Source organism: Triticum aestivum, chromosome 3A (genome assembly GCF_018294505.1).
Source record: "Triticum aestivum cultivar Chinese Spring chromosome 3A, IWGSC CS RefSeq v2.1, whole genome shotgun sequence".
Lineage (NCBI taxonomy): Eukaryota > Viridiplantae > Streptophyta > Magnoliopsida > Poales > Poaceae > Triticum > Triticum aestivum.
Genome location: NC_057800.1, coordinates 684,563,551 through 684,635,639, shown reverse-complemented (window position 1 = coordinate 684,635,639; position 72,089 = coordinate 684,563,551).

Here is a 72,089-nt window from a genome sequence, read left to right as displayed (position 1 = left end):
AATAAGAGACTCTCTATCATGAAGATCATGGTGCTACTTTGAAGCACAAGTGTGGAAAAAGGATAGTAATATTGTCCCTTCTCTTTTTGGGGCCTTCTTCTCTTTTTTTATGGCCTCTTTTTTTCGTCCGGAGTCTCATCCCGACTTGTGGGGGAATCATAGTCTCCATCATCCCTTCCTCACATGGGACAATGCTCTAACGATGATCATCACACTTTTATTTACTTACAACTCAAGAATTACAACTCGATACTTAGACCAAAATATGACTCTATGTGAATGCCTCCAGCGGTGTACCGGGATTGCGATGAATCAAGAGTGACATGTATGAAAAATTGAGCATGGTGGCTTTGCCACAAATACGATGTCAACTACATGATCATGCAAAGCAATATGACAATGATGATGCGTGTCATAATAAATGGAACGATGGAAAGTTGCATGGCAATATATCTCGGAATGGCTATGGAAATGCCATAATAGGTAGGTATGGTGGCTGTTTTGAGGAAGATATAAGGAGGCTTATGTGTGATAGAGCGTATCATATCACGGGGTTTGGATGCATCGACGAAGTTTGCACCAACTCTCAAGGTGAGAAAGGGCAATGCACGATACCGAAGAGGCTAGCAATGATGGAAGGGTGAGAGTGCGTATAATCCATGGACTCAACATTAGTCATAAAGAACTCACATACTTATTGCAAAAATCTACAAGTCATCAAAACCAAGCACTACATGCATGCTCCTAGGGGATAGATTGGCAGGAAAAGACCATCGCTCGTCCTCGACCGCCACTCATAAGGAAAGCAATCAAAGAACACCCCATATATGCTTCAAATTTTTCACACAATGTTTACCATACGTGCATGCTATAGTACTTGCCAACTTCAACAAAAGTATTCATCAATTTCACAATTACTCAACTAGCACACCTCTAATATTACCACCTTTATATCTCAAAACAGTCTATCAAACATCCAACTTCTCTTAGCATTTAAAATTTATAACCAAAGTGAATTACCATGCTGTTCTAAAGGACTCTCAAAATGATATAAGTGAAGCATGAGAGATCAATTATTTCTATAAAATAGAACCACCGCCATGCTCTAAAAGATATAAGCGAAGCACTAGAGCAAAAATTATCCAACTCAAAAGATATAAGTGAAGCACATAGAGTATTTTAATAAATTCCAATTCATGTGTATCTCTCCCAAAAGGTGTGTACAGCAAGGATTATTGTGGTAAACTAAAAAGCAAGACTCAAATCATACAAGATGCTCCAAGCTAAACACATATCATGTGGCGAATAAGAATATAGCTCCAAGTAAAGTTACCGATGGACGAAGACGAAAGAGGGGATGCCTCCCAGGGCATCCCCAAGCTTACGATTTTGGTTGTCCTTGGATTTTACCTTGGGGTTCCTTGGTAATCCCCAAGATTAGGCTCTTTCCACTCCTTGTTCCATAATCCATCAAATCTTTACCCAAAACTTGAAAACTTCACAACACAAAACTTAAAAGAAAATCTCGTGAGCTCCGTTAGTAAAATAAAACAAACCACCACTTCAAGGTACTGTAATGAACTCATTATTTATTTATATTGGTGTTAAACCTACTGCATTACAACTTTTTTATGGTTTATAAACTCTATTACTAGCCATAGATAAATCAAAATAAGCAAACAACACACGAACAACAGAATCTGTCAAAAACAGAAGAGTCTGTAGTAATCTGTAGGTTTCGAATACTTCTGGAATCCCAAAAATTCTAAAATAAATTTCTGGACGGGGGGAATTTATCTATTAATCATCTACAAAAAGAATTAATTAAATATCACTCTCCAATAAAAAAAGGCAGTAAATCTCGTGAGCGCTAAAGTTTCTGTTTTTTACAGCAAGATCGCAAAGACTTTCCCCAAGTCTTCCCAAAGGTTCTACTTGGCACAAACACTAATTAAAAACATAAAACAACATCTAAACATAGGCTATATGGATTATTTATTAGTAAACATAATCAAAAAGCAAGAAACAAAAATAAAATTGGGTTGCCTCCCAACAAGCGATATAGTTTAACGCATCTAGCTAGGCATAAAAGCAAGGATAGATCTAGGTATTATCATCTTTGGTATGCAATCCATAAGTGGCTCTAATAATAGATTCATAAGGTAATTTAATTTTCTTTCTAGGAAAGTGTTCCATGCCCTTCCTTAACGGAAATTTGAAGCTAATATTCCCTTCCTTCATATCAATAATTGCACCAATCATTCTAAGGAAAGGTCTACCAAGAATAATAGGACATGTAGGATTGCAATCTATATCAAGGACAATGAAATCTATGGGCACATAATTCCTATTTGCAACAATAAGAACATCATTAATTCTTCCCATATGTTTCTTAATTGTGGAATCCGCAAGATGCAAGTTTAAAGAACAATCATCAAATTCACGGAAACCTAGCAAATCAAACAAAGTTTTAGGAATCGTGGAAACACTAGCACCCAAATCACACAAAGCAAATCATTCATGATCTTTAATCTTAATTTTAATAGTAGGTTCCCACTCATCATGAAGTTCTCTAGGAATAGAAACTTCCAATTCAATCTTTTCTTTATAAGATTGCATTAAAGCATCAACGATATGTTTAGTAAGAGCTTTATTTTTGACTATAAGCATGCGGAGAATTTAGCACAGATTGCAACAAGGAAATACAATCTATTAAAGAACAATTATCATAATTAAATTCCTTGAAATCCAAGATAGTGGGTTCATTGCTATTTAAAGTTTTGACCTCTCCAATCCCACTTTTATCAATTTTTGCATCAAGATCTAAAAACTCCGAATCATTGGGACGCCTTCTAACTAAAGTTAACTCATCTCCAGTCCCATCATTATCAAGATTCATATTGAAAAACAAAGATTTAATAGGGGACACATCAATAACTTTTAGATCTTCATCCTTATTATCATGGAAACTAGAAGAAGACGCTTTTATGAAGCAATCTTTTTTAGCACGCATCCTAGCGGTTCTTTCTTTGCACTCATCAATGGAAATTCTCATAGCTTTGAGAGACTCATTGATATCATGCTTAGGTGGAATAGATCTAAGTTTCAAACAATCAACATCAAGAGAAATTCTATCCACGTTCCTAGCCAACTCATCAATCTTAGACAATTTTTCTTCAATCAAAGCATTGAAACTCTTTTGCGAACTAATAAATTCTTCAATATTAGATTCAAAATCAGAGGGCATCTTATTAAAATTTCCATAAGAATTGTTGTTGGAATTACCATAATTATTAGAGGAATTACTAGGAAATGGCCTAGGATTAAAATTACCTCTATACACGTTATTACCAAAATTGTTCCTACCAACAAAATTCACATCCATAGATGCATTATTATTCTCAATCAAAGTAGACAAAGGCATATCATTAGGATCAGAAGAAACACTTTTATTAGAAAAAATATCATAAGTTCATCCATCTTTCCACTCAAAACATTGATTTCTTCTATAGCATGCACCTTTTTATTAGTAGATCTTTCAGTATGCCATTGAGAATAATTAACCATAATATTATCTAGGAGTTTAGTAGCTTCTCCTAAAGTGATTTCCATAAAATTGCCTCCCGCGGCAAAATCTAAAAGATTTCTAGAAGCAAAGTTCAATCCGGCATAAATTTTTTGTATAATCATCCAAAGATTCAAACCATGTGTAGGGCAATTACGTATCATTAATTTCATCCTCTCCCAAGCTTGTGCAACATGTTCATGATCAAGTTGCTTAAAATTCATAATATCGTTTCTAAGAGTGATGATCTTAGCAGGAGGAAAATACTTAGAGATAAAAGCATATTTGTATTTATTCCATGAACCAATACTACTTTTAGGCAAAGACGAAAACCAAGTTTTAGCATGATCTCTAAGGGAAAACGGGAATAGCTTCAGTTTAACAATATCATTATCCACATATTTCTTTTTTTGCATACCACACAAATCAACAAAGTTGTTTAGATGGGCAGCGGCATCTTAGGAAGGCCGAGAAATGGGTCTTTCATCACAACATTCAGCAAGGCAGCATTAACTTCAAAAGATTCAGCATCGGTAAGAGGAGCAATCAGAGTGCTAATAGAATCATTATTGTTGGTATTGGAAAAGTCACACAATTTAGTATTATCTTGAGCCATCGTGACGAGCAAGCAATCCAACACACAAGCAAACAAGAGACAAGCAAAAAGAGGCAAACCAGAAAAGAGAAGGGGAACGGAAAAAGAGGGCGAATAAAACGGCAAGGGTGAAGTGGGGAAGAGGAAAACGAGAGGAAAATGGCAAATAATGTAATGCGAGGGATAAGAGTTTGTGATAGGTACTTGGTATGTCTTGACTTGTGCATAGACTCCCCGACAATGACGCCAGATATCCTTCTTGCTACCTCTTGAGCACTGCGTTGGTTTTCCCTTGAAGAGGAAAGGGTGATGCAGCAAAGTAGCATAAGTATTTCCTTCAGTTTTTGAGAACCAAGGTATCAATCCAGTAGGAGGCCACACGCAAGTCCCTTGTACCTACACAAACAAATAAGAACCTCGCAAACAACGCGATAAAGGGGTTGTCAATCCCTTCACGGTCACTTACTAGGGTGAGATCTGATAGAGATAATAATGATAAGATAAATATTTTTGGTACTTCTATGATGGAAAATAGACCCGGGGACCATAGGTTTCACTAGTGGCTTCTCTCAATATAGCATAAGTATTACGGTGGGTGAACAAATTACTGTCGAGCAATTGATAGAAAAGCAAATAATTATGAGAATATCTAGGCATGATCATGTATATAGGCATCATGTCCATGACAAGTAGACCGACTCCTGCCTGCATCTACTACTATTACTCCACACATCGACCGCTATCCAGCATGCATCTAGAGTATTAAGTTCATAAGAACCAAGTAACGCCTTAGGTAAGATGTCATGATGTAGAGGGATAAACTCAAGCAATATGATATAAACCCCATATTTTTATCCTCGATGGCAATAATACAATACGTGTTGTTTCCCTTTCTGTCACTGGGATCGAGCACCGCAAGATTGAACCCAAAGCCAAGCACTTCTCTCATTGCAAGAAAGATCAATCTAGTAGGCCAAACCAAACTGATAATTCTAAGAGACTTGCAAAGATAACCAATCATGCATAAAACATTTCAGAGAATAATCAAATATTGTTCATAGATAGACTTGACCATAAACCCACAATTCATCGGATCTCTACAAACACACTGCAAAAAGTTACATCGAATAGATCTCCAAGAAGATCGAGGAGAACTTTGTATTGAGATCCAAAGAGAGAGAAGAAGCCATCTAGCTAATAACTATGGACCCAGAGATCTGAAGTAAACTAGTCACACATCATTGGAGGGGCCATGGAGTTGATGTAGAGGCCCTCCGTGATCAATGCCCCCTCCAGCGGAGCTACGGAAAAGGCCCCAAGATGGGATCTCTTGGGTATAGAAGGTTGCGGCGGTGGAAATAGGGTTTCGTGGTGCTCCTGGATGTTTTCGGGGTATGTGAACATATATAGGAGGAAGAAGTAGGTCGGTTGAGCCATGAGGGGGGTAGGCGCACCCCCTGCCTCGTGGACACCATGTTCGTTTCTTGACGTCCACTCCAAGACCTCTGGATCACGTTTGTTCCAAAAATCACGCTCCCGAAGTTTTCATTCCGTTTGGACTCCGTTTGATATTCCTTTTCTGCGAAACACTGAAATAGGCAAAAAAACAACAATTTGCACTGGGCCTTGGGTTAATAGGTTAGTCCCAAAAGTAATATAAAAGTGTAAAATAAAGCCCATTACATCCAAAACAGATAATATAATAGCATGGAACAATCAAAAATTATAGATACATTGGAGACGTATCACTTGGCGGCGGCTCTGTATCGTAAAACATGATGAATCTTTCTCTTTGTTTTTTTTCTCCCCGAACACGAATATATAGAGTTGGAGTTGAGGTCGGAGGAGTATCAGGGGGCCCACGAGACAGGGGGGCGCGCCAAGTGGGGTAGGCGCGCCCCCACCCTCGTGGACAGGGTATGGGCCCCCTGGCCTTGATTCTTTTGCCGATATTTTCTATATGTTCCAAAAATAATCTCCGTTGATTTTCAGGTCATTCCAAGAACTTTTATTTTTGCACAAAAATAACACCATGGCAATTCTGCTAAAAACATCGTCAGTCCGGGTTAGTTCCATTCAAATCATGCAAGTTAGAGTCCAAAACAAGGGCAAAAGTGTTTGGAAAAGTAGATACATTGGAGACGTATCAACTCCTCCAAGCTCAAACCTTTGCTTGTCCTCAGGCAATTCAGTTGATAAACTGAAAGTGATAAAGAAAAACTTTTACAAATTCTGTTTGCTCTTGTTATTGTAAATATGTAAAGCCAGCCTTCAATTTTCAGCAAATATTATGAACTAACCATACTCACAATAACATTTAGGTATCATGTTTACTCATATCAATGGCATAATCAACTAGCAAGTACTAATAATAAATCTCGGATGACAACACTTTCTCAAAAACAATCATAATATGATATAACAAGATGGTATCTCGCTAGCCCTTTTTGAGACCGCAAAACATAAATGCAGAGCACCTTTAAAGATCAAGGACTGACTACACATTGTAATTAATGGTAAAAGAGATCCAGTCAAGTCATACTCAATGTAAACTAACGATAATACATGCAAATGAAAGCGGTGCTCTCCAACTTGTGTTTTTTAATAAGAGGATGATGACTCAACATAGAAATAAATAGATAGGCCCTTCGCAGAGGGAAGCGGGGATTTGTAGAGGTGCCAGAGCTCGATTTTGAAATAGAGATGAATAATATTTTGAGCGGTATACTTTCATTGTCAACATAACAACCGAGAGATCTCGATATCTTCCATGCTACACACATTATAGGCAGTTCACAAGCGGAATGGTAAAGTTTATACTCCCCCACCACCAACAAGCGTCAATTCATGGCTTGCCCGAAACAACGGGTGCCTCCAACTAACAACAATCCAGGGGGAGTTTTGTTTGCAATTATTTTTGATTTGATTTGAGCATGGGACTGGGCATCCCGGTGACCAGCCATTTTCTCGTGAGTGAGGAACGGAGTCCACTCCTCTTGAGAATAACCCGCCTAGCATGGAAGATACAGACAGCCCTAGTAGATACCTGGGCTATTCGAGCATACAAAATAGAATGTTTATTTGAAGGCTTAGAGTTTGGCACATACAAATTTACTTGGAACGGCAGGTAGATACCGCATATAGGAAGGTATGGTGGACTCATATGGAATAACTTTTGGGGTTTATGGAGTTGGATGCACAAGCAGTATTCCCGCTTAGTACAAGTGAAGGCTATAAAAAGACTGGGAAGCGACCATCTAGAGAGCGACAACAGTCATGAACATGCATTAAAATTAATCAACACTGAATGAAAGCATGAGTAGGATATAATTCACCATGAACATAAATATCATAGAGGCTATGTTGATTTTGTTTCAACTACATGCGTGAACAAGTGCCAAGTCAAGCCACTCGAATCGTTCAAAGGAGGATACCACCCTATCATACCACATCACAACCATTTTAATAGCATGTTGGCACGCAAGGTAAACCATTTTAAACTCCTAGCAAATTAAGCATGGCATGAGCAACTATAATCTCTAGTTGTCATTGCAAACATGTTTCATTCGTAATAGGCTGAATCAGGAACGATGAACTAATCATATTTACAAAAACAAGAGAGGTCGAGTTCATACTAGCTTTTATCCTCTCAATCAGTTCATCATATATTATCATTATTGCCTTTCACTTGCACGATTGAATAATGTGGATAATAGTAATAGTGCACGTGCATTGGACTAAGCTGGAATCTGCAAGCATTCAATACATGGGAGAAGACAAGGTAATATGGGATCTTTGTTAGATCAACAATAATGCATATGAGAGCCACTCAACATTTTCATCATGGTCTTCTCCTCTCGACCCCCAAAGAAAAGAACTAGAACTATTTACACGGGAAAGCTCCCAACAAGCAAAAGAAGAACGAGAAATCTTTTTGGGTTTTCCTTTTAATTACTACTACTACATGCATGGAAAGTAAACTAGCTAAAAGCTACAACTAATTTTTTTTGGTTTTTCTTAAGGTTTTTCAAACGCACAAGAAAAAATCTTAAAAATAAAATAAACTAGCATGGATGATACAATGAAAAAGTATGAGCACCGACAACTGGCATGAGTGTGTGAACATGAATGTAATGTCGGTGAGAGATACGTACTCCCCCAAGCTTAGGCTTTTGGCCTAAGTTGGTCTATGGCTAAGGATCAAAGCTGCTCTGTCCTGTGTACTGAGGAGGATCCTCAGGCTGCCACTGGTTGGCGATCTCCTCCAGATCCCACTGATAAATAGACTGACGTCAGGCTCCGGTAGGCATGAATGTCCTCCGGTAGAACAAGGTACATGCCTGAAAATATGTTGAACAAAGAGGGCGCGGGAAAGGTAATAATCTCACAATAATCTTTGTTAAATATCAATTTATATTTGAGTATCTTCTTCTTATCCTTAACAATAAACTCATGTGCTACCATACTCTTATAATCTAGAACAATAGGAGGTAGCAACTTTTCCTCTTTCTCATAATGTCTGATAGGTATATTAAAGTGTGCAGCAAGGCGCGAGGCAAAGATGCCTCTGAGAACGGGGCCCTTAGTACGGTTCAGATTTAACCATTTAGCAACAATGAGCCTAAACTGGAAGTAGTATCATGAAACAAGGCATGGCACAAAATAACAATATCAGTAGCACTAAGGTTTCCACAGTTCCCGCGACCAATTAAGCATCTACTAGCAAATATTGCAAAGTAACGTAGAACAGGAAAATGTATGCTAGTGATTCTCGCATCGGAAACTTTCCTCGTTTCCCCTACAACAATCATATCAATAAATCTCTCCACATCATTACGATGTGGTTCCTCTATGCTGCCCTCAAAGGGTATCTTACAAACCCGACAGAAATCAAATAGTGACATCTCCTTAAACTCATCATATAAATAAAAATCCACCGAAGGTGGCGATCTTGTAGCATGGAAATGAAAGTTTTGCACAAAAATATTGGTGAGTAAGAGATACTGTTCACGCTGATCATGGAGGAAGGCGGTGAGGCCTGCATTCTCAGCCAAATAATAAAAATCTTCATAAATCCCGGCTTCTCTCAAGAACTCATCACAAGGCCATTCGCACGGCCGAACCTCCACAGTACGAGGGAGATTATACTTGGGATTCTTGTTCTCTTCACTTTGTTTATCCTTCGAGCTTCGGCTCGATGAGCCCCTCAATAATCTCTTCATCATTTTCTGAAAATTTCTGAAATTTTTAGTAACTCAAAAATAAAAGTGAACCAAACTCAAGAAGTTTGATAGCAACTACTCCTACGAGTGGCTAGAGGCCATATCATGCAGTAAAACTACTTTTGACCACATAAATTTGACATGCAAGCTCAAGAACATGGCCACCTAAGCAGCAAAAATTTGCAATAAATAAAGCACTAGAACAAAAACTAATTGGACCATTGGAGGAGTCACATACCAAAGAACAATCCCCCAAAGCAGTCTCGTGAATGGAGCTTTGAGCAAGGAGATCGAAAATGGCAGCACGATGAGCTAGAACTCGGGTTTGAGCTGGTGGATGATTTTTTTCTGGAGGAATACGAAGTGTGTGGGTGCAAGAATAAGTGGAGGGGACCCACGTGGCGTCCACGAGGCAGGGGGCGCGCCCAGGGGGTGGGCGCGCCCTCCACCCTCGTGGGCACATGGTGGGTCCCCTTGGTGTGTTCTTAGTGCCAATAATTCTTAAATATTCTGGAAAAAATCATATTTCATTTTCAGGCCATTTGGAGAACTTTTATTTTTGGGGTATTTTTTATTGCAAGGATAATTCAGAAAAACATACAGAAAATAATATTTTTACTTTATTTAATATAAATAACAAAAAGTAAAAAGAGGGTACAGAGAGTTGTGCTTTCTAAATTCATCCATCTCATGCTCATCAAAAGGAATCCACTAACAAGGTTGATCAAGTCTTGTTAACAAAGTCTTTCCGAACAACATGAAACCGGAGAATTTTCGAATAACACTAGGTTACCTCAATGGGGATATGCACATCCCCAACAATAAGAATATCATATTTCTTCTTGACAATAGGAAGACGAAATTCAAAACCTCCAATAGTAATAGTTGGAATTTTTCCAATAGAATTGATACTATGGACTTGAGGTTGTTTCCTCGGAAAGTGTACCGTATGCTCATTACCATTAACATGAAAAGTGACATTGCCTTTGTTGCAATCAATAACAGCCCCTGCAGTATTCAAAAAGGGTCTACCAAGGATAATCGACATACTATCGTCCTCGGGAATATCAAGAATAACAAAGTCCGTTAAAATAGTAACGTTTGCAAGCACAACAGGCACATCCTCACAAATACCGACATGTATAACAGTTGATTTATCAGCCATTTGCAAAGATATTTCAGTGGGTTTCACCTTATTCAAATCAAGTCTACGATATAAAGAGAGAGGCATAACACTAACACCGGCTCCAAGATCACATAAAGCAGTTTTAACATAGTTTCTTTTAATGGAGCATAGTAAAGTTGGTACTCCTGGATCTCCAAGTTTCTTTGGTATTCCAGCCTTAAAAGTGTAATTAGCAAGCATGGTGGAAATTTCAGCTTCCGGTATCTTTCTTTTATTAGTAACAATATCTTTCATATACTTAGCATAAGGGTTCATTTTAAGCATATCAGTCAAACGCATACGCAAAAAGATAGGTCTAATCATTTCAGCAAAGCGCTCAAAATCCTCATCATCCTTTTTCTTGGATGGTTTAGGAGGAAAAGGCATGGGTTTCTGAATCCATGGTTCTCTTTCTTTACTGTGCTTCATAGCAACAAAGTCTCTCTTATCATAACGTTGATTCTTTGATTGTGGGTCATCAAGATCAACAATAGGTTCAATCTCTACATCATTGTTATTGCTAGGTTGAGCATCAACATGAACATCATTATTAACATTATCACTAGGTTCATGATCATTACCAGATTGTGTTTTAGCATCAAAAATAGAAATATCATTGGGATTCTTAGGTGTGTCAACAACAGGTTCACTAGAAGCATGCAAAATCCTATCATTTTTCTTTTTCTTCCTTTTAGAAGGACTAGGTGCATCAACGTTAGTTCTCTAAGAATCTTGCTTAATTCTCTTAGGGTGGCCCTCAGGATACAAAGGTTCCTCAGTCATTTTAACCCCTCTAGTCATAACTCTAACAACATTATCATTTTTCTTATTATTTAATTCATTGAGCAAATCATTCTGAGCCTTAAGTACTTGTTCTACTTGAGTGGTAACCATAGAAGCATGTTTACTAATAAGTTTAAGTTCACCTTTAACTCTAGACATATAATCACTCAAGTGTTCAAGCATATCAGCATTGCATTTCAATTGTCTTCCAACGTAAGCATTGAAGTTTTCTTGTTTAACAATAAAATTATCAAACTCATCTAAGCATTGGCTAGCAGACTTATAACGAGGAATATCACTGTCGGTGTCAAAACCAGCGGATCTCGGGTAGGAGGTCCCAAACTGTGCGTCTAGGCCGGATGGTAACAGGAGGCAGGGAACACGATGTTTTACCCAGGTTCGGGCCCTCTTGATGGAGGTAAAACCCTACGTCTTGCTTGATTAATAATGATGATATGGGTAGTACAAGAGTAGATCTACCACGAGATCAAGGAGGCTAAACCCTAGAAGCTAGCCTATGGTATGATTGTTGTATATGGAGTTGATCTCCTACGGACTACAACCCTCCGGTTTATATAGACACCGGATAGGGTTAGGGTTACATAGAGTCAGTTACAATGGTAGGAGATCTTGAATATCCGCACCGCCAAGCTTGCCTTCCACGCCAAGGAAAGTCCCATCCAGACACGGGACGAAATCTTCAATCTTGTATCTTCATAGTCCTGGAGTCCGGCTGAAGGTATAGTCCGGCTACCCGAACACCCCCTAATCCAGGACTCCCTCAGTAGCCCCTGAACCAGGCTTCAATGACGACGAGTCCGGCGCGCAAATTGTCTTCGGCATTGCAAGGCGGGTTCCTCCTCCAAGTCCTTCATAGAAGATTGTAAACACCAAGAGTAGTGTCCGGCTCTGCAAAATAAGCTTCCACATATTGCCATAGAGAGAATAATATTAACACAAATCAAATCTGTTGACGTATTCCGCAGTGCGTCATCACACTACGGCCAAGTCCTTTACTCGAATCGTTTTCACTTTTCCACCTCAGCGTGTTTTGCGAGGCGGTTTCCTTGGCACGTCTTGTCAAAGCAGAGATCGTGTACCCCCTTTTACGGGATTCTCATCAATACGGACGTGGGCAACCCAATCGTGCCCGTTAGCATGTCTTCTCGATCAAAGGCGAGTCCCAAACGGTTATGGGGAGGGCTCCTGGTATTCAACCTCTTATAAAGAGACCAGGGCCTTACTCCTTTTCTCCAATCCCAAAACAAGTTTGCCCGTCGCCTCGAGTTCCAACACCCTAGGCTCCAGATTCCGGGCGCCTCGGACCTTCGACAATGTCCGGTTCCGACCTTCAAGGACGATGGATGCCCTCCTCCGTCACGGAGGAGGACGTGCTAAAGTTGAGAGAAGCTAAGTTCTTGACCGCCAAAATTTCGCATAGGTTGCTTGCTCAAAGGCAGGCTATCCCCGGTCCCTAGCCCGGTGAGAGCGTAGTGTTCATGTCTCACTTCCTTCGGGGGTTAGGCTTCCCGATGGATCCCTTTGTGAGGGGACTGCTATTTTATTACGGGCTGGAATTCCACGACTTAGCTCCGGAGTCCATCCTCCATATCTCCTCGTTTATCATTGTGTGCGAAGCGTTCCTCCGTGTTACCCCTCACTTCGGACTATGGCTCAAGACCTTCAAAGTGGAGCCGAAGATGATCAAGGGACGGCACGCAGAGTGCGGAGGCGCTATTATAAGCAAAAATGCTGATGCTCCATGGCCCGAGGGCTCTTTTCAAGAGGAGCTAGGCTTGTGGCAACGAGAGTGGTTTTATATCACCGCTCCCCGGAGCACCAAATGGGTGGCGCCTCCTGCCTTTCGCTCGGGTCCCCCACCACGGCTAGCGTCATGGGTCAACAGAGGGTTAGATTGGGGTTTGCCCAAAGACATGCCCTTGTTACAGGGCCGTATTAAGGATCTCTTGGAAGGAGACCTCAGCCTGGTCAAGGTGACACAGGTCATGTTGATTCGCCGAATATTGCCCGGCAAACATTGCCCCCTTCCCCTGTGGGAGTTTAATCCAGAGGGACCGCGAGCTCTCCAGAACTTCATGGGCACAACGCCCGCGGAGATGTATAAACTGTTCTTCGGATCACAAGAGATGTGTCCGGATTTAACCAAGGACGCAGGCCTAAACTGTAATCGCCCGGATACTCAAGTAATCAACCTTGTGCCCGGACCTTCTATCCGTATAATTGTCATAAACTTGCCCCTAAAAGAGCCGTCCTTTTAAACATGAGTGGATAGCGAAGGCAAAGCTGATCAGGTGTCCGGCTCCCCTTCCCGAAACCAGGCCGGATCCCGTGCTGGTCAGGATGCTGGAGATAATGCCTTTGGAGGGAAGCAAGGGGGAGGACAAGGAAACTATGGCCTCCTTGAAGGAGGCTGCCCCGAAGGGAGGAACCGACAATTCCTCTCCTAAGTGGAAGAAGAGAGCCTCCTCTAACGACCCGGAAACCATGGCCTCGAAGCGGGGGAGAAAATCCTCGTCAGAGGGTCCGACGCCGGGGAGTTCCTCGGCTGGACTACGCCCTCAAGGGGATCAGCCCTCCAGCGAACCGTAAGTAGAGAAAGATTTTCCTTTTGAGGGATGAGGGAAATCCTTGATTTATATCTGAGAAGATTAACCAAACTTTTACCTTGTAGCTCGGACCTCAGCCCTTCTCAGCAGAGCTCGTCTTTGGGGGATCTCCTTCCGGAGATGATGGAGAGCGGGACGCCTCCCCCTGCCGTGCCGCCTAGCGAGGCGGGCGACCCTGAGGTGTCGTCGTGGAGAGTTTCTCCGAATCCGGCAGGGGCGGAAGATAGCTATGTGGCCCCCCGAGGTTCTCCGCGTCCGGCCTTTGAAAGAGGTCATGGGATAAGCCCGGCACCGTCTGGTGCTCGGCCAGAGGAGCTAAAGTTCTGCTGGGGCGAGCTTCTATCTGAGAGGAGCACCGTGCATTGATGGGCACGGTGATTGAAAGGATTTCATCCGCAGAGAGCGGATTGCATGAGGTCGTCAAAAGTTTACTGACGGGTTTCGAGGTACATTAGATAATGTACACTTTTGGCAGTTGCGCATGAATAAGATGCGCCCTGTGTAGATAGTAGCCCCTAAAACTCTGCGCGTCGTCAAGAAATGACGGCACGCGGAGGATCATAATCCCAGGTCTAAGATGTCGCCTTTGAATGTAGGCGGCAGGGTGTCCGGAATCGAGCCGAACTGACGATTTTGCCGAACTAAAGCGGCAACTGGACGTGGCAGATGCCGACATCACGCTTGTCAACAAGCGGCCTGATGAGGATCAAGGTATGTAATTCCTCGGGCGGCATCAGGTAAGAACAGTTTTATGCCTGTGTCTTACGATGTGTGTGCTTGACGCAGATGGTGTGGCCGCCATGGAGAGTCTTAGGGCAGAACTTGCCCGAGCAAAAGAACAAGCCAGAGAAAGTGATGCGGCCGCCAAGAAAGCCCTTGAAGAGCTGGGAGCCGAACAGGCTGCTCATTGCCGAAGCAAGGAAGAGATGGCCGAGATGGCCAAAAAGTTAAAAAGCGCTACAGACCGTTGCAGACTTCTTGAAAAAGAAGACCAGGCGAAACAGACGGACTTAGAGAAGGCCGTTGCCAATGCCAAGGACGCGCGCTCTGCGATGAGAGCTGTGAAGGAGGAGCTGCGTCAGGCCGAACAGATTGCGGCTGGAAAGCCCTTTATGCTGTGAAGGAAATTTTGCGATCCCAAGTTTGCTCCGTTGGACCGGATGTGGAGTGTGGAGGATACCTATCTGGATTTGGCAGCGAGTGCTGCTGATGCAACCGAACACTTTCGAGATCAGAGAGATCGCGAAGTGGAAAAGCTTTTCTGGTCGCAGTTTCACAATCCAGAGCGTCCACTGGCAGCGGACGATCGTTTGGCTCAATGGGCCAAACTGAATAGGTTGTCCGGACTCGCCATAGTGTACGTCATGGGTCACCTGTGGCTGGGGAGATCGGAGCCGAAGAGTTATTTCAGCTTGGTGCAGCAATTCCTTGACGCGGTGCCACGTATAAGTGCAATGAAGAGGTCAGCATGCATAAAGGGCGCAAGGATGGCTCTTGCCCGTGTTAAGACATACTGGGCAGAGATGCAGACCACCGTTGTTGCGTCCCGAGACTCGGACAAAAGCCGAGTACCCTCCGAGCACTATTTTCAGGAAGTTCTTGAAGGCGCTCGTGTAATAGAGATGCAGTGCTCGAAAGATGCTATGTTATGATAGCATATGTAATTATAAAGTAATATTTTGATAAACTGTAGTGGCCTTTTTATACTTGTGCCTTCAAGTATTGGGAACACCTCCTGTGCGGCCGTTTTAAGATATATATATATACAAAATCTGAAAGATGGCAGTCGTTGGCTTCAGCCCCCATGCACATAGTGCGGGGGTGCTCACAGAAGACGCATTTTCACACTTAACCCAACGTCTTGGTCCTACAAAGGAGGTGATAGCGTAGCGGGCCAGGCAACCGGACTATAATGCTTTAACACTTTCACTTAGCCATAGGAGCTTGACAGTGAGACTATTTAGGTAGCCCCTTGGTGGCGACTGCGCTCGTCCGAGTTTGGGGCGCGTATGTGCTTGACCGGGAAGCGGCCCTTCGTTAAAGCGGTGGAATCCGATAGATTATGATAGGTCATCGAGTGGCTGATCAGTCTCACACTACATCATGACAGTCAGTTTTCGGCTTTCTCTACTGAGGTGCTCGCCCGGCCGAACCGGGGCACAATCGCAGTAGTTCTCCTGGTGCTACCTTAGCCGATAGAGCAGAACGTAAGGTAGCCGAACTCAGGAGCCGGGCAACCCAACATTTGACCAAAGACATGATTCGGAGCTGATGCATATAATGCCAAAACTCGTGACGCCGAACACTCCCTAAGGTGTGCGGTCTTTATGAGTGCGGGTGAAACAACACTCTTTATTTAAAAAAGCCCCTAGTGTACAGGTACGCGCAGAAATTCTGACGTGGCCACATGCCAAGACGCCAGCCTCCTCCTTGGTTATATTAGAAGAAACCAGGGGATGTGTAGCAACGAGAGACAGTAAAAAAGGTTTACGTAGGGTCTTAATCTAAAAAGAATCCTTTAGGACGGGTCCCTACTGCACGTCTGCGCCTGTGTCTCCGTTGTGCCGTATCCTGGACGGGCGCCGCACGACGTTCATCTGTAAAAGAGAGGAACTGAGTTGAAAACGGGTCGTGCGGAACAAAAGTTTAAAATAAACAAAGTAAAAATATATAAGATTGAGCTTTATTGTCTCTTATTGTATATGCGTGGAGCCCCTAGTGCGGGGGTATATGGCCACTAAGCCTGCATCAATGATGATTTTGTACCAAACTCGTCTATCCGCGTTCGTGGTCTTGAATGACCTCTTTCGAAGTTTTTTGGCCGGTGAGGAAATTTTGCTGTGGGGCTGTCAAAGCGGACGCATAGTCCTCCGCTTGGGGAGGTGCACTTTAGTGCTTCCCCTTCAAAGAGATGATGCCTCGTGGACCGGGCATCTTAAGCGTAAGAGATGCATAATGCGGTATTGTGTTAAAGCGAGCGAAAGCTTTGCGTCCCAGTAGTGCTTGATAGCGACTTGAGAACGGGACGATATGGAAGGTCAGCTTTTCGTGGCGGAAGTTATCGGCAGAGCTGAATATGACTTCGAGCCGGAGAAAACCCATACAATGGGTGTCCGGACCAGGTATTACCCCTTGAAAGGAGGTTTTGCTGCGGCGGATTCTTGCTGGGTTTATCCCCATGTGATGGATTGTATCCTGATATATCAGGTTTAGTCCACTGCCGCCGTCCATAAGGACATTTGAAAACTAGAGTCCGCCAATTATTGGATCGAGTATCAAGGCAGTCCAGCCTGCATTCTTGATATTTCTAGCATAATCTAGCTGATCGAAGATGATCGGTTTTGACAACCAGTGGCAGGACCCTTTGGGGATGGGTCGTGTGGTGCGTACCTTTACGGGCGCCGCACGTTTTGTTATGTGAATTAAGTTCACTGTTTTTACTTCTTGTGGGAAGTTCTTTTGTTTCCTGGTGCTCTGCTTTTGGGGTTCGTCCTCGTCTTCGCTTGGTGTGTCGAGCCCCTTGTGTTCGACATTGAGTCTGCCGGATTGTTTGAAAACCCAACAATCTCTATGGGTATGGTTAGCAGGCTTCTTGAGAGTACTGTGTATCTGACATATCCTGTCCAGGATTTTATTTAGGTTGGATGGATCGTCCCTGTTATCCTGAAGGGGCGATTTTGCCTGATTTTGTCATGAGCCTTTGAATCCGGCATTGACTGCCGTGCTCTTCGGACTTTTTTCCTTAGTCCAGCGACGGTCCTTGTTGCGTCGCGGTTTTCCGTTTCCATCCCTAGTTTCGGATGTACTTGGGTCGCTGGGGCTGCACCTTGCCAACCAGTTGTCCTCCCCTTCACAAAAGCGGGTCATGAGGCTTGTTAGTGCGGCCATTGTTCTTGGCTTTTCTTGGCCGAGGTGTCTGGCAAGCCATTCGTCTTGGACGTTATGCCTGAAAGCTGCTAAGGCTTCGGCGTCCGGACAGTCGACTATCTGATTCTTTTTAGTGAGGAATCTATTCCAGAACTGCCAAGCTGATTCTCCTGGCTGTTGAGTTATGTGACTAAGATCGTCTGCATCCGGAGGGCGGACATAGGTCCCTTGAAAGTTTGCTCGGAAAGCATCCTCGAGCTCTTCCCAGCTTCCAATTGTGTTTTCAAGAAGGCTTTTAAGCCAATGCCGGGCTGGCCCTTTAAGCTTAAGGGGTAAATATTTTATGGCGTGGAGATCATCTCCTCTAGCCATGTGTATGTGGAGGATATAATCCTCGATCCAAACTCCAGGGTCTGTTGTTCCATCATATGCCTCTATGTTTACGGGTTTGAATCCCTCTGGAAATTCATAGTCCAGGACCTCATCGGTGAAACATAGGGGGGGTGCGGCGCCCCTGTATTTGGGTGTGCCGGATTCTGATGATGGCTTCATAGCATTGCTTACGAGAGCTTGCTTTCTTGGCCCATAAATGGACCTGACTGGGCCATGATGCGAATCCTTAAGTGGGTCGCATGCCAATTTAAGTGCGGCGCTGCTTGCCGCTTTATGGGGTCGTCTATCCGACCGTGTGGCTTTCTCATTTTTTGAATGTGAGGGCTCTAGGGCCTCTTCATCGAATTCAGGCAGTAGCTTTCTTTTCAGATAGCTTTTAGTGCGGCGACCGTCGCCGTATTTATCTGCGGTATTGATTACTTTGCTCCATCTAATCTGGAGTGCATCTTCCGCAGTTTTTCGCTTCCGCTTCTGCTTTTTAGGCTGCGTGTAGTTGCAACCAGCCTCTTGTGGAGATTCTTCTGCTCCATGGGTTTATCCGGCGTGAGGTCGTCCAGAATGCCGTTTTTGCCGGAGAAGGGATGTTCGGTTTCTCTATCCGTGTTGCCCTGTTCGGACGGTTGCTCTAAGGCCTGCTCGTCGTCTACCGGCTCGTCTTGCTCTATGGCTGGGTTTTTATCGAGGCGGGGCTTGGGTCGGCGTTTACGCCGACGCTTTGATTGCTTTTTGGGGGGGTCGATCTCCCATTCCATCCCCTTTTTCCTCGTTGTTGCTTCCTTTAGGGGTATCCACCATGTACACATCGTGAGATGAGGTGGCTGTCCAATGCCCTATGGGCGTTGGTTCGTCGGTATCTCCTGCATCGTCATCCATGCTATCGATGTCTCCGGAGTCGAAGTTGAGCACGTCGTTTAGATTGTCGACAGTGGCTACCAAGTGGGTGGTGGGTGGGCTTTGAATTTCTTCATCTTCCGTATCCCATCCTCGCTGGCCATAGTTCGGCCAGGGCTCTCCTGATAAGGAGAGAGACTTGAGAGAATTCAGGATATCGCCAAAAGGCGAGTGCTGAAAGATGTCCGCGGCGGTGAACTCCATTATTGGCGCCCAATCGGATTCGATCGTGGGGGCGCGAGCGGTTCGGAGTTCAGAAAGGAGTCCGGATCCTCGGAGTCACGGATCATGTAGAGTGCGGGGCTAGCGTTCGGCTCGATTGCTTTTGAGATCGCAGCCCCCGAGGTGACGTACAACCACTCATCCTCGATTGGCGCAATAGGCTCTGAGTTAGGGGTCGGAACCGATGCGTGTGCGGCCTCCAGGACACTGTCCGAAGGCAGAGCTAGATCATGCCCCTCGAGATAGTGCGGCGCGGTTGGCCGTGGCTCGAACCCGTCGAAGATCAATCTCCGCGGATGTTAGCCGTGTAGTTTAAGCTTCCAAACCTGACTTGATGGCCAGGGGCATAGCTTTCGATCTGCTCCAGGTGGCCAAGCGAATTGGCCCGCAGAGCGAAGCCGCCGAAGACGAAGATCTGTCCGGGGAGAAAAGTCTCACCCTGGACCGCATCGTTGTTGATGATCAAAGGAGCCATCGGGCCTAAAGGCGACGACACAGAGGAACTTTCAATGAAAGCACCAATGTCGGTGTCAAAACCGGCGGATCTCGGGTAGGGGGTCCCGAACTGTGCGTCTAGGCCGGATGGTAACAGGAGGCAGGGAACACGATGTTTTACCCAGGTTCGGGCCCTCTTGATGGAGGTAAAACCCTACGTCCTGCTTGATTAATATTGATGATATGGGTAGTACAAGAGTAGATCTACCACGAGATCAAGGAGGCTAAACCCTAGAAGCTAGCCTATGGTATGATTGTTGTATATGGAGTTGATCTCCTACGGACTACAACCCTTCGATTTATATAGACACCGGATAGGGTTAGGGTTACATAGAGTCGGTTACAATGGTAGGAGATATTGAATATCCGCACCGCCAAGCTTGCCTTCCACGCCAAGGAAAGTCCCATCCGGACACGGGACGAAGTCTTCAATCTTGTGTCTTCATAGTCCTGGAGTCCGGCTGAAGGTATAGTCCGGCTACCTGAACACCCCCTAATCCAGGACTCCCTCAATCACCTTCATCAAATCTATAGAGAGAATTTATCTTTACTACCTGTGTTGGGTTATCAAGACCATGTATTTCTTCAATAGGTGGTAAATTCTTAACATCTTCTGCTTTAATACCCTTTTCTTTCATAGATTTGTTTGCCTCTTGCATATCTTCAGGACTGAGAAATAGAATACCCCTTTTCTTCGAAGTTGGCTTAGGAGTTGGTTCAGGAAGTGTCCAGTCATTTTCATTACTCAACATATTATGCAATAGCAATTCAGCTTGATCAACAGTTCTTTCCCAGAAAACACAACCAGCACAACTATCCAGGTGGTCTCTGGAAGCATCGGTTAGTCCATTATAAAAGATATCAAGTATTTCATTTTACTTGAGAGGATGATCAGGCAAAGCATTAAGTAATTGGAGAAGCCTCCCCCAAGCTTGTGGGAGACTCTCTTCTTCAATTTGCACAAAATTATATATTTCCCTTAAGGCAACTTTTTTCTTATGAGCGGGGAAATATTTAGCAGAGAAGTAATAAATCATATCCTAGGGACTACGCACACAACCAGGATCAAGGGAATTAAACCATGTTTTGGCATCACCCTTTAATGAGAAAGGAAACAACTTAAGGATAAAGTAATAGCGAGTTTTCTCATCATGAGTAAACAGGGTGGCTATATCATTTAATTTAGTAAGATGTGCCACAACAGTTTTAGATTCATAGCCATAGAAAGGATCAGATTGAACCAAAGTAATTAACTCGGGATCGACAGAGAAATCATAATCCTTATCAGTAATAAAGATAGGTGAAGTAGCAAAAGCAGGATCATATTTCATTCTAGCATTCAAAGACTTTTCTTTAAGGTTAGCTAATAATTTCTTAATATCAGATCTATCATTGCAAGCTAAGAAGTCTCTAGCAGTTTCTTCATCCATAACATAACCCTCAGGCACAACAAGCAATTCATATCTAGGAGGAGAATCTTCATCATCACTTTCATCAATATTATCAGTTTCAATAATTTCATTCTCTCTAGCCCTAGCAAGTTGTTCATCAAGAAATTCACCTAGTGGCACAGTATTATCAAGCATAGAAGTAGTTTCATCATAAGTATCATGCAAAGCAGAAGTGGCATCATCAATAACATGTGAAATATCAGAATGAATAGCAGGAGTAGGTGTCGCAAGTTTACTCAAAATAGAAGGTGAATCAAGTGTAGAGATAGATGGCAGTTCCTTACCTCCCCTCGTAGTTGAGGGAAAAATCTTGGTTCTTTGATCTTTCAAGTTCTTCATAGTGATTAGCAGATATAAATCCCAAGTGACTCAAAGAATAGAGCTATGCTCCCCGGCAACGGCGCCAGAAAATAGTCTTGATAACCCACAAGTATAGGGGATCGCAACAGTTTTCGAGGGTAGAGTATTCAACCCAAATTTATTGATTCGATACAAGGGGAGCCAAAGAATATTCTCAAGTATTAGCAGCTGAGTTGTCAATTCAACCACACCTAGAAAGTTAATATCTGCAGCAAAGTATTTAGTAGCAAAGTAATATGATGGTAGTGGTAACGGTAGCAAAAGTAATATTTTTGGTTCTATAGTGATTGTAACAGTAGCAACGGAAAAGTAAATAAACCAAGAACAATATATGAAAAGCTCGTAGGCAATGGACCAATGATGGATAATTATGTCGGATGTGATTCCTCATGCAATAGTTATAACATAGGGTGACACTGAACTAGCTCCAGTTCATCAATGTAATGTAGGCATGTATTCCGAATATAGTCATACGTGCTTATGGAAAAGAACTTGCATGACATCTTTTGTCCTATCCTCCTGTGGCAGCGGGATCCTATTGGAAACTAAGGGATATTAAAGCCTCCTTTTAATAGAGTACCGGACCAAAGCATTAACACTTAGTGAATAGATGAACTCCTCAAACTACGATCCTCACCGGTAAGTATCCCGATTATTGTCACTTCGGGGTTAACGGACCATAACACATAATGGGTGACTATAGACTTGCAAGATAGGATCAAGAACTCACATATATTCATGAAAACATAATAGGTTAAGATCTGAAATCATGGCACTCGGACCCTAACGACAAGAATTAAGCATAGCAAATTCATAGCAACATCAATCTCAGAACATAGTGGATACTAGGGATCAAACCCTAACAAAATTAACTCGATTACATGATAAATCTCATCCAACCCATCACTGTCCAGCAAGCCTACGATGGAATTACTCACGCACGGCGGTGAGCATCATGAAATTGGTGATGGAGGAAGGTTGATGATGACGATGGCGACGGATTCCCTCTCCGGAGCCCCGGATGGACTCCAGATCAACCCTCCCAGAGAGTTTAGGGCTTGGCGGCGGCTCCGGATGATAAAACGCGATGAATCCTTCTCTTTGATTTTTCTCTCCCCGAACAAGAATATATAGAGTTGGAGTTGAGGTCGCAGGAGTACTAGGGGGGCCACGAGGTAGAGGGGCGCGCCCCCACCCTCGTGGACAGGGTGTGGGCCCCCTGGCCTTGATTCTTTCGCTAGTATTTTTTATATATTCCAAAAATAATCTCCGTTGATTTTCAGGTCATTTCAAGAACTTTTATTTCTGCACAAAAATAAAACCATGGAAATTCTACTGAAAACAGCGTCAGTCCGGGTTAGTTCCATTCAAATCATGCAAGTTAGAGTCCAAAACAAGGGCAAAAGTGTTTGGAAAAGTAGATATGTTAGAGACGTATCACTTACTAGATGTTAATAAGTATAGTTGATGATTTATGCACATGCCCCCTTAATTATACATGCAAACGTGTGCGCATGCAGTTTTCACTAGATCGTGTTAATCATTGAAGTTGACGAGGGAAACGTTCAAGTACTGGACTCACTATATAAAGATACTAACGAATATGCAATCGTGAAGGGGGTGGTCAACAAGTAATTTCAATCATTAACGCACTATGTCGGCCTCTTTAATTCATTTCCTGATATCAACTAATTAATAACTCCAGTATTCATTCTCTCTGTTGGCGGGCAGGGCTTGATAAAAGTTGATCAAAGATGTTCAAGGTCCATGGAAATAACAGCTGAAATGGATGAGTAAAATATGTATAACGTGTACAATATGTAGTAGCGTAAAGTATGTTTGAAATGAAAAAGAATTAAATGAAAAAAACAGAATTAAAAGGAAGAATAAAGCATAAACCCATAAACCTTTTAGTCCCGGTTGGTGTAACCAACTGGGACTAAAGGCCCCCAGCCCCCCGGCGCAGGATCGTGCCATGTGGTGGGCCTTTGGTCCCGGTTCGTGACGAACTGGCACTAAAGGGAGGACTTTAGTCCCCAGCCATTAGTGCCGGTTGCAGAACCGGCACTAAAGGTCCTTACGAACCGAGACAATATCCCGATTCTACACTAGTGGAGTAAAACTTAACAATAGAATGGAAAATAAGTGCAATCATATGAACATAAGAAGCCAACAGTTAGAACATGAATATTTCACATCCAAATCATCAGTATTTTTGCTTGTTTGAAGGAGGCTATCATGGGCGAATGGCACTCTCTTTTGGGCAAATCTTGCTATTTACTTAAATGGCCCTTATCCTATATATTTAAGAAGTTCATCCTCACTACTTGATTTATCTCAACATGCAGCCCATCCACGTCATCACATAAGCCACATCAGCAATCCTATTGCTATTAAGCATTTCTTTTTCACCGGTAACAGCCATGCATGTGTCCCCTCAGCAAACAAAAGACAATTTTATATTTAACAAATCTGCCACTTCATTCAAATAAAAAACCAATAAAATGAAACGTGGGAGATACGCAGTCGTCCGAGAAACTAAATCGACCTAGCGTTTCCATCGACCCGGCGTTTCCTCTTCGTAACAAACGAGCCCATAACTAGAAGATGAGCCTAGACCTCGATGGTCTTCCCACCTATTCATAACAGCATGTTTCCTCTTCATAACAAGCGATGCATCTTTGGTCTTCCCACCGATTCTCTTAATTAATCCCATTGTAGCCATGGAAATGGAGCGCCGGCGCGAGCGACCTCGACGCCAAGATGGGGCTGGATGCTACGCCACCGTGCCGCATCTGGACCTACAACGCGTTGTTCGCATCTGCATGGGCTTCACTCGGCCGGCCATGTCCAACCGTCCGTACGGACTTCACCCGGCCGCGCTGCCCTCCACGCCCCAGTCTATGCTGCCGCGGAACCAGCAAGAGCTCTTGCCGCTGCCCCATAGTAGAGGCCCTCAGCCCTCCTGCCTGTTGTCCCGTCATGGAGCATGGTGAGTTGGTCGGCGTGGCGTGACGTGCGATGGGAGTAGAGGAAAATGGCTCTTTGAAGTAAGGATATATATCTAATTTTTCTTATGTTGTGTCAACATCACTATAGCCAGAAGCTTGTGAGATTTTATTTCAATTGGCACGGTGAACTCCTCTATCATTGGCTTCAGTGTTCCTGTCAGCAAGGTAAATGGGATTCTTTCCTGATCATTGAATCTAAAGGCCAGTGTTATTACTAATATATATTTCACTTGACCGTGAATCATATTAGAATTGGATGATTTGCCCCACGGCATTTCACTCATATCTGTGCATTGGGTTTTGTTCAGAGATTTTTTTTATATATACTTACAGGAGAAGCCCACCGGTCCATCTCTTTGTGTCTTTTATCTGTTGATCTTCCATTGTTGTGTTAATTAAAGCGGAGCATTACAGAGTTCTCTCCTAAAGGTACGACATTCAAAATCATATTCTGGTTTCACATTAACAATATATGTTCATTCCCTATGGTAACCATTGCGACCTAATTCTAGCATATAATCACCGGTTATCTTTGTTCTCTATTTTGCATCCCTAGCTAGAAATAGTTCAATATGTCAATTCACTGACTTTTCTTGCTATGTTCATATGTAAATTTCTGTCTAATATATTCAAATTTCATTTTTTTTCGGTGCAGACTCATGATATTCAATTTTTCTAACTGTGATCATCGATTTCCCAATGAGTAGTAACATGGGTATTCTAACCTTCCTCTTTTCTAGATCTGACATTTCTAAGTAATGTTCCCTTTTTACTGTTGTCAAAGTGTTCTCAATGAAATCTTTAAAGAGCCACAACAGCGAAGGCATTTTCCTTTGCCACAAGGCCAATGCCAGTCAAGTTGCCATCAACTCTATGACCATGTAGCGAAGGCATTTGATTATCCGACAGTGTGCTCCTGGTTCTATGGTGTGGCTTAGTCGTTGGTGGTCATACACTAAGAGGAATATAACCATGTAGCCAATTTGTATAGCTCAATTCCTTGCCATCTTTGAAAAATTAGTGCTACCAAACTTTCATGACCGAGGATTATCAACAATTTGTTTATGTTCATGTTCAACTTTTTTAGATCTAGATGGTCATGTTGAGAAATATAGTTGTACCTTCTTGGGATAGATGATTTGCCTTGAAATATTAGGACTTTCTTTTGACTGCATGGAGAAGAGGGGCATCAAAATAATGGGAGGGATAAAGATTGTTAAAGAAGTTATATATCGATAGGCTATTTGAGATGGAAATTGCCATTATGTGTGGTGTATTTGGAAAACATGTAATGGAAACATCTTGATAATGTATTTTCAAACTTTGATTCTTCGGCCAACTGGAAACTTAATTACATGTTAACAAAGAGTACGCTGATCATGAAAATTGCCACTTCACTATAATCATGAAATCATCAGTGCTACATTTTCCACCATACATTCCCGCAGCAACGCGCAGGGAATTGTCTAGTATCCTAGAATGGAGCAGTTACAAGTTTAATTATAACTAATGCGACAAAATGCAATATCTTTAGGATACTTAGCAAGTGTGGCCGAAAAAATATTTAGCGACTGTTGCATGTGTTTCTAACTGCTGAGAGAACTCCAACTTGGTTTGGCTCTGCAAAGCGTATGATTGAGACTAAACAAATGCAACATCGTTTAAAGAAAATGGGTTCTAAACTTATCAACACTTACGAGTGCAAAGTGCAATATAGTAATATCCTCTTGACTTCGAATGAAAACAAATGACGGCGAGAGGCGCATGATTCAGACTAAAAAAATATGCAAAGCGCATGCTTCAGAATAAAAAAATGCAACCAAATAGTAATGAAACATCTATCCTCTTGGCAATCGAATGAAAACATTGATGGATGAAGAAGCACTCACTCACTCGGGAGAGAAACGCTCTGGCGGAGGAGCCCGGCCGGCCGGCGATCTGTGTGATTAGGTGGCCCTTCTCGATGAGGAAGAAGTGGAGTGTTCTTTTCCTCGACGGGAACAAAGAGGTGGTTTATCTCTGGTGATTCATGTAACCATGCCCGTTAGAGGCCAATTTGAATTATCACTTATTTTCCTTCGTCAAATCCCTTCTAGGCCCATGCTCATTTTCAGAAGTAAAAAAGTGTTAGCTTCGATTCTTCTACGAGCTATATGCAAGTAATCTTAAAATTGATTTTGGATCAGTCAATTTTTTAGCAATTGATCTTTGCTTTGAGATTCATACTTTTTTTCCTGCGCTATTTTGTGAGCTGGTTGAGCGATATTTTGAATCACCACATATTTGGGTCATTTAATTTGGTATTGAGCTGAAGCCCATTACCTATGCCACCCAGCAGTCGCTCTCACCCTTTGTTTTTTTCTGTTTTTATGTGTTTCTCCTTTAGTTTTGTCTTTATTAGTTGGTTTTTATTTTTTATGTTTAGGTATTTTGGAATGTTGGCGAGCGTAAATATATACACACAAATAATATGTTATGTGTGCGAAAATTACACTATTACATGATTGTTCTTTGCATACTACTACAAAAACTGCAATTTTAGTGTAAAGTTGCATGAATTTTTTTTAAATCATTATCTTTTTTCTTAAAAGAGTAATACCAATGTCAGTACTTCATTGTTCCTTATAACACTTTATGATTTTGATTTTGATTTAGTTGTTATTTCTTTTTCTTTATTCTTTAAGGGTAATACCGATGCCACGAATTCATTCGTTCGTAGGATTTTTTTGCGCATAAATTCCACTATCATATGTTTATTCTTACATATTTTTAAAAGGTGCAATTTGTGCATGTTGTGTGCATATTTTGTCATTGTTTTTTTTAGAAAAAAATCATTTTCTTTCATCGAAAAGGCTAATGCTGATGGCAACAATTCATTTTTTCTTAGAAAAACTCATTATTTGATTTTGATTTAGTTGTTATTTCATTTTCTTTCTTCATAAAGGGTAATACCAAAGCACTAATTAATTCATTCTTATAAGAAATTGATCGAGACTGCAATCGCTGAAGTTGATGTCGCATGAAGTACTATGAGTAGTAGTATGAGTTACTAAGTGACTCACGGGAAGTTATACAATGCATCATTGCATGTTCATCTTAGTTATTTACACATAATCATGTCTACTCCAGGATAACCAAGAACACCATATTGTTTGGGAAAAAATGGGAAGAGATTAAATATTATTTAGCACCCCATTGTATTTGTCTTGTGGTCAGTTAATAAGCAATAACCTCTTATAACACGCGATATTTGGATCACAAAAAATACATAGCTAGTGCTAGGAGTGTCTCAAAATGCCAATATGATGTATTATATACATTGTATCTAAACTATTGCAATTTTGGTATAAAAAAAGAATATGACTATTGGTTCTTCACATTTGCTCAGCTATTCATAGGATACAACTTTCTCACCACCTCCATATTTTCATGTTAGTTTTTATGTAGGTGCCTCGCTATAGATATTGATGGATAGTGTTATAGGCTAATGAATATATGGTTTAATTACCTCTAGTTCTTCAATTGAACTCTACAACTTGCACTGTCAAACTTAATAGAATTTAACTGCTGATGGATTTAAAACTATTGAGATTGGCTACATATAAAGTTACTTTGTACTATTATTTTTTTCTCTTTGTAATATTATTACTCTAAAAATATCTTAATGTAAAGTTAAATATGTGATAGTTGTACCATCTGGAACATTGCAAATAAAAATAATTAATTGTCAAGTAAAAGGACCATTTGTATTACGTGGATTGCAAATTTTGCATATTCCCGCCATCATTATTAAGATAATTCAGCTTGTGTTGCGCATGTGGGAACTGGTTACCCAGAATAACATCAATGACAAGTTCTATGCTCATTTCACAAAAAAAAGACAAGTTCTATGCTCATAAATTGCAGCATATGACCAAAATAAATAGTGTTGCATATTGTTGGATGTTGCCCCCCATCCGCCTCTTGCAAATTTGTTGGTGGGCCCTGGCAAGAGGGTTGAGGGGCAAGAGGTGTTGGGGAACGTAGTAATAATTCAAAAAAAATTCCTATGTTTCACCAAGATCAATCTAGGAGATGCTAGTAACGAGAGAGAAGGAGTGCATCTTGATACCCTTGTAGATCGCTAAGCGGAAGCGTTACAAGAACGCGGTCGATGGAGTCATACTCGCGGCGATTCAAATCGCGGAAGATCCGATCCAAGCGCCGAACGGACGACGCCTCCGTGTTCAACGCACGTACAGCCCGGGGACCTCTCCTCCTTCTTGATCCAGCAAGGGGAGAGGAGAAGTTGAGGGAGAACTCCGGCAACACGATGGCATGGTGGCGATGGAGCTCGTGGTTCTCCCGCAAAGCTTCGTTAAGCACTATGGAGGAGGAGCTGTTGGAGGAGGGAGGGGCTACGCCAGGGAAGGGTGCGGCAGGCCTCCCACCCCCCTCTATTTATAGGGTGAAGGGGAGAGGGGGCCGGCCCTCCTAGATGCATCTAGAGGGGGCGGCGGCCAGGAGGGGAAACTTGCCTCCCAAGCAAGGTGGGAGGCGCCCCCCTCCCCTAGGGTTTCCAACCCTAGGCGCCTTGGGCCCTTGGGGGGCGCACCAGCCCACTAGCGGGCTGGTTCCCTCCCATATTCAGCCTATTAAGTCCTCCGGGGCAGGTGGCCCCACCCGGTGGACCCCCGGACACCTTTCGGTGGCCCCGGTACAATACCGATAACCCCCGAAACCATTCCGGCAACTAAAACTGGACTTCCCATATATATTCACCTCTGGCCCATTCTGGAACTCCTTGTGACATCCGGGATCTCATCCGGGACTCCGAACAACCTTCAGCAACCACATACAATTTCCCATAACAACTCTAGTGTCACCGAACCTTAAGTGTGTAGACCCTACGGGTTCGGGAACCATGCAGACATGACCATGACATCTCTCCGGCCAATAACCAACAACGGGTTCTGCATACCCATGTTGGGTCCCACATGTTCCACGATGATCTCATCGGATGAACCACGATGTCGGGGATTCAATCAATCCCGTATACAATTCCCTTTGTCCATCAGTATGTTACTTGCCCGAGATTCGATCATCGGTATCCCCATACCTCGTTCAATCTCGTTACCGGCAAGTCCCTTTACTCGTTCTGTAACGCATGATCCCATGGCTAACTCCTTAGTCACATTGAGCTTGTTATGATGATGCATTACCGAGTGGGCCCAGAGATACCTCTCCGTCATACAGAGTGACAAATCCCAGTCTCGATTCGTGCCAACCCAACAGACACTTTGGAGATACCTGTATTGCACCTTTATAGTCATCCAGTTACGTTGTGACGTTTGATACACCCAAAGCACTCCTACGGTATCTGGGAGTTGCACAATCTCATGGTCTAAGGAAACGATACTTGACATTAGAAAAGCTCTAGCAAATGAACTACACGATCTTGTGCTACGCTTAGAATTGGGTCTTGTCCATCACATCATTCTCCTAATGATGTGATCCCATTATCAATGACAGCCAATGTCCGTGGTTAGGAAACCACAACCATCTATTGATCAACTAGCTAGTCAACTAGAGGCTCACTAGGGACATGTTATATCTATGTATTCACACATGTATTACGGTTTCCGGTTAATACAATTATAGCATGAACAATAGACAATTATCATGAACAAGGAAATATAATAATAACCATTTTATTATTGCCTCTAGGGCATATTTCCAACAGTCTCCCACTTGCACTAGAGTCAATAATCTAGTTACATTGTGATGAATCGAACACCCATAGAGTTCTGGTGTTGCTCATGTTTTGCTCGTGTAAGAGATTTAGTCAACGGATCTGCAACATTCAGATCCGTGTGCACTTTACAAATATCTATGTTTGCATCTTGAATATATTCACTAATGGAGTTGAAAGCGACGCTTGATGTGTCTGGTCTTCTTGTGAAACCTGGGCTCCTTGGCAAGGGCAATAGCTCCAGTGTTGTCACAGAATAGAGTCATCGGGCCCGACGCATTGGGAATAACTCCTAGGTCGGTGATGAATTCCTTCATCCAGACTGCTTCCTGCGCTGCCTCCGAGGCAGCTATGTACTCCACTTCACATGTAGATCCCGCCACGACGCTTCGCTTGCTGCTGCACCAGCTGACTGCCCCACCATTCAAAATGTACACTATCCGGTTTGTGACTTGGAGTCATCCATATCTGTGTCGAAACTAACATCGACGTAACCCTTTACGACGAGCTCTTCGTCACCTCCATAAACGAGAAACATATCCTTAGCCCTTTTCAGGTACTTCAGGATATTCTTGACCATTGTCCAGTGTTCCATACTGGGATCACTTTGGTACCTCCCTACCAAACTTACGGCAAGGTTCACATCAGGTCTGGTACATAGCATGGCATACATAATAGAGCCCATGGCTGAGGCATACGGGATGACACTCATCTTTTCTCTATCTTCTACCGAGGTCGGGCATTGAGCTGTGCTCAATCTCACACCTTGTAATACAGGCAAGAACCCCTTCTTGGACTGATCCATAATTGAACTTCTTCAATATCTTATCAAGGTACATGCTTTGTGAAAGACCAATGAGGCGTCTCGATCTATCTCTATAGATCTTGATGCCTAATATGTAAGCAGCTTCTCCAAGGTCCTTCATTGAAAATCACTTATTCAAGTAGGCTGAAAGGATCGATATGGTTGACTAGAGGGGGTGAATAGGCAACTACCAATTTTTACTTATCTTTACCAAATTAAACTTTGCATCAAAGTAGGTTATCTAGATGTGCAACTAGGTGAGCAACCTATATGATGCAATAACAACAAGCATACAAGCAAGGAAGAGAAGTAACACTAGAGAGCTTGCACAAGTAGAGGTAAGAGATAACCAAGAGTGGATCCGGTGAAGACGAGGATGTGTTACCGAAGTTCCTTCCTTTTGAGGGGAAGTACGTCTCCGTTAGAGCTGTGTGGAGGCACAATGCTCCCCAAGAAGCCACTAGGGCCACCGTATTCTCCTCACGCCCTCACACAATGCGAGATGCCGTGATTCCACTATTGGTGCCCTTGAAGGCGGCGACCGAACCTTTACAAACAATGTTGGGGCAATCTCCACAACTTAATCGGAGGCTCCCAACAAAACCATGAAGCTTCACCACAATGGACTATGGCTCCGTGGTGGCCTCAACCGTCTAGGATGCTCAAACACCCAAGAGTAACAAGATCCGCTAGGGATGAGTGGGGGAATCGAAAATCCCTTGGTGGAAGTGTAGATCGGGGCCTTCTCAACCACTCCCGAGCAAATCAACAAGTTTGATTGGCTAGAGAGATAGATCGGGCGAAAATGGAGCTTGGAGCATTTAATGGAGCTTGAGCAATAAATGGAGCTTGGGGAGGAAGAGGTAGGTAAAAGGAAAGAAGGGGACCCCCTTATATAGTGGGGGCAACAATCCAACTGTTGCCCCTCACCAACCAGCCCCGCACAAGGCGGTACTACCGCTAAGAGGGGGCAGTACTACCGCTAGGTCAGCGGTACTGCCGCACCAGCTAGCGGTACTGCCGCGCAGAGGAGACTAGTAGGGAAAAGGACCCAACACGGTACTACCGCGGTGGTAGGGGCGGTACTACCGCTCCTGGAACGGTACTACCGCCTCTACAACCGCAACTAGTGCCGCAAAACCCGACACGAGAAAAGACCCCTCAAATTAAGGCGGTAGGAGCTAGACTGCCCAGCGGTACTATGGCAACGGGGTCACGGGTGGTACTACCGCTGAGGAGCGGTACTGCCGCTTGTGACCCTTCGGCCGTACTACCGCTTGTAGTGCGGTACTACCGCTGGGACACAGAAGAGAGAGAGAATCTCTCCAAAGAGGCTGAGGATGAGGCGGTGGTGCCAGGCACCCCAGCGGTACTACTACTGTGGAGACACGGGCGATACTACCGCTGTGGAGCAGTACTGCCGCTTGTGGCTCCTCAGCGGTACTACCGCTGGGTGGCGCGGTACTACCGCAGGGACCCAGACAGGACAAGGAAGAGAGGAGAGATCTCTTCAATGGAATGGAAAAGCTCGGAGGGTGAGAAGCTGATGTGTACGTGTTGATTCCACCCATGCAATACCCCAGCGAACCCCCTCTTGATAGTACGGTGCCCTCTACGCAACTAGTCCACCGAGAGAGAAACGAAATAGCTACACCGTCTAGAAAGACACTCCGAGGGGAAGAAAATGTCTCGTGCTAGGGGAGAATCTGTGAACTATTCAAAGCACATGATTAGTCCACAAACATGTTGTCATCAATCACCAAAACTACCTTGAGAGAGATATGCCGTAACAGTCTCCCCCTTTTTGGTGGATCAATGACAACTAGGGATTTGCGCAAGGAAAAGAAATAAATGTAAAAAACTAAGAACTACAAAATATAGACAGGCTCCCCCAGAATGTGTGCACCTAGTGAGAGGAGCATTCAGAAAGCAAGACACACACATCCGGATCAACACTCCCCCTACATCTTATAGTCCAACAATTCTAAGCACAAGATATATGAGAGAAGAGTATAAAACAGGACAAGCATGCAACTCATAATAAACTACAGTACTGAATAGACATAAGTAATAAGGTAGCGATAGGGAGCATATGTCTCACACCATATGTCTAGAACTTAGGTCTCACAGGCACCAAACCAAACCAAACAAAGACACCGAGAGAACACACAAGAAAACACAAGACAACAAACACAAAGCACGACACAAATCCCTACACTCTCTCCCCCTTTGGCAGCGAGACACCAAAAAGGGAAAAGAGTGATGCTACAACTCCAGGTGATGGCAAGCTGAGGATCTCGAAACATCAAATCTCAGCGTGATCGTCTACATCTCCATCGTGGGTTGAAAACTGCTCGGCATCGGAGTCGGTCCAAGGGCAGTGCTGATGAATCCACTCCTCCTCTTCAGTGATCTGACCCTCAGAACCACTGGCAACTGTCGCTCCCAACTGACGCATGAGCTCCTTGTGGCGCATCCTGGCATGCTTCTCCGACACATGAGTCATGTACTGACCATGAGACTCCATGCAGAAAAGCTTCTTCAACTTGTTTTTAAGCTTCTTCGCCCACGAGGGTTCAGCACTAGAGGGGCCAATATCCTCCTCGTGATCATCAGTGGCTGCCCCACCCTCGGTCTCCATGGCAGCAGTAGCAGCAGAAGCAGACGGACCCCCTGTTTGAGGCGTTGGGGTGACCCAATTGTCCTTCTTCCTCAGACGCTTGATCTCATGAGAAACCAAGTCTCCAGTCTCTAGCAACACTCTGGGATAGGTCTATGCCCAGGCCCTCTCAATGAGCCTCGTGATGAATGGACCATATATCAGGCACTTGCGCTCAGACACGGTAGAGAGAAGTTCAGACCACATGACATGAGAAATATCCAGGCTCTCTCCAGTGCTTGCTTCCTTCTCATGCTGACAGAAAAGGAGCATGTCCACGAGGTAAGAGTGGACCATATCCAGATTCCCGATCCGAGGGAAGAGAGTCTCACGGAAGATGCGATGAAGAATGTCCAGATACAGAGACAGCTCATAGGTCTTCTTCTCAGTTACTGGGTGAACTTTCATAGTGGAGTAGGGCCAAAGGGCTTGCTTGTGGGTGGACGTAGCATTGCGGTGAGGGCGGAAACCGACAGGAGTCTCAAGCCCGTGATCCACCACATCAAGTAACTCCATGAAAGCCTTCCACTTGACGGAAAGCAGCTTGCCATTGGTCATCCATGTCAGAGTCCTGTCGACATCCGTCCCAAGATGGACGGTGGCATAGAATTGAGCCACCAAATCTGCATCGAAATCCTTGTTGAATTGCATGATCCTGAGAATGTTCAGCTGAGTGCACATCTGAAGGGCTTCGCCAAAGTACTCCGGGTCCTTCTCCATAGCATCAGTGTCAATGGAGCGAACATCAGCAAAGAGATTCTTCTTGGCCTTGATCACATCAAAGTAGATGGCAAACTGAAAACGCTTCCAGAACGGGCGGTTGACCAAAGTGGGTTCTTGGTCCACCGCATAGGGGTTGCGGCGACGCTTCTCCCAAAACTCCTTGTTGGTCATCTCAGTCACAATCTTCCCTTTTGGCTTTTTGGCGGATCTCTTCGTTTGCTGAGGAGGTGGAGGAACACTTGCAGATGCGCTTGCTGGAGGCGGTTGGGTGCTCGAAGAACCACCGGTTGGCTCAGAGGTGCGGTAACGTTTTGATGTTGCACGCCCGGGGTTGATACGGCGAGCTTGATGCTCAGAAGGGTCATCACCTGGAGCCAAACACAAGAACACGCAAAACAACCAGAAAGAACGAGCATAAGCCAACAAACACAACAAAAATAATCAAGGTAAGGTAGGAATTTGATGGGATTTGGCATGCAGTGGTAGTACCGTGACATGCCCGCGGTAGTACCGCCCAAGCGGTAGTACCGCCCCAAAGAGAGAGGTAGTATCGCTCGAGGTCAAGCGGTAGTACCGCTCCAACGAGAGCGGTAGTACTGCTCGAGCCCAAGCGGTAGTACCGCTCCAACGAGAGCGGTAGTACTGCTCGAGGCGGAGAAACAGCAGTTTCCTATAGCACGAGGCGGAGAAACAACGGTTTCCTACTACCGTGGTCAGATCTGGCACTACCGGCCTGCCAAATTCAAAAATATTCCTACCAAACTCTAATCGAGATAGTCTAGTTGCCTTCTGCAACCAACTCAAGCCTAGATTTAGCCAAAAATCTAGAGATGCAACCACCATTTCCCCTAAGAAACAAGATCTGAAAACGAGACAAAAGGAAAGAAGGAACGGGGGCAATACCGGCATCCATGGCAAGAGAACTGGGTGGGGATCGACTCCACAAAAGGAAATGGAGAGGGACGCCCCGGAGACGGAGATCCGCCGGAGCCCTCCCGCGGCGAGTGGAGGCTGGAGAGAGGAAGAAGAAAGAGGGGGGCGAATGGGTATGGGGGAGAGGAAACCTCCCCCTGCCCCGATATAACCCTCTGGTCCCATCCCTCAGCGGTAGTACCGCGCTGGGGGCGGTAGTACCGCCCAGCACGCCACGGCAACCAAACAAACAAGGCTTTTTCTCGAAGGAAAGACACAAACGGCAAGAAAAGAGAGCACACGAGAAAACGACCAAGAGACACCTCTTCAAAAGAGGGCGGTGGCCGAGGCCACCTATGTTTGAGTCAAGAGGTATGGCGCCGCGAGGATTTTAACCTTGGGCCCATGACCAAAACTCGTCTTTGAAACACAAGTACCATCAACAATGGCTAAAGTGAAAGTCTTGATCAATTTATGCATAATGGGGGAGGGAGAGTTCATTGAGAGAACAACACTCCCCCTATGTCCATGCCTACACCTAAACTAGACAACAAATTGAGTGTGGTGGGGTGTGCAAGGGTTCAAGCCACATTGCTCGAATCAATGATATTTAGCTCATGCCTTAACTCGCGAAATCTTGCTTCATCCAAGGGCTTCGTTGAACTCGATCTCTCCTCGCCTAATGTGATCCCGGATGAAGTGATACCGAATCTCAATATGCTTCGTCTTGAAGTGTTGCACCGGGTTAAGAGAGATCTTGATGGCACTTTCATTGTCACACCAAAGAGGCACTTTGTCACAAGTGACACCGTAATCCTTTAAAGTTTGCCTCATCCATAGGAGTTGTGCACAACAACTACCGGCGGCAACATACTCCGCCTCAGTGGACGAGAGAGACACACAACTTTGCTTTTTGGAAGACCAACTTACCAAAGAGCAACCAAGGAATTGGCACCCTCCGGAAGTGGACTTCCTATCCACTTTGTCTCCCGCCCAATCGGAAGCCGAGTACCCTACAAGCTTGAAGTTTGATCCTCTTGGGTACCATAAGCCAAAGTTTGGGGTATGAGCCAAATATTGAAAGATTCGTTTGACCGCCACATAGTGACTTTCCTTAGGTGCGGCTTGAAACCGTGCACAAATTCCCACACTCAACATGATGTCCGGTCTAGATGCACAAAGGTAAAGCAAGGATCCAATCATGGAATGATATACCTTTTGATCCACCACTTTACCATTGGGATCTAAGTCAAGTTGGCACTTGGTGGGCATTGGAGTGGAAGCCGGCTTGACGTCACTTAGCTTGAATCTCTTGAGCATGTCTTGAGTGTATTTGGATTGATTGATGAAGGTTCCTTCTCTTCTTTGCTTCACTTCGAAACCTAGAAAGAACTTCAACTCTCCCATGGAGGACATCTCAAACTTTGAGGTCATGAGAGCGGCAAATTCCTCATTGAAAGCTTTGTTAGGAGAACCAAAGATAATATCATCAATGTATAATTGGCACGCAAACAACTCCCCTTTGACCTTCTTAGTAAAAAGAGTGGGGTCGATTATCCCAACTTCAAAACCACGGTCTTGTAACAACTCGGTAAGGTGGTCATACCACGCACGTGGGGCTTGTTTAAGGCCATAGAGTGCCTTATCGAGTTGATACACATGATCGGGAAAGTAGGGATCCTCGAACCCGGGGGGTTGCTTGACGTAAACCAACTCATTAATAGGACCATTAAGAAAAGCACTCTTCACATCCATTTGTTGTAACTTAAAGTTATGATGAGAAGCATATGCAATCAACATGCGAATGGATTAAAGACGAGCAACGGGAGCAAAGGGTTTCACCGTAGTCGATACCCTCGACTTGGGAGTAGCCTTGTGCTACCAAACGAGCCTTGTTGCGAATGATAATCCCATGGGCATCTTGCTTGTTCTTAAATATCCACTTGGTTCCTATGACATTGTGATTCCCTGTCGGTCTTGGCACCAATCTCCACACTTTGTTGCGCTCGAAGTTGTTGAGTTCTTCATGCATGGCATTGAGCCAATCCGGATCTTCTAGCGCTTCATAGACCTTGTGGGGTTCCACACAAGAGACAAACGCGTGATGCTCACAATAATTTGCTAATTTTCTACGAGTGCTTACCCCCTTTCTTAAGCTTCCATGCACATTCGCCATGAGATGATCCTTGGTGGAGAGCTTGGAAGCAACCTTGGCGGCAAGACGCTCTAATTCCTCCTCGGGGGTGAGACGAGGAGTGGTCACTTGATCATCTTGAGCGTCGTCTTGGGCTTGTTCTTGTTCTTGAACTTGCTCGGAGGAGAAAACTTGACCTTGGGCATCACTTGATGTGTCAACACCGTCTTGAGCGTGATCTTGCCCTTGGTCATGTTCTTGAATATGAGGGCCTTCATGTTGAACTTCGGAAGTGTGTGGGCCTTGGGTTGGTGAGGGCTCCACTTGAGTGGATCTTTGTCCTTCTCCTTCGGCCAAAAGGGGTTCCTTAATGGGTAGTATAAAGCCAACACCCATTCTTCTTATGGCTTGGGGAGGAATTTCATCACCTACATCACAAGTGCCACTTTGCTCCACTTGGGAGCCGTTATTCTCATCAAACTCCACATTACACGTCTCCTCAATAAGTCACGTGGATTTATTGAGGACACGGTAAGCATGAGAGTTTGTAGCATAGCCAACAAATATGCCCTCATAAGCTCTAGCCTCAAATTTAGACAACCGAACACCTTTCTTGAGAATGAAACACTTACACCCGAATACCCGGAAGTACTTGAGGTTGGGCTTATTACCGATGAGTATCTCGTATGGAGTCCTGTTCAAGCCCTTGCGGAGGTAGAGCCGATTGGATGCATGACACGTGGTGTTGATGGCTTCGGCCCAAAAGTTGTACAGAGACTTGAACTCTGCCATCATGGTCCTTGCCGCATCCATCAACGTCCGGTTCTTCCTCTCTGCAACACCGTTTTGTTAAGGGGTGTAGGTTGCGGAATATTGATGCTTGATTCCCTCATCACTAAGAAACTCATCCAAGGTGTAGTTCTTGAACTCGGTGCCGTTGTCACTTCTTATTGTCAAGATCTTTGCATTGTGTTGACGTTGTGCTTCATTTGCAAAGTCAATGACAGTTTGTTGGGTCTTGCTCTTCCTCTTGAAGAAATACACCCACGTGTACCTTGAGTAGTCATCCACAATCACCAAGCAATACTTCCTACCTCCAAGACTATCGAAGGATGGATGCCCAAAGAGATCCATGTGAAGGAGCTCCAAAGGCCTCTTTGAATAAATGATAGTCATGGGAGGGTGAGCCTTCTCATGTAGCTTTCCTTTGATACAGGCACTGCAAGCACGATCTTTAGCAAAACTAACATTCGTTAGTCCACGGACATGGTCCCCCTTGAGGAGACTTTGCAAAGATCTCATATTGACATGGGCTAAACGGCGATGCCAAAGCCATCCCACATCAACTTTAGCCATTAGGCATGTCGCGGTCTTAGTGGGTCGCTCCGAAAAGTTAATCACATATAGACCGTTCTCGACATGCCCAACAAAAGCTACTTTAAGAGTCTTGCTCCACAAGAGGGACACGGTATCGATATCAAAGAAAGTGGCAAAGCCCATGATTGCAAGTTGACGAACGGAAAGTAAATTGTATGCAAGGGACTCAACAAGCATGACCTTCTCGATCGTGAGATCATGAGAGATGACCACCTTGCCAAGTCCCAATACCTTAGAAGATGAGGCGTCACCCCACTCGACATTGGTGGGCATAGATGGAACCTTGTGCATGTCCACCACCAAGTCCTTGCTTCCGGTCATACGATTTGTAGCTCCGCTATCGAGCAACCATGATCCCCCACCGGAAGCAAACACCTACAAGAGATCAATGCTTGGTTTTAGGCACCCATTTTGTAATGGGTCCTTTGATGTTAGTAACAAGGGTTTTTGGAACCCAAATAGACCATTCAATGTATTCATGAGGAGAACCAACAAATTTGGCATAAACATGCCCATCACTAGCACGGCATAACACATAAGAAGGATTAAAATCACCGGCTTTGTTGGGAGGGGTGACATTGCCCTTCTTGACATTGTTCTTCTTCTTCTCTTCGGAGGCACTCTCTCCCTCCTTCACAAAGGTTTGCATGAGAGGAGGAGGTCGTTTGGTCTTGTCATTCTTCTTCTTGTTCGTGGAGTCGGGCACGTACCCAACCCCTTCCTTGGCCACAACTCCCTTTTGGTTGATCAGGAGATCGTTGAGGTTCTTCTTGCCTTGTATGCAAGTCGCAAGACCTCTCTCAAGTTGCCCCTTTAGCTTAGCGTTCTCCTCAATGAGATGCACATGCTCACAACACGGGTTAGTAGAATTTGCATTATCAATTAACATCATACGAGGGAAAGTGGCTTTTTCCTTGGTTAGCTTTACTTGAAGTTGATCATGAGACTCTTTGAGGCTAGCATGAGCACCCTTCAAGACCTTGTGAGCCTTGTCAAGTAGATCAAACTCCTCTTTGAGTCTAGCAAGATCAACCTCAAGTTTGGCCTTCTCGGAGTTTAGCACATGAGAAACTATGAGGACATGATCATAATCTTTCTTTAACTTAGCATGATCAACGTTGTCTGACTCCTCAAGAGCCAAACGAAGACCATGCTCTTCCTCAAGAGAATTGGAAAGATCCGAAATCTTATCGGCATAGTCACGACTATGCCCTTCCATCTTAGTGATGGTGTCTTCGTGAGCCTCGATCATGTCATTGGCTTCACCAAGTTGTTCCAAGAGAGCAACAAAGTGCTTCTTGGATTTTCCCTTGAGTTTGCCCATAAAGGCCTCAAACTCGTTAGCCTCCACATTAGCTCCCTCAAGTTCATTAATGCTATCCATCGGAGAAGGATGATTAATGATGGTAGTTTTGATATTGGGGGTTACCTTGTTGGTGGCTTTAGCCATGAGGCACTTGGCGGTGATGCTCTCATTGGGTGAGTCGAAGAGAGACACCCGTGAAGTCGTCGCAATGGCAACGGAGGCCACAAACTCATCCAACACTTTGCTTGAGGTCAAAGTGTGGAAGTCCGGTCTTTGACGAATGACGGAGGACATGGCCTTGTGGTAGGGCATCATTGCCTTGAGGAATTTGCGCTTGATCCAATTGTCATCTGTGTCCTTGCTCCCGTGATCTCGTAGTGAGACCGCGAGTTTGGTTACTCTCCGATAAAGCTCACGAGGTTCTTCATCTTCTTTCATAGCAAACTCACCGGCCTCATCTTGCACCACTTCATAGTTGGAGCGTTGAATGCTTGCGCTTCCCCTGTAGAGAGAGACAACACAATGCCATGGATCTTTGGCCAAGGCGGAGGGACGAAGATGAGGTAGGTCTTCGGGTGGAATTGCATCTTCAATGATGAAGAGAGCATTCTCATTGAATTGATTATCCATGGCTTCTCGAGGAGTGAAGTTGCTTGGATCATGCGGATAAAACCTTCTTCGATGATTCTTCAAAGGTTAGTGTTCACATGATTTAAATGACGTTTAAAGCGGTAAACCCAAGAATCAAAGTCCTCATTTTTCACAATCTCAGGGGGAGGACCGGCATGATTCAAATGAGTAGAAGGAACCGGTCCACCATAAACAAGTGGTGGTTCCACATGAGCAAAGATGCCGGTGCCATTTTTACCACTAGAAGATGGAGCCTTTTCACTACTAGCTTCCCCCTTGTCGGGGATAACATCCGTCACCTTGTTGGTGGGATCACCCACTTTCAACGGTGCGGTGGAAAGTTTAAGCCCCTCAAGAAATTTAGTAAACATGCTTTCAACCTCGGTCGTCATGGAGGTCTTCAATGTCTCTAAGGCCACATTGAATTCCTCATGAGAGACCGAGGTTCCCCCATCGCCCGTGGACGAGATCGGATTCACACCGGAGTGTTCCTCCACACCGTCTACGGTATCAACCATACTCTTTGGACGGTACAGTCCTTAATAAAGAGACGAGGCTCTGATACCAATTGAAAGGATCGATATGGTTGACTAGAGGGGGGGTGAATAGGCAACTACCAATTTTTACTTTTCTTTACCAAATTAAACTTTGCATCAAAGTAGGTTATCTAGATGTGCAACTAGGTGAGCAACCTATATGATGCAATAACAACAAGCATACAAGCAGGAAGAGAAGTGACACTAGAGAGCTTGCACAAGTAGAGGTAAGAGATAACCAAGAGTGGATCCGGTGAAGACGAGGATGTGTTACCAAAGTTCCTTCCTTTTGAGGGGAAGTACGTCTCTATTAGAGCGGTGTGAAGGCACAATGCTCCCCAAGAAGCCACTAGGGCCACCATATTCTCCTCACGCCCTCACACAATGCGAGATGTCGTGATTCCACTATTGGTGCCCTTGAAGGCGGCGACCGAAACTTTACAAACAAGGTTGGGGCAATCTCCACAACTTAATCGGAGGCTCCCAACAAAACCACAAAGCTTCACCACAATGGACTATGGCTCCGTGGTGACCTCAACCATCTAGGGTGCTCAAACACCCAAGAGTAACAAGATCCGCTAGGGATGAGTGGGGGAATCGAAAATCCCTTGGTGGAGTGTAGATCGGGGCCTTCTCAACCACTCCCGAGCAAATCAACAAGTTTGATTGGCTACAGAGATAGATCGGGCGAAAATGGAGCTTGGAGCATTTAATGGAGCTTGAGCAATAAATGGAGCTTGGGGAGGAAGAGGTAGGTCAAAGGGAAGAAGGGGAACCCCTTATATAGTGGGGGCAACAATCCAACCGTTGCCCCTCACCAACCAGCCCCGCACAGGGCGGTACTACCGCTAAGAGGGGCGGTACTACCGCTAGGTCAGCGGTACTGCCGCACCAGCCAGCGGTACTGCCGCGTAGAGGAGACTAGTAAGGAAAAGGACCCAACGCGGTACTACCGCGGTGGTAGGGGCGGTACTACCGCTCCTGGAACGGTACTACCGCCTCTACAACCGCAACTAGTGCCGCAAAACCCGACACGAGAAAAAGACCCCTCGAATCGAGGCGGTAGGAGCTAGACTGCCCAGCGGTACTACGGCAGCTGGGTCACGGGCGGTACTACCGCTGAGGAGCAGTACTGCCGCTTGTGACCCTTCGGCCGTACTACCGCTTGTAGTGCGGTACTACCGCTGGGACACAAAAGAGAGAGAGAGATAATCTCTCCAAAGAGGCTGAGGACGAGGCGGTGGTGCCAGGCACCCCAGCGGTACTACTGCTGTGGAGACACGGGAGGTACTACCGCTGTGGATCGGTACTGCCGCTTGTGGTTCCTCAGTGGTACTACCGCTGGGTGGCGCGGTACTACCGCAGGGACCCAGACAGGGCAAGGAAGAGAGGAGAGATCTCTTCAATGGAATGGAAAAGCTCGGAGGGTGAGAAGCTGATGTGTACGTGTTGATTCCACCCATGCAATACCCCAGCGGACCCCTCTTGATAGTACGGTGCCCTCTACGCAACTAGTCCACCGAGAGAGAAAGGAAAGTGCTACACCGTCTTGAAAGACACTCCGAGGGGAAGAAAACATCTCGTGTCAGGGGAGAATCTGTGAACTATTCAAAGCACATGATTAGTCCGCAAACATGTTGTCATCAATCACCAAAACTACCTTGACAGAGATATGCAGTAACATAGGCCTTTATGCTTTCCAAAAGTACTATATCATTTCCCATCAATATTATGTCATCCACATATTATATGAGAAATGCTACAGAGCTCCCACTCACTTTCTTGTAAACACAGGCTTCTCCATAAGTCTGCATAAACCCAAACACTTTGATCATTTCATCAAAGCGAATGTTCCAACTCCGAGATGCTTGCACCAGCCCATAGATGGAGCGCTGGAGCTTTCATACCTTGTCATCATTCTTAGGATCGACAGATACAATTCTTCCTTAAGGAAACCATTAAGGAATGCCGTTTTGACATCCATTTGCCATATCTCATAATCATAGAATGTGGCAATTGCTAACATGATGTGGAAGGACTTCAGCTTCGCTACGGGTGAGAAGGTCTCATCGTAGTCAACCCCTTGAACTGGTCGATAACCCTTAGAGACAAGCCGAGCCTTATAGACGGTCACATTACCATCCACGTCAGTCTTCTTCTTAAAGATCCACTTATTTTATATGGCTTGTCGATCATCGGGCAAGTCTGTCAAAGTCCATACTTTGTTTTCATACATGGATCCTATCTCGGATTTCATGACTTCAAGCCATTTGTTGGAATCCGGGCCCGCCATCGCTTCTTCATAGTTCAAAGGTTCACCGTTGTCTAAAAACATGATTTCCAGGATAGGGCTGCCGTACCATTCTGGTGCGAAACGTGTCCTTGTGGACCTACGAAGTTCAGTAATAACTTGATCTGAAGTTTCATTATCATCACCATTAAGTTCCTCTCTAGTCGGTGTAGGCACCACAGAAACATCTTCCTGGGCTGTGCTACTCTCTGGTTCGAGAGGCAGTACCTCATCAAGTTATACTTTCCTCCCACTTACTTCTTTCGAGAGAAACTCTTTCTCCAGAAAGGACCCATTCTTGGCAACAAAGATATTGCCTTTGGATCTAAGGTAGAAGGTATACCCAATAGTTTCCTTAGGGTATCCTATGAAGACACATTTTCCTGACTTGGGTTTGAGATTTTCAGGTTGAAGTTTCTTAAGCATCGCATCCCCAAACTTTCAGAAATGATAGCTTAGGTTTATTCCCAAACCATAATTCATACGATGTCATCTCAACGGATTTCGACGGAGCCCTATTTAAAGTGAATGCGGCAGTCTCTAAAGCATAACCCCAAAATGATAGCGGTAGATCGATAAGAGACATCATAGATCGCACCATATCCAATAGAGTGCGATTATGATGTTCGGACGCACCATTACGCTGAGGTGTTCCAGGCGGCGTGAGTTGTGAAACAATTCCACATTTCCTTAGGTGCGTGCCAAACTCGTGACTCAAATATTCTCGTCCACGATCTGATCGTAGGAACTTTATTTTCCTATCACGTTGATTCTCTACCTCGTTCTGAAAGTCCTTGAACTTTTCAAATGTCTCAGACTTGTGTTTCATTAAGTAGACATAATCATATCTACTTAAGTCACCAATGAGGGTGAGAACATAACGATAGCCACCACGAGCCTCAATGCTCATTAGACCGCACACACTAGTATGTATGATTTCCAACAAGTTGGTTGCTCGCTCCATTGTTCCGGAGAATGGAGTCTTGGTCATTTTGCCCATGAGTCATGGTTCACATGTGTCAAATGATTCATAATCAAGAGACTCAAAAAGTCCATCTGCATGGAGCTTCTTCATGTGTTTGACACCAATGTGACCAAGGCGGCAGTGCCACAAGTATGTGGGACTATCATTATCAACCTTACATCTTTTGGCATTCACACTATGAATGTGTGTAACATCATGTTCGAGATTCAATAAAAGTAAACCATTGACTAGCGGGGCATGACCATAAAACATATCTCTCATATAAATAGAACAACCATTATTCTCGGATTTAAATGAGTAGCCATCTCGCATTAAACGAGAACCAGATACAATGTTCATGCTCAAAGCTGGCACTAAATAACAATTATTGAGGTTTAAAACTAATCCCGTAGGTAAATGTAGAGGTAGCGTGCCGACGGCGATCACATCGACCTTGGCACCATTCCTGACGCGCATCATCACCTCGTCCTTCGCCAGTCTCCGCTTATTCCGCAACTCCTGTTTTGAGTTACAAATATGAGCAACCGCACTGGTATCAAATACCCAGGAGCTACTATGAGCGCTGGTAAGGTACATGTCGGTGTCAAAACCGGCGGATCTCGGGTAGGGGGTCCCGAACTGTGCGACTAAGGCGGATGGTAACAGGAGGCAGGGGACATGATGTTTACCCAGGTTCGGGCCCTCTTGATGGAGGTAATACCCTACATCCTGCTTGATTGGTCTTGATGATATGAGTATTACAAGAGTTGATCTACCACGAGATCATAGAGGCTAAACCAGAGAAGCTAGCCTATAGTATGATTGTATGTTGTCCTACGGACTAAACCCTCCAGTTTATATAGACACCAGAGGGGGCTAGGGTTATGATACGTCTCCAACGTATCTATAATTTTTGATTGCTCCATGCTATATTATCTACTGTTTTGAATGTTTATGGGCTTTATTATACACTTTTATATCATTTTTGGGACTAACCTATTAACCCAGAGCCCAGTGCCAGTTTCTGTTTTCTACCCTGTTTTAGGGTTTTGAAGAAAAGGAAAATCAAACGGAGTCCAATTGACCTGAAACTTCACGGAACTCATTTTTGGAAGGAAAGAAGCCCAAAAGACTTGGAGTGCACGTCGGGGGATCTGCGAGGAGGTCACGAGGCAGGGGGGCGCGCCCACCCCCCTTGGGCGCACCCTCCACCCTCGTGAGCCCCTCGTGGCCCCCTGACGTACTTCTTCCACCTATATATCTCCATATACCCTAGAAACATCCGTGAGCACAATAGATCGGGAGTTCCACCGCCAGAAGCCTCCGTAGCCACCGAAAGCCAATCTAGACCCGTTCCGGCACCCTGCTGGAGAGGGAATCCTTCTCTAGTGGCCATCTTCATCATCCCGGTGCTCTCCATGACGAGGAGGGAGTAGTTCTCCCTCGGGGCTGAGGGTATGTACCAATAGCTATGTGTTTGATCTCTCTCTCTCTCTCTCTCGTGTTCTTGAGATGATACGATCTTGATGTATCGCGAGCTTTGCTATTATATTTGGATCCTATGATGTTTTATTCCCCCTCTACTCTCTTGTAATGAATTGAGTTTCCCCTTTGAAGTTATCTTATCGAATTGAGTCTTTAAAGATTTGAGAACACTTGATGTATGTCTTGCCGTGGATATCTGTGGTGACAATGGGATATCACGTGATTCACTTGATGTATGTTTTGGTGATCAACTTGCGGGTTCCGCCCATGAACCTATGCATAGGGGTTGGCACACGTTTTCGTCGTGATTCTCCGGTAGAAACTTTGGGGCACTCTTTGAGGTTCTATGTGTTGGTTGAATAGATGAATCTGAGATTGTGTGATGCATATCGTATAATCATGCCCACGGATACTTGAGGTGACATTGGAGTATCTAGGTGACATTAGGGTTTTGGTTGATTTGTGTCTTAAGGTGTTATTCTAGTACGAACTCTAGGGCTGTTTGTGAAACTTATAGGAATAGCCCAACGGATTTATTGGAAAGAATAACTTTGAGGTGGTTTCGTACCCTACCATAATCTCTTTGTTCGTTCTCCGCTATTAGTGACTTTGGAGTGACTCTTTGTTGCATGTTGAGGGATAGTTATGTGATCCAATTATGTTAGTATTGTTGAGGGAACTTGCACTAGCGAAAGTATGAACACTAGGCCTTGTTTCAACGCATTGCAATACCATTTACACTCACTTTTATCATTAGTTACCTTGCTGTTTTTATAATTTCAGATTACAAATATCTTTATCTACTATCCATATACCACTTGTATGACCATCTCTTCGCCGAACTAGTGCACCTATACAATTTACCATTGTATTGGGTGTGTTGGGGACACAAGAGACTCTTTGTTATTTGGTTGCAGGGTTGCTTGAGAGAGACCATCTTCATCCTACGCCTCCCATAGATTGATAAACCTTAGGTCATCCACTTGAGGGAAATTTGCTACTGTCCTACAAACCTCTGCACTTGGAGGCCCAACAACGTCTACAAGAAGAAGGTTGTGTAGTAGACATCAAGCTCTTTTCTAGCGTCGTTGCCGGGGAGGTTAGCGCTTGAAGGTATATCTTTAGATCTTGCAATCAAGTCTTTTAGTTTCTTGTTTTATCACTAGTTTAGTTTATAAAAGAAAACTATAAAAAATGAAATTAAGTTTGCCACATACGCTTCATCTTTTTAATATCTTTCGTGAGTATGATGGAAAGGAAAATTGTGCCAAAGTGTTAGAAGAAGAATGCATTAAAATGTTTGGCACTAAATATTTGAATGATGAGCATGATTGCAATGTTGTTAGTATGAATTCCTTGAATATCCATGATGCTAATTATATGCAAAGCCACAAGCTTGGGGAAGCTATGTTTGATGAAGATGATATTTTTTGTCCCCCAAGTTTTGTTGAGCAAATTTATTATGATGAAAGCATGCCTCCTATATATGATGATTATTGTGATGACACGTATGCTTTAAAGAATAATGATAACCATGAAACTTGTCATCTTGATCTTAATTTTCAATCACATGATAGTTATTTTGTTGAGTTTCCTCCCACTATTATTCATGAGAAGAATCTTGCTTATGTGGAGAGTAGTAAATTTTCTATGCTTGTGGATCATGAAAGGAATGCTTTAGGTGCTGGTTATATTGTTGAATTCATTCGTGATGCTACTGAAAATTATTATGAGGGAGGAATATATGCTTGTAGGAATTGCTATAATATCAAGTTTCCTCTCTATGTGCTTAAAATTTTGAAGTTATGCTTGTTTTACCTTCCTATGCAAGTTGATTATTGTTCCCGCAAGTTGTTTGCTCACAAAATCCCTATGCATAGGAAGTGGGTTAGGCTTAAATGTGCTAGTCATATTCTTCATGATGCTCTCTTTATATTTCAGTTCTTATCTTTTATGTGAGCATCATTGAAATCATCATGCCTAGCTAGGGCGTTAAACGATAGCGCTTGTTGGGAGGCAACCCAATTTTTTTTGTTCCTTGCTTTTTGCTCATGTTTAGTAATAAATAATTCATCTAGCCTTTGTTTAGATGTGGTTTTTATGTATTAAATTAGTGTTTGTGCCAAGTAGAACCTTTGGGAAGACTTGGGGAAAGTCTTGTTGATCATGTTGGAAAAAAACAGAAACTTTAGCGCTCACGAGAATTGCAGCCATTTTTATTTGGAGAGTGCTATTTAGTTAATTCTTTTTTAAGATGATTAATAGATAAATACCGCAGGTTCAGAAATTTATTTGAGAATTTTATGTTCTCCAGAAGTATACGTGTGATTCAGATTACTACAGACTGTTGTGTTTTTAACAGATTCAGTTTTTCATGTGTTGTTTACTTATTTTGATGAATCTATGGCTGGTAAAATAGTTTATAACCATAGAGAAGTTGGAATACAGTAGGTTTAACACCAATATAAATAAATAATGAGTTCATTACAGTACCTAGAAGTGGTGATTAATTTTCTTATACTAACGGAGCTTACGAGTTTTCTGTTAAGTTTTGTGTTGTGAAGTTTTCAAGTTTTGGGTAAAGATTCGATGGACTATGAAATAAGGAGTGGCAAGAGCCTAAGCTTGGGGATTCCCAAGGCACCCCAAGGTAATATTCATGGATAGCCAATAGCCTAAGCTTGGGGTTGCCCCGGAAGGCATCCCCTCTTTCGTCTTCATTCATCGGTAACTTTACTTGGAGCTATATTTTTATTCGCCACATGATATGTGTTTTGCTTGGAGCGTCAATTTATTTTGTTAGGATTTGCTTTCTATTATTTAGAACAATGTTTTGCACCTTTTATTTCAATAAAAGTGGCATTGATAGTCTTTACTATGCCTATGTTACAAGTCTTCATGTTGCTGTTTGAAAACAGAAAGTTTACCGCTGTTGCAATAATTCCCTAGAAAAGTCAGAATGTGATAAAATGTTGAAACCTTTTGCATATTAAGATCTGATAAATTGACTACAGTGGGAATTTTCTTTCATAATTTTTGGAGTTAGGGAAGTATGGATGTTGCAGCATTCTTTACATACTATCCTGTTTAGGCAGATTGCTGTTATGTTTGCATTGTTTGCATATGTTTGCTTCTTTAATGATTCTATTTGAGGACAGGACTATTAAATATGCAGAGGAATTTAGTATGCAACGTTGAATAATAATTTTAGTGATTTGCTACAGTAGAGTATGATAAGGTTTTTGCAATGGTTTATACTAACTTATCTCACGAGTCCTTGTTGAGTTTTGTGTGGATGAAGCTTTTGAGATTTAGGGAGACCGTGATATGAGAGGAATTAAGGAGACAAAAAAGCTCAAGCTTGGGGATGCCCAAGGCACCCCAAGATAATATTTCAAGAAGTCCCAATCTTCTAAGCTTGGGGATGCCCCGGCTGGCATCCCACCTTTCTTCTTCAACAACTATCGGTTAGTTTCAGTTGATCCTAAGTTTTTGCTTCTTCACATGATGTTTTACATTCTTAGAATGTCATTTTATTTTGCTTTGCTTGCTGTTTGAATAAAATACCAAGATCTGAAATTATTAAATGTTAGAGAGTCTTCACATAGTTGCATAATTATTCAACTACTCATTGATCTTCACTTAAATCTTTCGGAGTAGTTTGTCATTTGCTCTAGTGCTTCACTTATATCTTTTTAGAGCACGGTGGTGGTATTATAGAAATAGATGAACTCTCATGCTTCACTTATATTATTTTGAGAGTCTTAAATAGCATGGTAATTTGCTTAAATAATCCTAATATGCTAGGTATTCAAGATTAATAAAATTCTCTTATGTGTGTATTGAATACTAAGAGAAGTTTGATACTTGATGATTGTTTTGAGATATGGAGGTAATAATATCAGAGTCGTGCTAGTTGAGTAGTTGTGAAATTGAGAAATACTTGTGTTGAGGTTTGCATGTCCCGTAGCATGCACGTATGGTAAACGTTATGCAACAAATTTGAAACATGAGGTGTTATTTGATTGTCCTCCTTATGAGTGGCGGTCCGGGACGAGCGATGGTCTTTTCCTACCAATCTATCCCCCTAGGAGCATGCACGTAATACTTTGGTTTTTGATGGATTGTAGATTTTTTCAATAAGTATATGAGTTCTTTATGACTAATGTTGAGTCCATGGATTATACGCACTCTCACCCTTCCATCATTGCTAGCCTCTACGGTACCGTGCATTGCCCTTTCTCACATCGAGAGTTGGTGCAAACTTCGCCGGTGCATCCAAAGCCCGTGATATGATACACTCTTTCACACATAAACCTCCTTATATCTTCCTCAAAACAGCCACCATACCTACCTATTATGGCATTTCCATGGCCATTCCGAGATATATTGCCATGCAACTTTCCACCATCAAGTTTATCATGACACATTCATCATTGTCATATTGCTTAGCATGATCATGTAGTTGACATAGTATTTGCGGCAAAGCCATCATTCATAATTTTTTCATACTTGTCACTCTTGATTCATTGCATATCCCGGTACACCGCCGGAGGCATCCATATAGAGTCATACTTTGTTCTAGTATCGAGTTGTAGTCATTGAGTTGTAAATAAATAGAAGTGTGATGATCATAATTCAATAGAGCATTGTCCCAAAAAAAGAGAAAGGCCAAAGAAAAAAAAGAAGGCCCAAAAAAGAGAAAATAAATAAAAAGGGGCAATGCTACTATCCTTTTTTCCACACTTGTGCTTCAAAGTAGCACCATGTTCTTCATATAGAGAGTCTCTTGAGTTATCACTTTCATATACTAGTGGGAATTTTCAATATAGAACTTGGCTTGTATATTCCAACAATGGGCCTCCTAAAGTGCCCTAGGTCTTCGTGAGCAAGCAAGTTGGATGCAGACCCACTTAGTTTCTTTTGTTGAGCTTTCATACATTTATAGCTCTAGTGCATCCGTTGCATGGCAATCCCTACTCCTTGCATTAACATCAATCGATGGGCATCTCCATAGCCCATTGATTAGCCTCGTTGATGTGAGACTTTCTCCTTTTTTTGTCTTCTCCACATAACCCCCTCATTATATTCTATTCCACCCATAGTGCTATATCCATGGCTCGCGCTCATGTATTGCGTGAAAGTTTATAAGTTTGAGATTACTAAAGTATGAAACAATTGCTTGGCTTGTCATCGGGGTTGTGCATGATGAGAACATTCTTGTGTGACGAAAATGAAACATGACTAAACTATATGATATTGTAGGGATGAACTTTCTTTTGCCATGTTATTTTGAGAAGACATAATTGCTTAGTTAGTATGCTTGAAGTATTATCATTTTTATGTCAATATGAACTTTTGTCTTGAATCTTATGGATCTGAATATTCATACCACAATTAAGAAGAATTACATTGAAATTATGCCAAGTAGCACTCCGCATCAAAAATTCTGTTTTTATCATTTACCTACTCGAGGACGAGCAGGAATTAAGCTTGGGGATGCTGATACATCTCCAACGTATCTATAATTTTTGATTGCTCCATGCTATACTATCTACTGTTTTGAATGTTTATGGGCTTTATTATACACTTTTATATCATTTTTGGGACTAACCTATTAACCCAGAGCCCAGTGCCAGTTTCTGTTTTTTACCCAGTTTTAGGGTTTCGAAGAAAAGGAAAATCAAATGGAGTCCAATTGACATGAAACTTCACGGAACTCATTTTTGGAAGGAAAGAAGCCCAGAAGACTTGGAGTGCACGTCGGGGGATCTGCGAGGAGGTCACGAGGCAGGGGGGCGCGCCCTCCACCCTCGTGAGCCCCTCGTGGCCCCCCTGACGTACTTCTTCCGCCTATATATCTCCATATACCCTAAAATCATCCATGAGCACAATAGATCGGGAGTTCCGCTGCCAGAAGCCTCCGTAGCCACCGAAAGCCAATCTAGACCCGTTCCGGCACCCTGCCGGAGGGGCAATCCTTCTCCGGTGGCCATCTTCATCATCCCGGTGCTCTCCATGACGAGGAGGGAGTAGTTCTCCCTCGGGGCTGGGGGTATGTACCAGTAGCTATGTGTTTGATCTCTCTCTCTCTCTCTCGTGTTCTTGAGATGATACGATCTTGATGTATCGCGAGCTTTGCTATTATATTTGGATCCTATGATGTTTTCTTCCCCCTCTACTCTCTTGTAATGAATTGAGTTTCCCCTTTGAAGTTATCTTATCGGATTGAGTCTTTAAAGATTTGAGAACACTTGATGTATGTCTTGCCGTGGATATCTGTGGTGACAATGGGATATCACGTGATTCACTTGATGTATGTTTTGGTGATCAACTTGCAGGTTCCGCCCATGAACCTATGCATAGGGGTTGGCACACGTTTTCGTCGTGATTCTCCGGTAGAAACTTTGGGGCACTCTTTGAGGTTCTATGTGTTGGTTGAATAGATGAATCTGAGATTGTTTGATGCATATCGTATAATCATGCCCACGGATACTTGAGGTGACATTGGAGTATCTAAGTGACATTAGGGTTTTGGTTGATTTGTGTCTTAAGGTGTTATTCTAGTACGAACTCTAGGGCTGTTTGTGACACTTATAGGAATAGCCCAACGGATTGATTAGAAAGAATAACTTTGAGGTGGTTTCATACCCTACCATAATCTCTTTGTTCGTTCTCCGCTATTAGTGATTTTGGAGTGACTCTTTGTTGCATGTTGAGGGATAGTTATGTGATCCAATTATGTTAGTATTGTTGAGGGAACTTGCACTAGCGAAAGTATGAACCCTAGGCCTTGTTTCAACGCATTGCAATACCGTTTACGCTCACTTTTATCATTAGTTACCTTGCTGTTTTTATAATTTCAGATTACAAATATCTTTATCTACTATCCATATACCACTTGTATCACCATCTCTTTGCCGAACTAGTGCACCTATACAATTTACCATTGTATTGGGTGTGTTGGGGACACAAGAGACTCTTTGTTATTTGGTTGCAGGGCTGCTTGAGAGAGACCATCTTCATCCTACGCCTCCCACGGATTGACACGGGACGAAGTCTTCAATCTTGCATCTTCATAGTCCAACAATCCGGCTAAAGGATATAGTCCGGCTGTCCGGAGACCCCCTAATCCAGGACTCCCTCAGTAGCCCCTGAACCAGGCTTCAATGATGATGAGTCTGGTGCGCAGTATTGTCTTTAGCATTGCAAGGCGGGTTCTTCTCCAAATCCTGAATATCTGCTAAGTAGTGTCCGGCTCCCATAAATGTTGGACTTCTTGGCTTCTGTGCCCAATAAGGGCTATATTCCACGTGTCGAGCGAATGCGAGGAGCCAGGGCATTTTTACATTTGCCCCCCCTAGCCAGGTAAATTAACCGTCTATTAAAGGGATGGTGATTCTTGGATCCAATCCACACCATCCTCCCATGGTGAGAATCCATTGGAGTGCGCTCGAAAAAATCCATTCCATCATGGTCAGCCATCGCAGCTCCTCCTCCCGCTCCCGTAGCCCTAAGCCCGGTGATTGGGAGAAGTGTTCTGTCCCGCATAGCTGATTAGTAGAGTTGCAGACCCAGGGATTTCTTCCTCCAGCGTATATGGTCCCCGTCCGAGCCGGGCTCGCCACCTATAATGGTGGGGAGCAAGCAGAGAGCTTTCCCAATCCCTCCAAGGGGGAGCGGGTATGCCTTGTCCCTTACTTACTAAGGGGACTTGGATTTCCAATCCATCCGTTCCTCCGCGGACTCCTGGAGTTTTACGGCCTCCAGTTGCATAATTTCAGCCCTGCTTCCATATTACACATCACCGGTTATGTTGCCCTTTGTGAGCTGTTTCTGGGCTGCGAGGCTCATTTCAAGCTGTGGAAGAGGCTATTCTGCCTTGTGCCCCATACACAGGAGGGGTCACTTTATCAAGTGGGCGGAGCCGAAATATGGCGCATCGCCGAGACCGGATACCTGTCCGGTACCCTGATGACCCACAAGTATAGGGGATCTATCGTAGTCCTTTCGATAAGTAAGAGTGTCGAACCCAACGAGGAGCAGAAGGAAATGATAAGCGGTTTTCAGTAAGGTATTCTCTGCAAGTACTGAAATAAGTGGTAACAGATAGTTTTGTGATAGGATAATTTAACGAGCAACAAGTAACAAAAGTAAATAAAGTGCAGCAAGATGGCCCAATCCTTTTGTAGCAAAGGACAAGCCGGAACAAACTCTTATAATAGGAAAAGCGCTCCCGAGGACACATAGGAATATCGTCAAGCTAGTTTTCATCACGTTCATATGATTCGCGTTCGATACTTTGATAATTTGATATGTGGGTGGACCGGTGCTTGGGTGTTGTTCTTACTTGAACAAGCATCCCACTTATGATTAACCTCTATTGCAAGCATCCGCAACTACAACAAAAGTATTAAGGTAAACCTAACCAAAGCATGAAACATATGGATCCAATTCAGCCCCTTACGAAGCAACGCATAAACTAGGGTTTAAGCTTCTGTCACTCTAGCAACCCATCTTCTACTTATTACTTCCCAATGCCTTCCTCTAGGCCCAAATAATGGTGAAGTGTTATGTAGTCGACGTTCACATAACACCACTAGAGGCTAGACAACATACATCTTATCAAAATATTAAACGAATACCAAATTCACATGACTACTCATAGCAAGACTTCTCCCTTGTCCTCAGGAACGAACATAATTACTCACAAAGCATATTCATGTTCATAATTAGAGGGTAATAATATGCATATAGGATCTGAACATATGATCTTCCACCAATTAAACCAACTAGCATCAACTACAAGGAGTAATCAACACTACTAGCAACCTACTAGCACCAATCCCGGACTTTGAGACAAGAATTGGATACAAGAGATGAACTAGGGTTTGGAGATGAGATGGTGCTAGTGAAGATGTTCATGGAGATTGCCCTCTCCCGATGAGAGGAGCGTTGGTGATGACGATGGTGATGGTTTCCCCCTCCCGGAGGGAAGTATCCCTGGCAGAACAGCTCTGCCGGAGCTCTAGATTGGATCCGCCAAGGTTCCGCCTCGTGGCGGCGGAGTCTCGTCCCGAAAAGTTCCTTCTTATTTTTTTCTCATCGAAAGACTTCATATATGAGAAGATGGGCATCGGAGAGCCACCAGGGGGCCCACGAGGTAGGGGTGCGCCCTAGGGGGGGCGCCCCCCACCCTCGTGAGCAGGGTGTGGGCCCCCTGGCCTTCATCTTTGGCGTGGATTTTTCTTTATTTCTTTTAAGATGTTCCGTGGAGTTTCAGGACTTTTGGAGTTGCGCAGAATAGGTCTCTAATATTTGCTCCTTTTCCAGACCAGAATTCCAGCTACCGTCATTCTCCCTCCTTATGTAAACCTTGTAAAATAAGAGAGAATAGCCATAAGTATTGTGACATAAAGTGAAATAACAGTCCATAATGCGATAAATATCGATATAAAAGCATGATGCAAAATGGACGTATCAACTCCCCCAAGCTTAGACCTCGCTTGTCCTCAAGCGAAAAGCCGATAACAATAAATATGTCCTCGTGTTTAGAGGTAGAGGCGTCGATAAAAATAAAATACGGACATGAAGGCATCATGATTATTCTCATAACAGCAACATATATAGATTTTGCCATATGATTACTTATGTTCAAGTGATGATCTATTCACAATGCAAAAGTATAAAGCATAAACCTTATTGGGCTCCGACAAACTATAATCTCAGTCATTGAAGCAATTGCAATTTATCATAATATTGGAAAGAGTCTATGTCAGAACTAAAAAGCAAGTCCACATACTCAACTATCATTTAGTCCTCCATAATTGCTAACACTCACGCGATACTTGTGGTTACGGAGTTTTAATCGGACACAAAGAAAGATGCTTATAGTTTTGCCCCACAACTTTTTACCTCAAAGGTAATGTCAACAATAATGGTTCATGCTCCCCTACATCCAATTAGATATATATATCATGTTCTTTCCAACATGCTGAGCTTGCCAAAGGATAAAATGAAAAAGAAAAGGTGAAGATCACCATGACTCTTGCATAAGGTAGAAGATAATAATAAAGGATAGGCCCTTCGCAGAGGGAAGCAGAGGTTGCCATGCGCTTTTATGGTTGGATGCATAAAATCTCAATTCGAAAGAACATCACTTTATATTGCCCCTTGTGATATGAACCTTTATTATGCAGTCCGTCGCTTTTATTACTTCCACATCACAAGATCGTATAAAGCTTATTTCTCCCACACGAATCAATCATACATATTTAGAGAAATTTTTATTGCTTTGCACCGATGACAACTTACTTGAAGGATCTTACTCCATCCATAGGTAGATATGGTGGACTCTCATGGCAAAACTGGTTTAGGGATTTTGGAAGCACAAGTAGTATTTCTACTTGGTGTTGAGAATTTGGCTAGCATGAGGGGGAAAGGCAAGCTCAACAAGTTAGAGGATCCATGACAACATACTTTATCTCAGATATAAGAAAGACATAACTCATTACGTTGTCTTCCTTGTCCAACATCAACTCTTTAGCATGTCATATTTTAATGAGTGCTCCCAATCATAAAAGATGTCAATGATAATATATCTATATGTGAAAACCTCTCTTTCCTTATTACTTCCTATTAATTGCAACAATGACCAAAGCTATGTCTGCCAACTCCCAACAACTTTTAATCATCATACTCTTTCTATGTGAAGTTATTACTCTCAATAAGATCAATATGAACTCTTTGTTTCTTTTTATTCTTTTTCTCTTTTCTTTTATTCACCCAAGATCATGGCAAAATAATCAAGCCCTTAACTCAACACTAATCTTTATTATATAGCTCACGGACTCGATTACAAAGAGAGATCATAAAGCAAAACTCAAAACTAGATCATGCCATAAACTTTATTCTACTAGATCAAGATACTACTAATAGGATCGAACTAAGAAAAACGGTAAAGATAGGAGTTGTGATTGTGATACGATACCGGGGCACCTCCCCCAAGCTTGGCAGTTGCCAAGGGGAGTGCCCATACCCATGTGATTATATCTCCTTTGTCGGTGAAGAAGGTGGAGGTGACGGATAATCGCACATCAAGCGTAAGAGGTCCTCCAGCTTGCGAATAATGCCCTTGAGTGCAACAATATGATCAAGTTGTTGATTTTTATGGCACCAGAACGATAGACCTCTTCGATAGACCTCTTGTGTGAGATACTTGTTTTGTATACGAGCTAACTCAATCATCTTGAAAGCTTCGATCTCAGTTGGGGTAAGAAGGTTATGATCAAGCTGGAGGGTGTCCTTCGCTGCTGGAGCTGGATCCTCCGTGGCCTTCTTGATCCTTTCATCCTTGTTGACCTTCATGGGTTCTTCCCTCTTCAGATCTATCTTCATTAGCCAAGCATCGTTGTCACCATTGTTGGAGGAGGGAGACGACATGATGCCTAGCCTGGAAACCCTGACAGAAAACAACTCAAAACAAGAACAGAGGAGGTTTGCATGATACGGGAGTCAAAACCTTCGGGAGAATATATAATGATTTTTTACCGACCAAAATACGTATCGTGCAAGAAAACGGATTCCGGAAGGCACACGAGGTGCTCACGAGGTAGGGGGCGCGCCCACCACCCTTGTGGGGCCCTCGTGTCCTTCCCGGACTGCTACTTATTTTTCTATTTTTCTAAATATTCCAAAACGGAGAAATATTGCCTTAAAAATTGTTTTGGAGTCGGTTTACTTACCGTACCACATACCTATTCCTTTTTGGAGTCTGAAACGTTCCGGAAAGTGTCTCTTATGTATTCCTCCGGGGTTACGGTTTCAATAATATTGGTTTCAACATTTATGGGATTACCTGAGATATAATGTTTGATTCTTTGACCGTTTACCACCTTCGGATTTGTGCCCTCGAAGTTGTTGATTTTTATGGCACCGGAATGATAGACCTCTTCGATAACATAGGGGCCTTCCCATTTAGAGAGAAGTTTGTGTGCAAAAAATCTTAAAAGAGAGTTGTATAGCAATACACAATCACCTACATTAAACTCACGCTTTTGTATCCTTTTGTCATGCCATTTTTTAACTTTTTCTTTAAACAACTTGGCATTTTCATAAGCATGGGTTCTCCATTCATCAAGTGAGCTAATATCAAATAACCTCTTCTCACCGGCAAGTTTAAAATCATAATTAAGCTCTTTAATAGCCCAATATGCCTTATGTTCTAGTTCGAGAGGTAAGTGACATGCTTTTCCATAAACCATTTTATACGGAGACATACCCATAGGATTTTTATATGCAGTTCTATAAGCCCATAATGCATCATCAAGTTTCTTGGACCAATTCTTTCTAGACCTATTAACAGTCTTTTGCAAAATTAATTTGAGATCTCTATTACTCAACTCTACTTGACCACTAGACTGGGGGTGATAAGGAGATGCAATTCTATGATTAACATCATATTTAGCAAGCATTTTACGGAAAGCACCATGAATAAAGTGTGAACCACCATCAGTCATTAAATATCTAGGGACTCCAAACCTCGGGAAAATAACTTCCTTAAGCATTTTAATAGAAGTGTTATGATCAGCACTACTAGTTGGAATAGCTTCTACCCACTTAGTAACGTAATCAACAGCAACTAGAATATGTGTGTATCCATTAGAGGCAGGAAAAGGTCCCATATAATCAGAGCCCCAAACATCAAATGGTTCAATAACAAGAGAATAATTCATAGGCATTTCTTGACGTCTACTAATATTACCAATTCTTTGACATTCATCACAAGACAAGACAAACTTACGGGCATCCTTGAAGAGAGTAGGCCAATAAAAACCATATTGCAATACCTTATGTGCAGTTCTATCTCTAGCGTGGTGTCCTCCATAAGACTCGGAATGACACTTGCGAAGGAGCTGTTCCTGTTCATGCTCAGGTACACAACGTCTAATAACACCATCTACTCCTTCTTTATAAAGATGTGGGTCATCCCAAAAGTAATGTATCAAATCATAGAAGAACTTTTTCTTTTGTTGGTATGTGAAGCTAGGTGGTATAAACTTAGCAACAATATAATTAGCATAATCAGCATACCATGGAGTACTACGAGAAGTACTTATAACATTTAATTGTTCATCAGGAAAACTATCATTAATAGGTAGTGGGTCATCAAGAATATTTTCTAACCTAGACAAGTTGTCTGCAACGGGGTTCTCAGCTCCCTTTCTATCAACAATATGCAAATCAAATTCTTGTAGCAAGAGAACCCATCTAATAAGTCTAGGTTTAGCATCTTTCTTTTCCATAAGATATTTAATAGCAGCACGATTAGTTTGAATAGTTACTTTAGAATCAACAATATAAGATCTGAACTTATCACAAGCAAATACAACTTCTAAGAGTTCTTTTTCAGTAGTAGCATAATTTCTTTGAGCATTGTCTAGAGTCTTACTAGCATAATGAATAACATTTAATTTCTTATCAACTCTTTGACCTAGAACAGCACCTACAACATAATCACTAGCATCACACATAATTTCAAAGGGTAAATTCCAATCAGGTGGCTGAACAACAGGTGCAGAGACTAATGCTTTCTTAAGTATTTCAAATGCTTCTACACAATCATCATCAAAGACAAATGGTATATCTTTTTGCAATAAATTAGTCAGAGGCCGAGACATTTTTGAGAAGTCCTTAATGAACCTCCTATAAAATCCGGCGTAACCAAGGAAACTTCTTATACCTTTGATGTCCTTGGGACATGGCATCTTTTCAATAGCATCAACCTTGGCTTTATCAACTTCAAAACCTCTTTCAGAAACTTTGTGCCCCAAGACAATACCTTCATTAACCATAAAGTGGCACTTTTCCCAATTCAAGACAAGATTAGTTTCTTCACATCTCTGTGCAGACTCGATCAAGATTGCTCAAGCAATCATCAAAAGAGGAACCATAGACGGAAAAGTCATCCATGAAAACCTCACAAATCTTTTCGCAAAAGTTAGAGAATATAGCCATCATGCATCTTTGAAAGGTAGCAGGTGCATTACATAAACCAAAAGGCATACGTCTATAAGCAAAAGTACCAAAAGGGCATGTAAAAGTAGTCTTTGATTGATCTCTAGCCGACACAGGTATTTGAGAGAAACCAGAATAACCATCTAGAAAGCAATAGTGTGTATGTTTGCATAATCTTTCTAGCATTTGATCAATAAAAGGTAAGGGGTAATGATCTTTCTTAGTAGCTTTATTTAATTTGCGGAAATCAATTACCATCCTATAACCTGTGATAATTCTTTGTGGAATCAATTCATCTTTATCATTAGGGACAACAGTAATACCTCCCTTCTTAGGGACACAATGGACATGACTTACCCACTCACTATCAGCAACGGGATAGATTATACCTGCCTCCAGAAGCTTTAGTATTTCTTTTCTTACCACATCTTTCATTTTAGGATTCAGACGTCGTTGAGGATCACGAACTGGTTTGGCATCTGCTTCCAAATTTATTTTATGTTGACATAGAGTGGGACTAATGCCCTTAAGATCATCAAGAGTATATCCAATAGCAGCACGATGCTTCTTCAGAGTTTTGAATAATCTTTCTTCTTCATGCTCTGAAAGGTTAGCACTAATAATAACAGGATATATCCTCTTTTCATCAAGATAAGCATATTTAAGATTATCAGGCAAAGGTTTAAGCTCAAACACGGGATCACCCCTGGGTGAGGGAGGATCCCCTAAGATTTCAACAGGCAAGTTGTGATGCGAAATAGGTTCCTGTTTAAGGAATACTTCATCTATTTCCCTTCTTTCATTCATGAACATATCATTTTCATGGTCTAGCAAATAGTGTTCTAAAGGATCACTAGGAGGTACGGCAATAGAAGCAAGACCAATAATTTCATCCTTACTAGGTAATTCTTCCTCACGATTTTGTTTACTAAATTTAGAGAAATTCAACTCATGAACCATATTATCCAAGCCAACAGTAACAACATTCTTTGTGCAATCTATGGTAGCATTGACAGTATTTAAGAAGGGTCTACCAAATATAATGGGACAAAAGCTATCTTGTGGAGAAGTAAGAACAAGAAAATCAGCAGGATATTTAGTTTTCCCACACAAGACTTCAACATCTCTAACAATTCCCATCGCTGAAATAGTATCTCTATTGGCAAGTTTAATTGTGACATCAATATCTTCTAACTCAGCAGGTGCAATTTCATTCTTAATTTATTCATACAAGTCATAAGGTATAACACTAGCACTAGCACCCATATCACATAAGCCATGATAACAATGATCTCCTATTTTAACAGAAATAACAGGCACGCCTACCACAGGTCTATGTTTATCTTTATCACAAGGCTTAGCAATTCTAGCAGTTTCATCTTCGAACTGAATAACATGCCCATCAATATTATCAGACAAGAGATCTTTAACAATAGCAATATTAGGTTCTACTTTAACTTGCTCAGGAGGTGTATAAGTTCTAATATTGCTTTTACAAACAACAGTTGAAGCTTTAGCATGATCCTTTATTCTAACAAGGAAAGGTGGTTTCTCAATATAAGAAGTAGGAACAATAGGATCATTATAAGTGACAGTCTTTTCTTCAACTTTAATAGGTGCAGATACTTTTACTTCTATGGGAGGATGATATTTAAACCATTTCTCCTTAGGGAGATCAACATAAGTAGCAAAAGATTCACAGAAAGAAGCTACTATCTCAGAGTCAAGTCCATATTTAGTGCTAAACTTACGGAAAATATCGGTATCCATAAAAGATTTAACACAATAAAACTTAGGTATCATACCTGACTCCTTACCTTCGTCGAGGTCCCAATCTTCAGAGTTGCGTTTAATTCTATCCAATAAATTCCATCTGAATTCAATAGTCTTCATCATAAAAGAGCCAGCACAAGAAGTATCGAGCATGGTGCGATTGTTATCAGAAAGTTGGGCATAAAAACTTTGCATAATTATTTCTCTCGGGAGCTCATGATTGGGGCATGAATATAACATTGATTTAAGCCTCCCCCAAGCTTGAGCGATGCTTTCTCCTTCGCGAGGCCAGAAATTATATATATAATTGCGATCACGATGAACAAGATGCATAGGGTAATACTTTTGATGAAATTCCAGCTTCAATCTTTTATAGTCCCATGATCTCATATCATCACATAGCCTATACCATATCAATGCGTCTTCCTTCAAAGATAAAGGGAAGACCTTCTTCTTAGAAACATCATCGGGTATACCTGCAAGCTTAAATAATCCACAAACTTCATCCACATATATTAAGTGCTCATCAGGATGTTTTGTTCCATCTCCTGTAAAAGGGTTATCTAGCAGTTTTTCTATCATACCCGAAGGATACTCATAAGGAATTTCATTTTCAATAGGTTCAGTAGGTTGAGGAGCAACTCTTTTCTCTACTGGACGGGGTGAAGATACCTCGAACAAGCCCCTCAGAGAATTACTTTCCATAGTAACAAGTGACAGTAAATTTCAGCACACTATATAAATTTTTCCTTACCAAATTCCACCTACCAAAGGCGCTACAATCCCCGGCAACGGCGCCAGAAAAGAGTCTTGATGACCCACAAGTATAGGGGATCTATCTAGTCCTTTCAATAAGTAAGAGTGTCGAACCCAACGAGGAGCAGAAGGAAATGATAAGCGGTTTTTAGCAAGGTATTCTCTGCAAGTACTGAAATAAGTGGTAACAGATAGTTTTGTGATAGGATAATTGTAACGAGCAACAAGTAACAAAAGTAAATAAAGTGCAGCAAGATGGCCCAATCCTTTTGTAGCAAAGGACAAGCCGGAACAAACTCTTATAATAGGAAAAGTGCTCCCGAGGACACATGGGAATATCGTCAAGCTAGTTTTCATCATGTTCATATGATTCACGTTTGATACTTTGATAATTTGACATGTGGGTGGACCGGTGCTTGGGTGCTGTTCTTACTTGAACAAGCATCCCACTTATGATTAACCTCTATTGCAAGCATCTGCAACTACAACAAAAGTATGAAGGTAAACCTAACCATAGCATGAAACATATGGATCCAATTCAGCCCCTTACGAAGCAACGCATAAACTAGGGTTTAAGCTTCTGTCACTCTAGCAACCTATCATCTACTTATTACTTCCCAATGCCTTCCTCTAGGCCCAAATAATGGTGAAGTGTTATGTAGACGACGTTCACATAACACCACTAGAGGCTAGACAACATACATCTTATCAAAATATCAAACGAATACCAAATTCACATGACTACTCATAGCAAGGCTTCTCCCTTGTCCTCAGGAACGAACGTAATTACTCACAAAGCATATTCATGTTCATAATTAGAGGGGTAATAATATGCATATAGGATCTGAACATATGATCTTCCACCAATTAAACCAACTAGCATCAACTACAAGGAGTAATCAACACTACTAGCCACCTACTAGCACCAATCCCGGACTTTGAGACAAGAATTAGATACAAGAGATGAACTAGGGTTTGGAGATGAGATGGTGCTGGTGAAGATGTTGATGGAGATTTCCCTCTCCCGATGAGAGGAGCGTTGGTGATGACGATGGTGATGATTTCCCCCTCCTAGAGGGAAGTATCCCCGGCAGAACAGCTCTGCCAGAGCTCTAGATTGGATCCGCCAAGGTTTCACCTTGTGGCGGCGGAGTCTCGTCCCCAAAAGTTCCTTCTTGTTTTTTTCTCATCGAAAGACTTCATATATGAGAAGATGGGCATCGGAGAGCCACCAGGGGGCCCATGAGGTAGGGGGCGCGCCCTAGGGGGGGCGCCCCCACCCTCGTGAGCAGGGTGTGGGCCCCCTGGCCTTTCATCTTTGGCGTGGATTTTTCTTTATTTCTTTTAAGATGTTCTGGGGAGTTTCAGGAATTTTGGAGTTCCATGGAATAGGTCTCTAATATTTGCTCCTTTTCCAGACCAGAATTCCAGCTGCCGGCATTCTCCCTCCTTATGTAAACCTTGTAAAATAAGAGAGAATATCCATAAGTATTGTGACATAAAGTGAAATAACAGTCCATAATGCGATAAATATCGATATAAAAGCATGATGCAAAATGGACGTATCATACCCCGAAGAAGATGTCCGAAGACTGGCCTTCGGAGTGGTTTTACATGGAGGACGTCCCTCTTCCAGACCCTGTTCGGAGGGGTCTTCCCGAGTTCAACAATGCTCCTCTGAAGAAACGCCGAAGTTGGCACCCACAGAGCCCCCAGGAGGAAGACAACGGAGAAGTCCTTTACCTGATGGACCGGATTAAAGTGCTGGTTCAATCAGGATTGACAATAATCGAGGTTATGTCAATATGCATAATGCCGGGGGTGCAGCCGCTTCAATATCGAGGGCACCCCCTGTGGTGTTTTAACGGGGAAGATGATGCCACCTGCTGCGGGCGTAAGGGACCGGACTCCGTTGCTGCTTTAGGGAAAATTCTATCCGAATTGTTCAAGGGAGAGGAAGAGGAGTTCATCCGTATTAAGCCGCGGGATGGGTTCTCCATGTACAACCCTCCAAGCTAGGTGAGTTGTCACTCTTTACTCCCAACCTTCCCGCATTCTTTGTCATGAATACTCACCTTGTTGTTTCACGGCAGGAACTGCAAAAAGCTGTAAGGGAGGTCAAAAGCCCACCTCCACAACCGGAGGACCCTAACCGGGCCCTCGATCCCGGAGTCGAAGAGGATCCGGACATATTTGTGGAGCTGATAGACAGGAAATTCTATCAATTGAGCTGTGATGATGCCATGGTGGCCATAACGGTCAATTATCCTGGACTACTCCCTGCATCGCATGTAACAAAAGACCGGAGTCCCAACTTCCAAAAAGGATCCCCTTTTACACACTTCACCTACCGTACACATATGGTGTTTTACAGGGAAGGCCTTTGGGACGCCGTGCCGAACCCGGAGTGACTCACCCACAAGGTGCACCGAAGCCGGGTAGGCCAAAAAGGAAGGCGGTAAGGACGGAGATGCCGATGCAGAGGTACAACACAAAACCTCGCTCCTTGGTTGTTGTCTTTCTTAAAATATAATGACGTCCATGTTTCCTGGTAGAAAAAATGCTCGCCGGACTATATCCAGAGAGGTTGCCGATCACGCCTCCACCAGTCGGGCTCCAGGGCCGGACATAGAGGCGGGAGCTAACACGGGGCGGACGCCGGATGCTCCTCCTACAGAGGATGCGGACAGACTATCTGCTACAAATTCCAAAGTGGAGAGCGCCATGAATCACAGGCGTCGCCGGGCCGTACTCCGTGATGCTTGTTTCTCCCAAGAGGCATTCGATGCCTTCAACTCAGGAGACGCGTACATCCATGCTGCTCAGAATGGTCTAGCCCGATCCACGGACCAGTATGTGAGGGATATACGGGTAAGAAAATCTGACTATTATATGTATTAGTAGCCCCTGAGACTTGAAAAAGTTGACGCAACTGATTTAAGGATCATTATTTGTGCAGGTTCTTATAGAGAAGAATTCCCTCCTGTCTCAGGAGCTGGAAGAGTGCAAGGCCCAGCTAGGGGCCGCTGTTGCCGCATTGAAGGAGTCCGAGAAGGGCCCCTCTGGTAACACTTGTTTTCATTTCAAAGAATACAAGTACCGGGTAGTATACAGCATGCATGCAAATCTAACAATAGATTTTGCAGATGACCCCGGAGTGAATCAGGAGGCCGTGGCGGTGAATGCGGCATGTGCTGATCGACAGCTAAATGCTAGCGAGCGCTTGCTTACGTGAGTTAGGAAGGAGAAAAACAATCTCCAAGACGCCAATATCCGGCTGGGCGTGGAACTGAAAGATGTCCGAGCCCAGCTTGCGGACTCCGTGAATGGGAATAAGCGGCTTCGGCACGACATTTTTAGTAAGTGCTTGAACGAACTTTTTAAAGGAGTTCAGCGAAGAATCCGGCTAACAGAGTTATGTCTGCAGGTATGCTGACGGGTCGTCCCGCGGAGGAGATGCCTGGGTATTCGGTGATCTTCTACCAGAGCTCTCACAACTGCACGAGCAAGTTCGGCAGGTGATGCAGGGTATTGCCCAAGCCTTGTGGCCATCCGCGTCCCCGCTAGGAGGCATGGGGGAGCTTATAGAGAAGCTCAAGGGAGCACGGCAGCGCTTCTGATTATGGAAGATATCAGCCTGCCGACAAGGTGCAAGGGAAGAATGGGCTATGGTGAAGACACGATATACCAAAGCTGACCCAAACCACATGGCCGAGGTCGGACCTGTGGGGCCCAATGGGAAAGAGATCCCCGTCAGTTTAGTGTATGACCAAGTAGAATTAGCCGCAAAGTATTCCCAACAGGATTGTAGGCTAGACAGCCTATTGGATGGTATAGAAGAAGAATTTAATCAGTCTTAGTGACTGTGTACTTCAAGTGACATATGTAATGTCCTAGCCGGATTGTAAATCATTTGTCATGGCGGACCTTTTTGCTTCAACCTCTAGACCCGATAGTCCGGAGTGTATCCGAATACCCGCTCGGTTATGTAAAAACTAGGGTATGCATGGAAACTAGGCATAGGGGTCATAAGTTCTTGAACAGACAAGTACCCAACTAGCTACGTTATGTTACATGGGTAGTAAGAAACATCTTCCAGGGAGAATAGTTCCGTTAAGGGTTCCTTTCCCTGGGTACGCATGCCCTAATGTGCATGTCCGAACTGCGAAAAGAGACGCAGGCTATAAAAATCTGGGGGCATGTTTCAAATTAAATAAAAGTCATCTTTTATTCACCGACCGAATATTCCCTTAAGAATGCTAGCTTTCGGCTTCACCCAGTCTGAGGTACACATCCGGCTGACCCGGCAGTAACAATCGCAGAGGTGCTCCCCTTATGCCCTAGCCGAATTAACGGGAACGTAGGGCATAAATACAAGAGCCAGGCAACCCAGCTTGGCCAAAACTTAAGTCATATCGATACATATAAAGGCGAAAAAAGGTACATGCGGAAGAATAACACATGTGTGGGGTATAAAGCCCGGAAAAATAGCTAGATTAAGCTTTTATATAAGAAGCCCCCAGGTATAATGAGCGTGGTTAGCGCGTCAAGGTTGTGTAATCAGGACACAAGTTTAGCCTTTAAGGGCCTTGAAGAGAATAAAAAGGGAGAAAGAGAGAAAAGACAGATATTTAAAAAATTGACGGAGGTAAGGAGACGAACATAGAGTCCGGCGCTATGCGTAGAATCTTCGGAGTCTGGCTATGTTCCATGGGTTTGGCTCGAGTCGATTATCCGATACATCCTGCAGACGGTACGCTCCACTGGTCAGAACCTGGTCAATAATGAAGGGACCTTCCCATTTGGTCTTGAGCTTGTTCTTTTCCTTCTCCGGCAGGCGTAGAACTAGTTCGCCAACGTTATAGGTTTTGGCCCGTACTTCTCTGCTTTGATACCTTCGAGCCTGTTGCTGGTAGAATGCGGAACGGGCCTTTGCCACATCACGCTCCTCCTCCAGGGCGTCCAAACTGTCCTGCCAATCGAGCTCGGCCTCTTTTTCTTCATACATGCGCACTTGAGGTGAGTCATGAATTATGTTGCAAGGCAGAACCGCCTCTGTGTCGTACACCATAAAGAACGGTGTGTATCCGGTAGTGCGATTCGGCGTGTTCCGCAGCCCCCATAGTATGGAGTCGAGCTCCTCTACCCAATGCGTGTTTGATTCCTTTAAGGACTGCACTAGTCAGGGTTTAATGCCGCTCATCATAAGACCATTTTCTCGCTCGACTTGACCGTTGGTTTGCGGGTGATAGACAGAAGCATAATCGAGCTTGATGCCCATATTGCTGCACCAAAGTTTCACCTCATCGGCTGTAAAATTCGTGCCGTTGTCAGTGATGATGCTGTGGTGGATGCCATGACGGTGTACAACCCCAGATATGAAGTCTATCACCAGTCCGGATTCAGCCGTTTTGACGGGTTTGGCTTCTATCCATTTGGTGAATTTATCCACCATGACCAGTAAGTATTTTTTTCTTATGGGTTCCCCCTTTAAGGGGTCCGACCATATCAAGCCCCCAGACCGCAAAGGGCCAAGTAATGGGGATTGTTGGGAGAGCGGTAGGCCGCATATGGCTTTGGTTTGCAAAAAGCTGGCAACCGATGCAATGTTGGACCAAATGTTGTGCATCTGCTTAGGCCGTCGGCCAGTAGAAACCTGTACGGAAGGCCTTGCTTACAAGGGCCCGGGCTGCGGCGTGATGGCCGCCGAGTCCAGCATGGATTTCTGCAAAAAGCTTCCACCCTTCCTCTTCGGAGATGCACCTTTGAAGGACTCCGGTAGTGGTTTTCTTGTAAAGCTCTTCCTCGTGGACCTTGTAGGATTTAGATCGCCGCACTATGCAGCATGCCTCATTTTGGTCCTCGGGTGGTTCCTACCTGGTTAGGTAGGCTAGGAATGGTTCTGTCCACGGGGTGATGACGGCCATTATTACATGGGCTGAAGGTGTTATTTCGATGGCAGAGCCTCCGATTGTGTCAGAGTGTTCGGTATCTGGTGTTGTGGCCCGGTCCGGACTATTATTGTCGGTGTCCCCTTCCCATACCATGGATGGCTTACACAGTTTTTCCAGGAAGATGTTAGGTGGGACAGGGTCGCGCTTAGCGCTGATACGAGCGAGGATATCCGTCGCCTGATTGTTTTCCCGAGCCACATGGTGGAATTCAAGCCCCTCGAATCGAGCTGACATTTTGAGGATGGCGTTGCGATATGCCGCCATTTTCGGATCCTTGGCATCGAAGTCTCCATTTATTTGGGATATTGCGAGGTTTGAGTCCCCACGCGCCTCCAGGCATTGAATACCCATGGAAACTGCCATCCGGAGACCATGTAATAGGGCCTCGTATTCGGCTGCGTTATTGGAGTCTGGGTATAGTATTTGGAGTATGTATTGCACTGTATCTCCGGTGGGGGACGTCAGGACGACGCCAGCCCCCAGACCAGCCAGCATTTTAGAGTCGTCGAAGTGCATGATCCAATTAGAGTATGTGTCGTACGCTTTAGGGAGTTCGGCTTCTGTCCATTCGGCGACGAAATCGGCCAGTACTTGCGACTTAATGGCTTGCCGTGGTTTATATGTTATGTCGAATGGGAGGAGCTCGATAGCCCATTTGGCAATCCGGCCCGTGGCATCGCGGTTGTTTATTATGTCATTGAGTGGTACTTCGGAGGCCACCGTAATTGAACACTCTTGAACGTAGTGTCGTAATTTTCAGGATGCCATGAATACCGCGTATGCTATCTTTTGATAATGCGGGTACCGTAATTTGCATTGAGTGAGGACGGTAGATACATAACATACCTGCTTTTGAAGTGGGAATTTATGTCCGTCCGTCTCTCGTTCGACGACAAGCACTGCGCTTACCACTTGGTGAGTGGCCGCTATATATAACAGCATTGGTTCGCCGACATTTGGCGCGGCCAAGATTGGGTTGGTGGCCAGGATGGCTTTTATTTCTTCCAATCCGGCCGTGCCTGCGTCCGTCCACTCGAAGTATTCGGTGTGCCGAAGAAGGCGATAAAGGGGGAGTGCCTTTTCTTCTAATCGGGAGATAAAGCGGCTTAAGGACGCCGCACATCTAGTTAACTTCTGGATTTGCTTGAGGTCAATTGGGATAGCCAACTGTGACAGAGCCCGGATTTTAGCCGGATTTTCTTCAATTCCTCTGCTGGAGACGATAAAGCCCAGGAGCTTTCCGGTGGGTACGCCGAAAACGCATTTTTCCGGATTGAGCTTAATGTCGTATGTTCGGAGATTGTCGAACGTGAGCCTCAAGTCATCTATTAAGGAGTTGACGTGTCTGGTTTTAACGACCACATCGTCGACGTATGCCTCCACTGTTTTGCCGATCTGCTTTTCCAGACATGTCTGAATCATGCGCTGATACATTGCGCCGGCGTTTTTGAGCCCGAAGGGCATTGTGTTAAAACAGAAGGGGTCGTATGGAGTGATAAATGCTGTTGCATCTTCATCAGACTCTGCCATCTTAATTTGGTGGTAACCGGAGTATGCGTCGAGGAAGCACAATGAGTCATGTCCTGCGGTAGCGTCGATAATTTGATCGATGCGAGGGAGGGGAAAGGAATCCTTTGGGCACACCTTATTAAGGTCCTTGAAGTCGACTCATAGGCGACATGATTTGTCCTTCTTTGTCACCATCACCAGGTTTGCTAGCCAGTCTGGATGCTTTATTTCTCTAATGAATCCGGCCTCCAGTAACTTGGCTAGCTCCTCTCCCATGGCTTGTCGCTTAGGTTCGGAGAAACGCCGAAGAGTCTGCTTGACCGGCTTGAATCCATTTAGAATGTTAAGGCTATGCTCGGCCAACCTGCGTGGGATTCCTGGCATGTATGAAGGATGCCAGGCGAATATGTCCCAATTCTCGCGCAGGAACTCCCGTAGTGCGGCGTCTATGGCGGGGTTTAACTGTGCCCCGATGGATGCTGTTTTATGGTGTCTGTTGGATGGACTTGGAATTTGACTATTCCTTCCGCTGGTTTAAAGGAGGTGGACTTGGATCTTTTTTCTAGTATCACGTTGTCCCTATCCACTATGGAGTGCAGTGCAGTTAACTCCTCCGCCACAAGGGCTTCGGATAATGCCTTGAGGGCCAGTGCAGCTGTTTTGTTCTTGGCGCGGAGTTCTATGTCTGGATCACTAGCTAGAGTGATGATTCCATTGGGTCCGGGCATTTTGAGCTTCATGTACCCGTAATGGGGTATGGCTTGAAAAATCATGAATGCCTCCCGCCCTAGAAGGGTGTGGTATCCGCTACTGAACAGGACCACTTGGAATGTGATTTCTTTGGACCTGTAATTCTCCGGAGTGCCGAATACCACACTTAGTGTGATTTTCCCAGCGCAACGTGCCTCCCGACTAGGGATGATTCCTCGGAAGGTCGTGGTGCTTTGCTCAATACGGTTGCTGTCTATTTCCATTTTTTGAAGAGTCTCCTCATAAATGAGGTTTAATCCGCTGCCGCCGTCCATGAGCACTTTAGTGAGACGAAAGCCGTCCACAATTGGACTGAGGACCAAAGCGGCTGGTGCTCGGGCTGTTCGGAATTTAGGTTCATCACTGGCATTGAAAGTAATGGTCGTGTCGCTCCATGGATTTATTGCTGCCACGTGGCAGACTTCGGCAAGGCTGCGGAGTGCTCGCTTACGCCTATTATTTGAGGCGAAGGTCTCGAAGACTGTCAATACTGTATTGTTATCCACGGGAAGGTGCTTTGGGGTGTTTTGGCTAAGGAGATCCTCACCGCTTTTGGCCACCTGCCGGAGTACCCAACATGCTCTAAGGCTATGTGTTGGTATGGTATCCGCTGTACTATGAATTTTGCAGGGCCTGTTAAGCCATCCCTCCAATACGGTTCCACGCCCTGTAGTGGGCTTTTGCTTCTTTGTAATTGAGTCGGGCGACTTATGAGAGTGCACCCTTTTAGTTCGGACTGAGGGTTTTGTCAAAGCCGGATTATCCCAAAATTTTGTTTGGGTTTTCCAGGCGCTTTCCATCGCACAGTACTTCTGTACTATGTCCGCCAAGTTAGCGAAGTGTGCTATGTCACGGTGAATTTTGGCGTTGAGGATTCCCTTGTCCGCGCAATTGTTGCAAAAGAACGAAATTGCGTCTTCCTCGCGACAGTCCTTGACCTTGTTCATTACAAGGAGGAATCTGGCCCAATAGTGATGTACTGTCTCTTGGGGTGCTTGCCTAATGTGGGAAAGATCGTTTGTATCTGGGTGGGTGGGTGGATTTAAGTCCGCACCTTGACCCAATCTGACACCCCGGGGCAGGGGAGTTTCCGATCTTGGAAGTTCGGGCTCCGGAATGTTGCCCCGTAGGT